This window comes from Haliotis rubra, unplaced genomic scaffold (assembly GCF_003918875.1).
Source record: "Haliotis rubra isolate DU_JTF1 unplaced genomic scaffold, ASM391887v1 Scf1995, whole genome shotgun sequence".
Classification (NCBI taxonomy): Eukaryota; Metazoa; Mollusca; class Gastropoda; order Lepetellida; family Haliotidae; genus Haliotis; species Haliotis rubra.
In genome coordinates, this window is record NW_025765997.1 from 7,871 (window position 1) to 78,098 (window position 70,228).

General features: G+C 44.7%; 3 protein-coding genes across 3 annotated transcripts; all 3 read left to right on the forward strand.

Moving 5' to 3' along the window:
- Positions 1 to 9,384: 9,384 nt before the first annotated feature.
- Positions 9,385 to 29,450, forward strand: LOC124275203 (C-type mannose receptor 2-like). The gene is made up of 10 exons (XM_046710691.1): positions 9,385 to 9,438; positions 13,356 to 13,407; positions 13,793 to 13,884; positions 16,108 to 16,179; positions 16,562 to 16,700; positions 18,554 to 18,630; positions 19,194 to 19,265; positions 20,645 to 20,792; positions 22,450 to 22,620; positions 29,172 to 29,450. Exons 1-10 carry the CDS (start codon positions 9,415 to 9,417, stop codon positions 29,414 to 29,416), a joined length of 1,092 nt encoding a protein of 363 aa, XP_046566647.1. The 5' UTR covers positions 9,385 to 9,414; the 3' UTR covers positions 29,417 to 29,450.
- Positions 29,451 to 30,938: 1,488 nt separating this feature from the next.
- Positions 30,939 to 60,635, forward strand: LOC124275204. The gene is made up of 7 exons (XM_046710692.1): positions 30,939 to 31,065; positions 31,303 to 31,381; positions 49,930 to 50,006; positions 57,048 to 57,119; positions 57,563 to 57,743; positions 59,568 to 59,738; positions 60,305 to 60,635. The coding sequence occupies exons 1-7, from the start codon at positions 31,033 to 31,035 to the stop codon at positions 60,550 to 60,552; spliced, it is 861 nt and encodes a 286-aa protein (XP_046566648.1). The 5' UTR covers positions 30,939 to 31,032; the 3' UTR covers positions 60,553 to 60,635.
- A 4,957-nt stretch (positions 60,636 to 65,592) lies between these two features.
- LOC124275205 (extensin-like) lies at positions 65,593 to 66,258 on the forward strand. The gene has a single exon (XM_046710693.1). It carries the CDS (start codon positions 65,593 to 65,595, stop codon positions 66,256 to 66,258), a length of 666 nt encoding a protein of 221 aa, XP_046566649.1.
- Positions 66,259 to 70,228: the final 3,970 nt, after the last annotated feature.

The following is a 70,228-nucleotide window of genomic DNA, read 5'->3' on the forward strand; positions in this document are numbered from 1 at the left end:
GTTCATCATGCATAGTCATGATAACGACGTCGATGAGTGGCAACTTCAGAATAAGATAGAACAAACAGCGGCATAACGACTTCCCAGAACCATTGATATAATCATCAACATGGTGCGTTCAAAACGACAAGATTACTGAAACACGAAGGACCCTGCATTGTTGAAATAAACATGGCAAGATCTTCCATTTATAGAACCGGTCGGTGAAGCGGTTGATTCCCAGAACGACAAGATAGAATCGAAACGACGTAGCAAGCTCAAACAATATAATCATCGTCGATGGTGCGATATCTCCTAGAATCCGGACGATGGTATACACCTTCGAATCAATAAGATTAGAACGATGGCGAGCCAGAACACAGATAACGATGGTAAAGCCGCTTCCCAAGGATAGAACATCGAATGACGTATAGATATCTCCGAAATTCAATGATTGAAATCGAATACGCATCAAATTTAACACGAAGAATGATAGTTCAGTCATCGTTGAACGAAGGATCACGGTAGATGACGCAGAAGGCGGGGACGCACAATCACGTTAATGTTGATGCAGCCAAATCATCAAAGCGGAATAAGCGAAGATCATAGTACATCGACAAAGATAGATCAGCCAGAACAAAGATATATCGGTTTATCGCTCTTCAACCAAAGACATATCTTCTGGAGCAGATCACAGGTGGAAGTCGGCACAATCGGCAGACAGAGCCAAACACGCAGAAAATGCAATGGCAGCAGGGCGAACAAATGCAGACGAAAAGCGCACGCACAGCATTAACACGCGGTTCGCGTCACAAGAATCACCGCCCCATGACGCAGCCGCTCATACGATCACGCACTTCATCGACGTAGCACCGACCGTCATATCGATTACCTTAGCAATAGCAAGTCCTCATTTTGACAAATTAATTTTCTTTCCAAAGAAATATGTCATCACGGTTAATCCCATATCATCGCATGTCGCATCGGCGCTAAAGTACATTGCCGTATACAGACCGCGCTACGAAGTCAGTTACAGGACAATACGATATGATTTGCCGCGCACAATATATTCCGTTTCCGCGATTACGATGCATACGCATTTAATTTATCATTATCACGTTACTTCGAGGTTTAGAACATCATCATCAATTTCTGTCCGAATACCTTGTTACGCCAGATGAATCAACGTAGATAACACATCACGACGCCTGACGGCATCCGAATCATCAACAAACAACACCGCATTTACCATTGCCGTCTGGCGTTCGTTACGCCGTTTGCAACACCGATTTGTCCATCTTCATTGCTTGGCGGCGAGTCGATTCCAAACGTTACAGCCGCCATCTTCCTCATTCGTCAGTCAATAGCGGTAAGTCGTCATCACGCGTCAACGCGCCAAGCCCATTTATCGCCGGATTATCGCCGCTGCGCAACCGAAACACCACCACCGACCGGGGAAGCGAATACCAAACCCACAAATCATCGATCACCGCCCAAAGCGTCGAAGTTGGTCAGGGCAAGTCAGTCAACCGCACAGCCTTGATTTCAGCAAAGTCGTAAATTCCGTTTCGTTCACCCTCGAAATGCCGATCACGCCATCAGAAATCATTCCATGTTTCAACCATCATCATTCAACGCAACATTCATATCACAACATTCAGCTCGTCAACATGGGTCGATGGTTAATGAGTTCATCGCTCAAATCATCTCGATCAACAATACACAATGCACATGTACAAAACAAACAAAACGAAGCAACATGACTATGTTTCATTTCGAAATCGGTCAGTCCTTAACGATGACCAAATTCAAGACAACAGATAAATCAATCAATAAGGAAATGCCAGCGGCATATCATTGCTAATGTTGTATCGCCAGCATGTTCATTTCAAAAAGATTTAATGAAATCAGTCAGATACCGGTATCAGAAAACCGTCACAAAACAAGACCGCAATACGCAGCAGCGACATTGCGTCGGCATAGCGACGTCACCACCGCAACGGCTCCTGATCATTGCCGCAATATTCGCTCAGCCGTTAATTATCCGGCGTCCCGGTCGTATCGTTTTATTGATCATATTTATTTGATAATAAAGTGTTTTATGTTAGCCGAGCGACTAAAACATTTCGATACATTAAATCGAAAATTTAGACACAAACAAATATTAAATCCGAATATAGTAACAAAACATTAAACAAGAAAATTCACCCTTACCGTAAAATAAAACCTTACGATAACGACAGACGTAACGGTATCGTTACCGGTCGGTCATCAAAAGTTTAAACACTGCCCACCAGTACCACCGATTACGGTCACCAAGGTATTGGCGTCTGGTTTTCATCAATATATTGATTGCAGGAAATCACAGTAACGGCCAGCGACGACTGCGAATCTTTTGCGACAAAATTGAAAACGATTTTCGCGTCATATCATCGTCATCGTTTCGAAAACACGAGAATAACATCGCAGTACGGTTTAATTATCGAATGCTGCAAAGTGTCATTAAAACCTGCAGCGTTTTTCCATAAACAAGCGTCATCACCATACGTAGCCGCAACATCACACCAGACATGCCGTTCTTTACGCAAAATCAAATCAAGTAATTAACGGTCACTGGCCAGACACGAAAATTCGACTGTAGTTAGGCTTAACAAACAGGCAAAACATTTGTTCTCCTCAATTCCCGTTACCGTAACAACCAGCAACACACAAAGTATTTGCCGATTTTGACCGTTTCACAAAAACATACAACATAAATATATCTAGTTCTGAGAATGACCATAACATCGACGTCCGCGTCAACCAAAGTTACCAACACAACACTGACCAAATACCGAAGTGTTCAAATACGTCAGTTCGACAACCAAACACACCGAAGGCACCAAACAATATTGGGACAAATCAAACACACCGAAATTCGGTCGCCGTTACCGACAAATCAAATACAATTGAGCGCGCTCAACACCGGCCAACCAGTATTACCGATATACCAACAGCCGTTCAGCCGATCAACCAAATACAATTGAAGGCGTTCAGTCACAACACCGACAACCAAATACAATTGAAGCGTACCAACAGCAATCAATTATCGTTCAAATACCGAGCGTTCAATCAGTCGAGCTAATTGAAGGTTCAAATACAACACTGACAACCAAATAATATTCGAAGGCGCTCCAAATACAACTGATTGATCAAATAACAATACTGAAGCAGTACCAACAATAACACCGATCAAATCAAACAATTGAAGCAACAAACAGGTCAATGATCGTCAAACGTTGGCTCGAAGGCGCTCAACAGCCGTTCGACAATCAACAATAATTGAAGCGCTCCGAACAGCCAAATCATTGATCGTAACCAAAGATAAATGAAGTGTCAAAATACGCATTGACAAATCAACATAAGCGAGCGAGCTTAGCGCCATTGACGGCATCGCGACTATAATCAATTATTACAAAGCCGTTTCGAAAATACCCAGTGAACGTAAAATTCGTCACGCAGTTTATACCGTTACGCAGAACAGTTTCCACTTGTTCAGCATGCGAAATCAAAAACAATGGCTGTCGAGAACTCGACAGTTAACAACCAGGTAAGATCATTAATAGACCACAGCATCTACGACCCCAGTTGATTTCCACATCCTTCGTTTCATCGTAGTTTAGCCATTTGTTATTGTAATATTGTTGCTTCCGTATTTGGCAAGCCAAATTTCATCTCAATGCCTAGACTTTCACTTTTCAGGAGAATAATATTTCAATACTGCGCAACTTCGATACAGTCATTTCACCACCAAAGTTACCCAACTTCTGCCAAATATGCACTATTCGCAAACATGTTTATCTGGTAATTTGTTTCCTTTAAAACCAAATGGTCAAACGATAAAGGGTCACTGTTTCGACATCGAAGTCATTTACCTTTCGTGATTAAACGAGTCGACAACACAACGGAATATCGTTCAACAGCCACCGAGCGATCGCAACAAATCGTTCATGAACGATCAGTCCGTATTTCCCCGACCGAGTATGGTTTCAGTGCCGTCCGTATCAATTGATGATCATCACGAACATGACGTATGTTGTTTCATTTTGCGTCGCCGATTACGGCTTCAGTACCGTACCGGTCGGCCTTAAACTCGGCTCGAAACAAGACAAACAAAAATAACGTTAATTCGCGATGAAAGCCATAAATACGATAATACGCATTTGAAGGTAACTGGTGAATACGAAATCACGGTCATACCGTAGTGATTGAAATGACGAAGTCTTAGGTCATTAAACATTACCTCGATCGTCATTACCTCGACAGGTAGACCGTTATACATTTCAATTTAACGACGCGTCATATTTCATCATCGCCAACCCGAAATATCGGGCCGAGTCAATCATCACATTCGCTCAAAGTCACTACCACGATGATACAAAAGTGATACAACCATCAATAAATGCCTGAATCCGTCGACGATATCAGTTAAACACGTTTATCACAGACCGTCAACGTCGATTCAGTAACAGAACAACGCTCGACCTTCCGTATCCTCACCGTAGTAGATGACCAGAACATTGTTGATACAACATTAAGTTCTCAGTATGTGAAAGCGAGTTTATAAAGTCAGCACCGTGCCATTATTCAAACATCGTACTGATCATACTGGTTCGAAGATCAACAGCAGAACGACGATCTGGTCAGATTATCAAACAAAGTCAAGTACCGATCCCCAAACAGACGCTAATGTGGTTAAAGAATATCTGGTCGTTCTGGCCGACCACGGCGCTCCAGCGGAGTCACATTCTAATTCATTCACCACACGCATCAGCACGACCCCGTAGCTGCTCCGAGCCAGCACCATATCATGCACCGTATTGGTACGAGTCAGCATGTTCATACGTTACTCCATGAACCGTATTGTTCTTCGGAGTCAGTATACCATACCGCGTATCGCGATCATCATTTCGACCACCGTATGCGGAGCCGGCGCATGCACATTGCCGCAATGATTACACCTTCATAATTTGATAAGACGTTGTGCCCCGTTATTGCCACCGAGCCAGAAACAATAACGCTTCACGCGCGCGAGCGGCGGCGATATAACACCGAGTATCATAGTTTCCTCTTCGACGAGTAACCAAACCAGTTATCACAAGCCTGGCATCGTCAAAGCCCTTCCGGTGGGCGAGTATTAGAGCTCGTACGGACACATAGATTTCATCCGTCAACCTTCCTCGACGGAGGTCAGACAGTACTGCAGCAGCGGCAATTCAACAGTTCCCTGACACCGTACAGCTTGGTTGCTGTTTCACCAAATAATTATATTTGAAACAACGCCAAACCCGCATGGCCTCAACACCGTTGAATTACACCAAAATGAGGGATACGAGCCACAAAAGATCAATATCAAGAAAGTAGTACTTCTGTAAGGTCACGCCGGAGATACTTACGGCAGCATAATGAAGATCTAGACTCAAAAGATGCCGAAGCGATATCGTAAGATAAAATGAGCTATTTCCGCATCAGCATTTCAACACGTGACGCCATTTACGTGACGTTTCATAGCCCATCGACCGCATCAATTCCGTATGTCAGTTCGTAACGAAAATGCATTCCACGACAACAACACGCATCATCACTAAAGTACAGCATAATTTCATCTTCACGAGCGTTCCTTTGCAATGAAACAGCGTTAACAGCCATCTCGTACGGGTTCTCGAATCATTTCATTTTCGGGGTGAAGTTGAGCAAAAGAAACCAATATCATATCGATAAAAACATTTAACCATATCGGCCTTAAACAACATGCCAGCCCAACGATACGCCGCACTCGATTAATAAAATCAAACAGTCAATGTCGTTTCTTTCAGATTACAAGGGTATTTGAAATGTCACCTCGTTGATTTTAACATGAATCAGGACAACAGTCGTTCAATCGTCTTCTTCGATCATTAACACCGTCACGATCATTTTGCTTCACGAACCGTGACATCCGCCGAATTGTCCCTCAGTAATACGCCAGTCGCAGCAAGATCAGTGATCGCGAAGCTCGCGACTCTGGTTGACCGATCGACGACGGGAGTTTGGTTTTTGCCATCAATACGTATAGTATCGGCCCAGAAATGGTCAATATCAAAAATTCACGTATCGAACCCGGTATCTGGCGTTTGTCATCGCTACAGTCCTCGACGCCATGTATCACCACCGCGCAGAAAGATCATCACGACGCCGACGACCGATTGTCTTTATTCAGACCGATTATTACGACGTCGCCAGCGCTCGAATATTGCTCAGCGCAATATTTCACGTCAGCCCAGCCCAAACAAAACAAACAAAAACGATCGTGTCGGACTGCCCGACAACATTACGACGTCACAAAGCCAGACCACGCAAAATATCAACGACGCCCATTCATCGTCGTTACGCACGCCACGTTTCAATAAAGCGACGTAGCAGTCACGACGTCTCAAATATATCACAGTAGCAGAGCGCGCCTATCAACGCAGCCGCCAGTCTTTGGTGAAACAGACCAGATATCCCTCGATATCGAGTTTTTCCGTCAGGCAAATTACCGCCGCCGCATCCTCCGCAACCTCCCTCCCCGCTGTTAATGCTTTTAACGCCGCTACAAATTAACAATATAATAATATCCAATGGTTGTTCAGCTGAGTTATGTCCCCTAGGTTTTATCCTCGAAGATGACCTGCGCAGCGACTTGACAACGATGGGGGAAAGATGGACGGATGAGATGGTGGATGAGCTGTTCTCGGATGCACCCATCACCGACGGCAAGTTCAACTACACCGAGTTCACCAAGATGCTGAAACATGGCAACAGGGAGAAGGAGGATACGGAGAAAGAGATCACAGCGACTCCTGGCGGTGGTTCTGCCTGACAGGAAGAGCTCAATATCAGGATATCTGGAGTCCTGTTTCACAAAACGCTATCGGGAGCGCTTCGACTGTCGTACCTCCTATACTGTAATATTTAGAGACTTACGACAGTCGTAGCGCTACGATAGCTTTGTGAAACCGTGCCATATTACGTGCATAGCGATGTCGTCATTTATAGCTGTGACGTCATTGAATATTTTGCGTGGTCTAACTATGACGTCATAATGGTATTTCGCCTCTCACACCAACTCCGAATTCGAGTTGACCTTTGATCGTTTTGTTTGTTTGTTTGTTTGTTTGTTGTAAAATGCCACACTGAGCAATATTCAAGCTATATGGCGGCAGTCGGTAAATAATCGAGTCTGAATAAGACAATCCAGTCATCAACATCATGATAATCTTTCTACGCAGTAGGGATACGATGGCATGTGTCAACCAAGTCGGGGCGGTGGGGGTAGCCTAGTGGTTAAAGCGTTGGCTCGTCACGCCGAAGACCCGGGTTCGAGTCCCGACATGGGTACAATGTGTGAAGCCCATTTCTGGTGTCCCCCGCCGTGATGTTGCTGGGATATTGCTTAAAGTGGTGTAAAACCAAACTCAGTCAGTCAGTCAGTCAACCAAGTCAGCGAGAGTGACCACCCGATCCCGCTAGTCGCCTTTCACGACGAGCATTGATTACTGAGGACCAATTCTAACCCGGATCTTCACGGGTTCAGTAAACCGTAATCCGTGGCTGGGTAATTGAGTGTTAATATTAACTGGTTTAATGAAGACTTGATTGAACAATGACTATTCATCCCTGTGACCACGCCCATGTTAAAATGTAAAATTGTGCCCCAGACAGCACATTTACAGAATTTCAAATACACTATGTCTAAGAAACACAACTGTGTGCTGTGCATTTTTTTGTTTATTAAAATCAAATTATAACATATGTTAGAACAACATATTCTTTAAGGGCGCCAATATAGTTCATGTTTTTATATTATAATATTAGTTTCTTTTGCTCTTCACTTGAAAATAAATGATTCAGAATTGTACAAGATAATATTAACACTTGTCTGTTTCGATACCAAAAGAACACTCGTGAAGATAAATTATCTAGTCTGTACTAGTATTAAATGCATGTTGTTTGTCGACTAAGGAATACATTTTCATTTGATCTGAACTTGGCAGGGCGCTACAAGAGGAGTGAAATGCAGTCCGTCATTTGCCATAAAGACATCCACACACAGTATGCTTTGTCTATTGAGTGAATTTTTGACTGGTCGTGGCGGTGTTACGAAATACTGATGCAGAGTAAACTCAATTTCCCGTCTGACCACTATGTCCTTCAACATCTTTTGGGAGTCCTAAGATCTTCTATTATACTTCACTACCGGTATAAGTGTGCCCCCGGTGTTCATTATCTTACAAGTACTACTTATTTCTTACAATATTTGATCCTTTTTTTTTTGTATCCTCATGTATCCCGCTCATTTTTGGAGTATAAGTGTAATGTTGGAAGAAAGCCCAGTGCGCTGCAGGTTTGGCGTTGACAAACCTATAATTATTTAATTAGAAGCAACAACTTAAGCTATTTACAGTGTCCAAGGGACGCTACTCTGTATTGCGAATTGCCGCGCCTTACGAATACATTGTCTGACCTCGTCAAGGAAGGTTGTGGGATAATGACTGGTGGAAGTCTATCTGTGTGTCCGGCACACAGGGCTGTCCCGTGTAACCTCACCCTGGAGATAAGATACTGACTGATACAGAACGCTAAATAATAGTTTGGTTCTCGTCCAGAGAGAGGGAAATATATTCAAGATCTCGGAGTGACATATCACGGTACCATGTACGCATGGAAATATGATTGTGACACTTCTAATGAATATGTATGTAGGTTTGCTTGTCATATCGTATAGAGACATAATCAGTACGTATGTACATACGCCAGCTCCACATACAGTACAGGGTCAAATGAATACGTATGAATACTTCATAGTAAATACGTATAGACATATACTGGCTCAAGATAATACGGATTCATGATGAAAACGTATAGACATATACTGGCTCAATATAATACGGATTCATGATGAATACGTATAGACATATACTGGCTCAAGATAATACAGGGTCGTACTGAATACGTATGAATACGAATGAATGCGAATGCTGACTCCATATTATACGGAGGCACCCGTGAAGATCCGGCTTAGAATATTGATCTTCACTAACCCATGCTTGTCGTAAAAGGCGACTGACGGGATCGGGTGGTCAGGCCCGCTGACTTGTTTGGCACATGTCATCGTATCCCAATTGTGTAGATCGATGTTCATGCTGTTGATCACTGGATTGTCTGGTCAAGACACGATGGCTGGAATATTGCTGAGTGCGGCGTAACACTAAACTCACTCACACATACGGAGGCTAAATGAGTTTGTATGTAAGTATTCTGGTCCCATCTACTACAGCGTGTTGGGTGGGGACACCTATATATATTGGGAAGTGAAACGTTTGTTGTAGTTCTGGCCTAGATTATATTGTTGACAAGTCTGTGATAGGTGTCGGCATGTTTACAACACTCACTGTCGTGGTAAGTTCAAACATTTAATGATAGTTGTATCACACTGTATCTCACTGTATCATTGAAAATTGGAAATACTGACACGAAACCTCACGGAGATGTATTGATTAACTCAACCCGATATTTCAGGTTGAACGTGGTAAAATGCTATTGCGTCATTAGAATTAAATATATGCTTGGTCACCGCTTTTATTTCCCTATCGGGGTAATGTGTCGAACAATGAACATGAAAATAAGATTCGATCGTAACACATTTTCTAATCCTGCAATTGTATTGTTCCGCCCGTAGTATTGAACTGACCATGATTTCGCTAATCCTGGATTACCGTAAATGCATATTAAATCAATAGAAACACTTCTTTCATCATATGTATCTGCAGATTAACTTGTTATTTTTATTTAATAAATGTTTCGAATTAGTCTTGTAGGGTTTAAGGTTATTAGGTTACAGTACTGTAGACAGGAAGCCGTATAATCAACGACAAAATGAATGCTGCCGAAGTCATGATTTCCGTGTGTCATAGTGAAACTTCTGGTTGGCGCACAAACATACTCGGATCAGAACTGATACAGACTGATCATTCCCTCGACCGTAAAGGTGTTTTCAAACGTTGTCATAGACAATTTGGTTGTCAATGGTTGTATTTGGGTATCTTCAATTGTATTTGGGTGTCAATGGTTGTATTTTGGTACATCACAAGGGATAAATATTTCAATGTCAAAACAGTGAAGGATCTTTTTAATGTTAACTATCATTTAATTATTTAGTTTTTAAAAGAAATAGAATTACTAGATAAATTTTGATACATGGTTTGCAAATAGATACATATTTTATTAGAAGTAGTTTAGATTAGTAACTGAGATTGTTAGTGGCTGTATCCTCAAAGGGAGTTGCAGTATTGGAAAATAATTGTCCTCCTGAGAGGATATGTAAGTCCCAAAACATTTAAAGTTAAATTTAAGCTTACCAAATTTTAAAACGTAGTATTTTTGCTCTTTTAAAATTCGGCTAAATTTTCTTACAATCGCCATCGGCTGAGGGGATGGTGTAAATCCAACTAGGGTCCATGCAGGTAGCAAGGCACTGTAAGTCCCCATGGTCCCTAGTATGGTGATCTACCTTCAGTTGTTGGCGATCTATAGCCCGAGTTTTATATTGTATTGTCTTCTTGGATTAAAATGTTTTAGTTTCACATGCTAGTTTTAAATTAAGAGCTGTGATACTATAGTATTGTTACTGTCCTTCGATGACAGGTTTTTACGTTCTAGATTTTTATTTTTTTCAAAACATGCATAATGAAATTGTTCTCGTCACGATATAGCTGAAATATTGCCGATGTGGCGCTAAATTTTAACTCACTCACTCCTTGTATATTTGGTTGTCAATGCGTGGTTGTATTTTGGTACCTTCATTTATATTTGGTTGTCAATGGTTGTATTTGGGTACCTTCAATTGTATTTGGTTGTCAATTGTTGTATTTGGGTACCTTCAATTGTATTTGGTTGTCAATTGTTGTATTTGGGTACCTTCAATTGTATTTGGTTGTCAATTGTTGTATTTGGGTACCTTCAATTGTATTTGGTTGTCAATGGTTGTATTTGGGTACCTTCAATTGTATTTGGTTGTCAATTGTTGTATTTGGGTACCTTCAATTGTATTTGGTTGTCAATTGTTGTATTTGGGTACCTTCAATTGTATTTGGTTGTCAATTGTTGTATTTGGGTACCTTCAATTGTATTTGGTTGTCAATTGTTGTATTTGGGTACCTTCAATTGTATTCAATTTGGTTGTCAATGGTTGTATTTGGGTACCTTCAATTGTATTTGGTTGTCAATTGTTGTTGTATTTGGGTACCTTCAATTGTATTTAGTTGTCAATTGTTGTATTTGGGTACCTTCAATTGTATTTGGTTGTCAATGGTTGTATTTGGGTACCTTCAATTGTATTTGGTTGTCAATTGTTGTATTTGGGTACCTTCAATTGTATTTGGTTGTCAATTGTTGTATTTGAAGTAACTTTAGTTGTACTTAGTTTGTCAATGTTATGAGTCATTCTCAAAATTCGTGCATATTTATGTTATATGTTTGTAACCGACAAACTTGAGTCAAAATCAATAAATGTTTTTGGTAACCAATTTATCTAAGTTTATTCTACACTTTACAGTAACAAAATTGGGAAACAAATATTTTTATATTTATTTTAAACCCCCCAAACCACACAATTTTAGTCAATTTTCATGTGTCACAACTCCAGTGGCCGATGTGCAATTTGATTTTTTTTTGCATGTTTTTCAAAAGAATATTTTTAACATATCATAACTAATGATGTTACAGGCTACATGCTTGGCGTGGTGTGGCCTTGTTTGTGGAAAACATTTTGTAAAAAAGGTCAAACTTTGTCACAAGGTTTTATGTCACTACCGTAACATTCCAAATAAATTGCAATAATGATTGCTCCCTTTACTGTCTTCTAATATTATTCTACTTCATGTTTTCAAGCAATGGCAGTGAGGAAACATGGCTGTCAAACACTGACACAAAAAAAATCATTTTCTGAATTTTGTCGCAAAAAAAGTTGTGTACAAAATGATATCTGAGATTTTTGCATGCCATAACCGTTACTGTGGCTACCTCTGAAACAAATAATTGTGTGAAGCCAGACAACGCCAAGTACCTTGGGAGGAGAATCATTTGACACCATGTGCTCAGTGAACTTTGGGGACCAGTTATTGTTTTTAAACTGATATTGTTAGTGGCTGTCACTACCGTTACGGTCACTGTCGTTATCATGGGTTTTGTTACAGTAAGGACAGATTTTGTGACGACAGTGGCATTTTTCTATAGCTAGTTTAATGTTGTTTGTGTCTAAATTTTCAATTTAAATATATCAAATGTTTTGGAATCATATTTAACATAAACACTTGTATCAAATAAATATAATCAATAAGCACATAAGTATGACTTCTGTTACGGTAAGGACAGGATAGTGTAACGGCTGTGACAAAGATGTACACGGCTGTGATAGGGCCGTTACGGTAGTGACATTATATACCGACACAATGTCACTGCCGTAACTTGCAGTCTTTACCTGTTTTTTTACATGACAGGGACATATTTTGCTTATGACATTTTCTTCTGACATTCTGAAATATCTGACTGACAAATTTTCATTAAATTATCTTTTAAAGTGAACATATAAAACTGGCGACTACCTTAACAATTAATGCCAATGTCCATGCCATAACATTATCATTTCCCTTATTTAATTAAAATTGATTTATCTGTTTATGTCTGGAATTTGTAGTGCAAGTATGTTAGGTTGTTGAGTTTCAAGTAAGCATAATATAAATCATATTCTCATTTTGTTTGTTTTGCTACATATTACGTATATATTTGTTAATCAGAAATGAATTTAAGCAATAGATATAAAATTTCAAAACTCATTAGCCATGTTATATTGTAAAACTAGATGTTGTAATATAAATGTACATTAAAATGAAAATGAAATGTCGTTAAGCTTGCATAAATTATGTGTTGTATATTCAGAATACTATGAACGTAATCAACAACATTTCAAGGTAAAACAAGAAAACAAAATTTACAACTTTTGCCTAAATAAAATATGCACGAAGTTTGAGAATGACTCTTACCCTGTGAATAACTTCAACCTTGTTTGGTGTCAATGGTTGTATTTGGAGTATTGTATTTGAGTGAGTGAGTGAGTGAGTTTGGTTTTACGCCGCTTTTAGCAATAATCCAGCAATATCACGGCGGGGGGACACCAGAAATGGGCTTAACACATTGTACCCATGTGGGGAATCGAACCCGGGTCTTCGGCGTGACGAGCGAACGCCTTAACCACTAGGCTACCCCACCGCCCCTATTGTATTTGAAGCAGATGAGAAGATGTATGATGCTTATTGTAGCTGCTGCTGTTTGTCCAGGGAGTCATCGACGTACACAGTAATGCCACCACCAGTAAGTGAATAAAATCCAGTGTTAACCGTAGCATAACAGACTATAGGTTATGTAGAGTTATCATGCGAGTGTGTTTGTTGATAATTCTGGACATGTACCATCCCAAACGTCATGAGCGTGATTACCTCTTATCTTCACATTGATTCCTAAAATCTGTCCAAAAGCGGCATCTCATGTATAGCAAAGGAACTGTGATGGTCCGGATAAGAATTAAATATTGGTCTTCAGCCCCTCCGAAGTCTTTACATGTCATGTCATTCATGCATGTACATGTATCTCGCCTAGAGCCGGAATATAACTGTACGCAGCCATGTATATACATGTATCTCGCCTAGAGCCGGAGTATAACTGTACGCAGTCATGTATATACATATATCTCACCTAGCGCCGGAGTATAACGGTATACGATGTCTCGAGTGCCATGAAGTGGCCTCGCCCTCTGAATGCAGCATGTGGGTTTCTTGCGGAGAGGAAGAAGTAAGTTTATTAAAATAAGAGACTTACTATTACTAAAATATCAATATAATTTGAATGAATTGCTACAGTAACGTCTGTCTAAAGTGTCACGAGAGATTAGTAAACACATGGTATATAAACAACTACATCACTAAATTTAGTAATTCTTATGACGCAAAATACCTGTGTTGTACCTGTACATTACCTTTTGTCTACATTTGTTCTGTATGTTTTCTGCCTGGTATTTTATTTTCTACGTGTTTATAGCTCTAATCTACCTGTTAATTGCCGGCTTTCTACCTGTGATCTATAGAGAATATTATATCTTTAGTTGAAACCGTCATGCGGTATATCTTTGTTCTAACTTGGTCCTATCTGTGTTCCAACTGTGATGTACCTGTGGTGTACTTGTATTCCACTTGTGTTGTACATGTAGTTCACTTGTGTTGTACATTCCACCTACATTCTACGTTTGGTCATCATCTACCTGTGATCTATCTTTGTTCAACATTTGATCCATGTTTGTTCTATCATTCTGTGTTCACAATTTGATACATGTGTGTTCAATCGGTGTTCTAGGAGTGCTATACCATGTGTGTTCTATCTGTGTTCTAGGAGCGCTTTACCATGTTTGTTCTATCTGTGTTCTAGGAGCGCTTTACCATGTATGTTCTATCTGTGTTCTAGGAGTGCTATACCATGTTAGTTCTCTCTGTGTTCTAGGAGTGCTATACCATGTGTGTTCTATATGTGTTTTAGGAGCACTATACCATGTTTGTTCTATCTGTGTTCTAGGAGTGCTATACCATGTTAGTTCTCTCTGTGTTCTAGGAGTGCTATACCATGTTTGTTCTATATGTGTTCTAGGAGTGCTATACCATGTTTCTTCTATCTGTGTTTTAGGAGCACTATACCATGTGTGTTCTATATGTGTTCTAGGAGTGTTATACCATATTTGTTCTATCTGTGTTCTAGGAGTGCTATACCATAGTTGTGTTCTATCTGTGTTCTAGGAGTTCTATACCATGTGTGTTCTATCTGTGTTCTAGGAGTTCTATACCATGTGTGTTCTATCTGTGTTCTAGGAGTGCTATACCATGTGTGTTCTATCTGTGTTCTAGGAGTGCTATACCATGTGTGTTCTATCTGTGTTCTAGAAGTGATATACCATGTTTGTTCTATCTGTGTTCTAGGAGTGCTATACCATGTTCGTTCTAACTGTGTTCTAGGAGTGCTATACCATGTTTGTTCTATCTGTGTTCTAGGAGTGCTATACCATGTATGTTCTATCTGTGTTCTAGGAGTGCTATACCATGTTTGTTCTATCTGTGTTCTAGGAGTGCTATACCATGTTTGTTCTATCTGTGTTCTAGGAGTGCTATACCATGTTTGTTCTATCTGTGTTCTAGGAGTGCTATACCATGTTTGTTCTATCTGTGTTCTAGGAGTGCTATACCATGTTTGTTCTATCTGTGTTCTAGGAGTGCTATACCATGTGTGTTCTATCTGTGTTCTAGGAGTGCTATACCATTTGTGTTCTATCGGTGTTCTAGGAATCCTATGCCATGTGTGTTCTATTTGTGTTCTAGGAGTGCTATACCATGTATGTTCTATCTGTGTTCTAGGAGTGCTATACCATGTTTGTTCTATCTGTGTTCTAGGAGTGCTATACCATGTATGTTCTATCTGTGTTCTAGGAGTGCTATACCATGTTTGTTCTATCTGTGTTCTAGGAGTGCTATACCATGTGTGTTCTATATGTGTTCTAGGAGTGCTATACCATGTTTGTTCTATCTGTGTTTTAGGAGTGCTATACCATGTTTCTGTGTTCTATCTGTGTTCTAGGAGTGTTATACCATGTTTGTTCTATCGGTGTTCTAGGAGTGTTATACCATGTATGTTCTATCGGTGTTCTAGGAGTGCTATACCATGTGCGTTCTATCTGTGTTCTAGGAGTGCTATACCATGATTTTTTGTGTATCTGTGTTCTAGGAGTTCTATACCATGTTTCTTCTATCTGTGTTCTAGGAGTGCTATACCATGTTTGTTCTATCTGTGTTCTAGGAGTGCTATACCCTGTGTGTTCTATCTGTGTTCTAGGAGCGCTATACCATGTATGTTCTATCTGTGTTCTCGGAGAGCTTTACCATGTTTGTTCTATCTGTGTTCTAGGAGTGCTATACCATGTTTCTTCTATCTGTGTTTTAGGAGCGTTGTACCATGTTTGTTCTATCTGTGTTCTAGGAGTGCTATACCAGGGAGTACTACAACAGAAACATGATCCGGGGCTACCACATGGGTTGCGAGCTCAAGTCGGTGAGTGGGACATTCTCTGCATCTACACACAGGCTCTTCCTGCGACTTAGGTCTCTTTCAATAGATGTTTAACACCGCACTATTCCAGTTATATGGCGGCGGTCTGTAAATAATTGAGACTGGACCAGACAATCCAGTGATCAACATCATGAGCATCGATCTACACAGTTTGGATACGATGACATGTGTCAACCTAGTTAGCGGACCTGACCACCCGATCCCGTCAATCGCCCTTAACGACAAGAATGGTTTGATGAAGGCAGTTCTAACCCTGATCCTTGTGGGTTCTCCTTCAATGGAAATGGTTTTTTACATAACTGTTGTTGCTTTCCTCATATTTCCTGGATTCAGACATAAACCATGTCTCCGATTCTGTCCCCAGAGGTGTGACATATACAGGCGCATCGCTGCGCTTTTGGGAAAGAGGGACACGCATACCTGCTTCGAGTGCTGCAACACCGACGACTGCAACAGCGCCCTCTGCGGTGCAGTGACAGCGCCGGCGGTAACAAACAATCACGGTAAGTGAGTGAGTGAGGATAGTTTTACGTCACTTTTACGAATATTCAAGCAATATCACAGCAGATATGGGCTTCACGCATTGTACCCATATGAGGAATCGAAAAGGATAGGTAGTGAAGCTGAACAACAACAGTTAGTAGACAGGTAGTGAAGCTGAACAACAGTTAGTAGACAGGTGGTGAAGATGACCAACAACAGTTAGTAGACAGGTAGTGAAGCTGACCAACAAGAGTTAGTAGACAGGTGGTGAAGCTGGCCAACAACAGTTAGTAGACAGGTGGTGAAGCTGACCAACAACAGTTAGTAGACAGGTAGTGAAGCTGGCCAACAACAGTTAGTAGACAAGTGGTGAAGCTGAACATCAACAGTTAGTAGACATTGGTGAAGCTGACCACCAACAGTTAGTAGACAGGTGGTGAAGCTGAACAACAACAGTTAGTAGACAGGTAGTGAAGCTGACCAACAACAGTTAGTAGACAGGTAGTGAACCTGACCAATAACAGTTAGTAGACAGGCAGTGAAGCTGGCCAACACTAGTTAGTAGACAGGTAGTGAAGCTGACCAACAACAGTTAGTAGACAGGTGGTGAAGCTGACCAATAACAGTTAGTAGACAGGTAGTAAAGCTGACCAACAACAGTTAGTAGACAAGTCGTGAAGCTGACCAACAACAGTTAGTAGACAGGTAGTGAAGCTGAACAACAACAGTTAATAGACAGGTGGTGAAGCTGAACAACAACAGTTAGTAGACAGGTGGTGAAGCTGACCAACAACAGTTAGTAGACAGGTAGTGAAGCTGGCCAACAACAGTTAGTAGACAGGTGGTGAAGCTGAACAACATCAGTTAGTAGACAGGTAGTGAAGCTGACCAACAACAGTTAGTAGACAGGCAGTGAAGCTGGCCAACAACAGTTAGTAGACAGGTTGTGAAGCTGAACAACAACAGTTAGTAGACAGGTAGTGAAGCTGACCAACAACAGTTAGTAGACAGGTAGTGAACCTGACCAATAACAGTTAGTAGACAGGCAGTGAAACTGAACAACACTAGTTAGTAGACAGGTAGTGAAGCTGACCAACAACAGTTAGTAGACAGGTGGTGAAGCTGACCAACAACAGTTAGTAGACGAGTCGTGAAGCTGACCAACAACAGTTAGTAGACAGGTAGTGAAGCTGAACAACAACAGTTAATAGACAGGTGGTGAAGCTGAACAACAACAGTTAGTAGACAGGTAGTGAAGCTGAACAACAGTAAGTAGGCAAGTGGTGAAGCTGACCAATAACAGTTAGTAGACAGGTAGTGAAGCTGAATAACAACAGTTAGTAGACAGGTAGTGAAGCTGAACAACAGTTAGTAGACAGGTAGTGAAGCTGAACAACGGTTAGTAAACAGGTGGTGAATCTGACCAACAACAGTTAGTAGACAGGTGGTGAAGCTGACCAACAACAGTTAGTAGACAGGTGGTGAAGCTGAACAACAGTTAGTAGACAGGTAGTGAAGCTGACCAACAACAGTTAGTAGACAGGTGGTGAAGCTGAACAACAGTTAGTAGACAGGTAGTGAAGCTGACCAACAACAGTTAGTAGACAGGTAGTGAAGCTGAACAACAGTTAGTAGACAGGTAGTGAAGCTGAACAACAGTTAGTAGACAGGTAGTGAAGCTGAACAACGGTTAGTAAACAGGTGGTGAATCTGACCAACAGCAGTTATTACACATGGAGTGATGCCAACAAAACACGTGTTAAGTGAACCCAACCAAAAGCAGCAGTTAATTAGTGGACAGGTAGTGACGCCGACATAAACAACAGTTAGTGTACAATGAAGTGACTAAGCCAGTTGTGTTTTGTAACTGCAGATCTCCGCTGCCTTGACTGTCATGCTGTAGGCGACCCCCGACTGTGCGACCATTGGTCAATGTGTGGACAGGATGAGGTGAGTGAGATGACAGATATTTAGTAGATCACAGCGTTTACTTGTTTCTTTGAGAGACATTTAGAACTTGTAACGATGAAGGAAAAACAGGTTCTATGGATAGTCAACTTCTTTATTGCAATGAGTGCGACGTTTCGGTGTAGGTACTAACACCCTTATCAAGGAAGTGTTTCGGTGTAGGTACTAACACCGTTATAACACACTTGCTTGATAACGGTGTTAGTACCTACAACAAAAACGTCGCACTCATTGCAATAAAGAAATGTATCCATAGAACTTTGTTTTCCTTACCTGTGATGCATAAGTGATTATGACACAGGTGTGCTGTGTGCAAGAGATCACAGGTTTTACCTGATTTACAGGTGTGAATTTGTCACAGGTGTAAAGGATGCTTGACAGTTATGATGTGAAGTGATCAAGGTTTTTACCTGTGTTACTGATGCAAAATTATGTTTTAGGTGTGATGTGTGAGGTGGTCACAGCTTGCACCTGTGTTACAGATGTGATTATGTTCCCCATGTTACCGGTGTAACTGGTGTTCACTGTGAGTTATCTTGTTCCAGGTATGCTTCACGCGGTCGTTCGTTGACTCCACAGGGCAGGTGAAGTTCAATCTTGGCTGTGAGTTTCAGCAGGTTAGGAACTTCTCACGTTACCAAACACCCACAATTAATACCCTCATCCCGAGACATTCCATTCTCCGACCTCCCTATGCTGCTAGACAGGCCTCTAGCACACCCGGACCAGCAGACCAATCAGTAGCACCAAACCCCAGTACACCAATCACCACCACATCTGTCCATTTATGGGGCAGTAAGGTGAAAATGAAAAATGAAAGCTATATGTTCGCACAATCTACTGTCATTTAATTTTGTCTCCTGCTTTGCCTAGTTTCCGAGTTACAACTTGTTTTCATAGACGCTTCTGTCGAAATCGCTTAGTGTCGCTAGGCCTTATTTGTTCGAGCCAGACGATGATCAGCCTCGCTCATCACGGTTACGGTTAATGTCTTATTGCGACATTGTATTGCAACGTTTTGCGAACATAATGATAAAGGTAATAGTATAACATGATTTTCTTGGTGAGTGTGCACTCCAATGCAGCATGTAATTATTGTTACGGTATGTCAGTAATTAATTCAGATTCAACTCGAACACAAACATGCGTTAATATGAACTATAAACAAAGGGGAACTACCTGAGCTTTAAATCTCATGTGACCTCCAGTAACTAAGATCCTTGACTAGAATGTCATTATACAGTCCTACAAAATGTATGACTTTGGCCTGATGACATACGTCCCATTATGAAACAAACAAAAATAACAAAATAATGTGAAATGGTCTCTCAGAGCCAGAGGCTCTACTAATAGGTCCAAATAAAAGATTTGTCAATTTGGCATTTAGAAGTGGAACGCTTAACAAAATCAAGATTTATGGATGTCAACTTCTTTATTGTGAATAACACGACGTTTCGGAGTGTATGCTTGAACCTTGACAACAAAAAGTTGCCATTCATAACTCGTGCTTTTCTCAAAAGATTGGTGCATTTGAGGTCATTTAATTCCTCCAAAACGTCACATATTAAATCATTCAAACCCAAAAAACTTAAAGCATTTGGTAGAATATTTGGCACTTTTGGAGCATTTTATAAAGACACTTCCACTTGTGAAATGTTGCATGAAACCAACTGAAATAAAAGTATATTTTGGCACTTTTAGAGCACAGTTTGTTGCCCTGGATGGCAAGGGCAGATAATTCAAAGGGAGCTAACTCTGGATGACCCAATATATTTGCAGAATCTGAACCATATTGCGATAATCGTATCGCGAGATACTGTGCCGGTATATACCGGTTTACCGGTAATATTGCCCAGCCCTAGCTGGAATATTGCTAACAGCGCCGTAAAAACAGAGTCACCCACACATCCATGTATCACCTGCCAATTGCCGTATGTCCACCTTCAACAAAGACAGAGTCGAACCCGGATTTATGCCATGTTCCATCTGCCTTCAGGCGTGCGTGCTACCCAGCAACCAGACAGAGCCCGACCCCCAGGCGTGTATGGACTGCTGTGAGACGAATGGCTGTAACAATCAGTTGTGCCTCTCCGCCTTTAATCAAATCGGATCAGCCTCATCTATCCCGCCAACAGCTGGAACAGGTGAGTAGGCAGAAGTGCATCTTCGATCATTCAGGGTAATACATCTACGTTCCTATTTACCCTGGACCGAACTAAACTGACGTAGGAAAGAAAGTATATACTGGAGTTTGGGGATCATTTAAAAACAGAACCCACGTAAATTTATTGAAAAGTGTTTTGATTTGAAAGAACTCACAAGTACTAAACAATGTGTTCATATTGCGAGACTGGAAATATATGTCAATTCAATTTACACTCACGAAGGGAAGTTCTTTTGTGCGAGTTCTCTCATGAGAGAGATGGTGATGATGACGTCACTTTCTGAAAGACGATATAGTGAGGAATTCCGAATGAATCCGAAGTATTTATCAGGAATTTCAAGGCAGATAATCATGGATGGAGATCAGCTCCATGAACCTGAAGATGTTGGGGTGGTTGTGAGGCAGGGTCTTGTTCATTCGGTAATGGAACTCCTCCAGATTGTTGTTTGCTCGGGGTCCAAGATTGCGGGGGTGATTCCACAGGGCGATGGGGAAGGACGATGGGAACATGGCGTCGTCGAACTTGGGTACTCTCCCCTCAAGCTGATGTACTTCACTGCGTCTTGATCCTAAGGTCCGTGGTTGTGTGCAGTGCTGTTGCTGACGTAGTTGCCATTGGTTGTCACTCTGCCACTGCAGCCAGTGAATACAGTATTCCTTTCTTGAGTTTTTGTTGTGAAGATGACCTTGAAACAAAACCTGTCGTGTGCCTCGCCATACCCTACTTCAAGTAAACCTGCCATAATGACGAATAAGTGACGCTTCTCCCATCTTAGGTCATTATATACATGTGTGTAGCTATTCTCGAACAATCTACAACATGAGTAAAACTCAAAGTGTAATTAAACATTTCCTTAAATCTGCATAATAAATTAATTCGAATCGGAAATGGAATCATATTCCTACCACGCTTTTCTAAGAACATATTCAAAACAATCGGTATACCGAGTAGATATAATTGAATTCTGTTTGAAAAGCGGACGATTCTGTTGTATCGTAGGGAGCAGGACGCTTGTTGTTTGAATTATTCCGGTCCGTTCGACTAGTGACCGTATGAGAAATGGGCGTATGACTAATGGGCGTCAACCAGATAAACACTGGATGATCGAGGATGGACAGGCAGTATCTTGCCATACTGAGTACTCCTAAAAAAACAAGTTGATATATACCTCGGTAAATACTTCAAACACGTTTGTGTCATATGAATGCTTGCAATGTTAGAAGGTGAGTAATTCAAACATGCAGCAACTGGCGATTTACTTCTGGTTAAACCCGTGAAGACCCGGGTAAGAATTGGTCTTCAGCTTCAAACTCATGTTTGCCATAAGAGACAACTAAGGGGATCGGGTGGTCATGCACGCTGACTTGGTTGATGCGTGTCATCGTATCCCGTTTGCGTATATCGATGCTCATGCTGTTGAACACTGGATTTTCTGGTCCAGACCAAATTATTTACACACCGCCGCCATATAGTTGGAATATAGCTCAGTGCGGCGTAAAACAACAAAGAAACAAACAAAAGTGACGCATATAGAGCAACTACTACAACACACCACCGCGTCATAGGCATAATCTTCTCTGACAACAGCGCCTCTGCGCTTGTGTTCATGCGTTGAAGAATTTTCTGTTTTTGGCAGGATGTCCGCAGAACTTCTATAAGGGAGGTAACTCCTGCTACTACTTCTCCAACGACACCAAGGCCTGGAATTCTGCGTTGACAGCGTGTAGAGGATTAGGGGCGGACCTTGTTTCCGTGGAAACACAGGCAGAAAATGACGTCCTAAGTAAACTACTTATTACCACCTTAAGTGAGTATATATATATATGCTTTGACTGCCGTTTTGATGGAATTTGGATAACATAATGCATATCTGATCCAGGAATAATGTTAAACACAAGACGTGATTGAACAAAGAGAACTGTTAGATCTGTTCTGGGGACATTGTTAACACAACACTTGTTTGAACACTGACACGCTTCTGACATAAGAACACTGACACGCGTCTGAACTAAGACCACTGACAGGTGTGTGATCTAAGAACACTGACACGCTTCTGATCTAAGCACACTGACACGTGTCTGATATAAGAACACTGACAGGTGTCTGATCTAAGAACACTGACAGCTGTCTGATCTAAGCACACTGACACGTGTCTGATCAAAGCACACTGACACGTGTCTGATCTAAGCACACTGACACGTGTCTGATCTAAGCACACTGACACGTGTCTGATCTAAGCACACTGACAGGTGTCTGATCTAAGAACACTGACACGTGTCTGATCTAAGCACACTGACACGTGTCTGATCTAAGCACACGGACACGTGTCTGATCTAAGAACACTGACACGTGTCTGATCTAAGCACACTGACACGTGTCTGATCTAAGAACACTGACATGCGTCTGATGTGAGCACACTGACAGGTGTCTGATCTAGGTACACTGACACGTGTCTGATCTAAGCACACGGACAGGTGTCTGATCTAAGCACACTGACACGCGTCTGATCTAAGAACACTGACACGTGTCTGATCTAAGAACACTGACACGTGTCTGATCTAAGCACAATGACACGTGTCTGATCTAAGCACACTGACAGGTGTCTGATCTAAGCACACTGACACGCGTCTGATCTAAGCACACTGCCATGCGTCTGATCTAAGAACACTGACACGTGTCTGATCTAAGCACACTGACATGCGTCTGATCTAAGCACAATGACACGCATCTGATCTAAGAACACAGACACGCTTCTGATCTAAGAACACTGACACGCGTCTGATTTATGAACACTGACACGCGTCTGATATAAGAACACTGACACGCTTCTGATCTAAGCACACTGACGCGCGTCTGATCTGAGAACACTGACGCGCGTCTGATCTAAGCACACTGACACGCGTCTGATCTAAGCACACTGACATGCGTCTGATCTAAGCACAATGACACGCATCTGATGTAAGAACACTGACACGTGTCTGATATAAGAACACTGACAGGTGTCTGATCTAAGAACACTGACAGGTGTCTGATCTAGGTACACTGACACGTGTCTGATCTAAGCACACGGACAGGTGTCTGATCTAAGCACACTGACACGCGTCTGATCTAAGCACACTGACACGTGTCTGATCTAAGAACACTGACACGTGTCTGATCTAAGCACAATGACACGTGTCTGATCTAAGCACACTGACAGGTGTCTGATCTAAGCACACTGACACGCGTCTGATCTAAGCACACTGCCATGCGTCTGATCTAAGAACACTGACACGTGTCTGATCTAAGCACACTGACATGCGTCTGATCTAAGCACAATGACACGCATCTGATCTAAGAACACAGACACGCTTCTGATCTAAGAACACTGACACGCGTCTGATTTATGAACACTGACACGCGTCTGATATAAGAACACTGACACGCTTCTGATCTAAGCACACTGACGCGCGTCTGATCTGAGAACACTGACGCGCGTCTGATCTAAGCACACTGACACGCGTCTGATCTAAGCACACTGACATGCGTCTGATCTAAGCACAATGACACGCATCTGATGTAAGAACACTGACACGTGTCTGATATAAGAACACTGACAGGTGTCTGATCTAAGAACACTGACAGCTGTCTGATCAAAGAACACTGACACGTGTCTGATCTAAGCACACTGACACGTGTCTGATCTAAGCACACTGACAGGTGTCTGATCTAAGAACACTGACACGTGTCTGATCTAAGCACATTGACACGTGTCTGATCTAAGCACACGGACACGTGTCTGATCTAAGAACACTGACACGTGTCTGATCTAAGCACACTGACACGTGTCTGATCTAAGAACACTGACATGCGTCTGATGTGAGCACACTGACAGGTGTCTGATCTAGGTACACTGACACGTGTCTGATCTAAGCACACGGACAGGTGTCTGATCTAAGCACACTGACACGCGTCTGATCTAAGCACACTGACACGTGTCTGATCTAAGAACACTGACACGTGTCTGATCTAAGCACAATGACACGTGTCTGATCTAAGCACACTGACAGGTGTCTGATCTAAGCACACTGACACGCGTCTGATCTAAGCACACTGCCATGCGTCTGATCTAAGAACACTGACGCGTGTCTGATCTACACACTGACATGCGTCTGATCTAAGCACAATGACACGCATCTGATCTAAGAACACAGACACGCTTCTGATCTAAGAACACTGGACACGCGTCTGATTTATGAACACTGACACGCGTCTGATATAAGAACACTGACACGCTTCTGATCTAAACACATTGACGCGCGTCTGATCTGAGAACACTGACGCGCGTCTGATCTAAGACACACTGACACGCGTCTGATCTAGCGTAGCACCTGACATGCGTCTGATCTAAGCACAATGACACGCATCTGATGTAAGAACACTGACACGTGTCTGATATAAGAACACTGACATGCGTCTGATGTGAGCACACTGACAGGTGTCTGATCTAGGTACACTGACACGTGTCTGATCTAAGCTAATACGGACAGGTGTCTGATCTAAGCTAATACTGACACGCGTCTGATCTAAGCACACTGACACGTGTCTGATCTAAGAACACTGGACACGTGTCTGATTCTAAGCACAATGACACGTGTCTGATCTAAGCACACTGACGGGTGTCTGATCTAAGCACACTGACACGCGTCTGATCTAAGCACACTGCCATGCGTCTGATCTAAGAACACTGACACGTGTCTGATCTAAGCACACTGACATGCGTCTGATCTAAGCACAATGACACGCATCTGATCTAAGAACACAGACACGCTTCTGATCTAAGAACACTGACACGCGTCTGATTTATGAACACTGACACGCGTCTGATATAAGAACACTGACACGCTTCTGATCTAAGCACACTGACGCGCGTCTGATCTGAGAACACTGACGCGCGTCTGATCTAAGCACACTGACATGCGTCTGATCTAAGCACAATGACACGCATCTGATGTAAGAACACTGACACGTGTCTGATATAAGAACACTGACAGGTGTCTGATCTAAGAACACTGACAGCTGTCTGATCAAAGAACACTGACACGTGTCTGATCTAAGAACACTGACAGCTGTCTGATCTAAGAACACTGACACGTGTCTGATCTAAGCACACTGACAGGTGTCTGATCTAAGCACACTGACACGCGTCTGATATAAGAACACTGACACGCTTCTGATCTAAGCACACTGACGCGCGTCTGATCTGAGAACACTGACGCGCGTCTGATCTAAGCACACTGACACGCGTCTGATCTAAGCACACTGACATGCGTCTGATGTAAGCACAATGACACGCATCTGATGTAAGAACACTGACACGTGTCTGATATAAGAACACTGACAGGTGTCTGATCTAAGAACACTGACAGCTGTCTGATCTAAGAACACTGACACGTGTCTGATCTAAGCACACTGACAGGTGTCTGATCTAAGCACACTGACAGGTGTCTGATCTAAGCACACTGACAGGTGTCTGATCTAAGCACACTGACACGCGTCTGATCTAAGAACACTGACACGCGTCTGATCTAAGAACACTGACACGTGTCTGATCTAAGCACACGGACACGTGTCTGATCTAAGCACACTGACACGCGTCTGATTTATGAACACTGACACGCGTCTGATTTATGAACACAGACAGGTGTCTGATATAAGAACACTGACACGCGTCTGATGTAAGAACACTGACAGTTGTCTGATCTAAGCACACTGACACGCGTCTGATCTAAGCTAATAATTGATTCGCGTCTGATTTATGAACACTGACACGCGTCTGATATAAGAACACAGACACGCTTCTGATCTAAGCACACTGACGCGCGTCTGATCTGAGAACACTGACGCGCGTCTGATCTAAGCACACTGACACGCGTCTGATCTAAGCACACTGACATGCGTCTGATCTAAGCACACTGACAGGTGTCTGATCTAAGAACACTGACTCGCGTCTGATTTATGAACACTGACACGCGTCTGATGTGAGCACACTGACAGGTGTCTGATCCAGGTACACTGACACGCGTCTGGTCTAAGCACACTGATCACGTGTCTGATCTAAGCACACTGACAGGTGTCTGATCTAAGAACACTGACATGCGTCTGATGTGAGCACACTGACAGGTGTCTGATCTAGGTACACTGACACGTGTCTGATCTAAGCACACTGACACATGTCTGATCTAAGCACACTGACAGGTGTCTGATCTAAGCACACTGACAGGTGTCTGATCTAAGCACACTGACACGCGTCTGATCTAAGAACACTGACACGCGTCTGATCTAAGAACACTGACACGTGTCTGATCTAAGCACACTGACACGTGTCTGATCTAAGCACACTGACACGCGTCTGATTTATGAACACTGACACGCGTCTGATTTATGAACACAGACAGGTGTCTGATATAAGAACACTGACACGCGTCTGATGTAAGAACACTGACAGTTGTCTGATCTAAGCACACTGACACGCGTCTGATCTAAGCACACTGATTCGCGTCTGATTTATGAACACTGACACGCGTCTGATATAAGAACACAGACACGCTTCTGATCTAAGCACACTGACGCGCGTCTGATCTGAGAACACTGACGCGCGTCTGATCTAAGCACACTGACACGCGTCTGATCTAAGCACACTGACATGCGTCTGATCTAAGCACACTGACAGGTGTCTGATCTAAGAACACTGACTCGCGTCTGATTTATGAACACTGACACGCGTCTGATGTGAGCACACTGACAGGTGTCTGATCTAGGTACACTGACACGCGTCTGGTCTAAGCACACTGATCACGTGTCTGATCTAAGCACACTGACAGGTGTCTGATCTAAGAACACTGACATGCGTCTGATGTGAGTACACTGACAGGTGTCTGATCTAGGTACACTGACACGTGTCTGATCTAAGCACACTGACACATGTCTGATCTAAGCACACTGACAGGTGTCTGATCTAAGAACACTGACACGTGTCTGATCTAAGCACACTGACACGTGTCTGATCTAAGCACACTGACAGGTGTCTGATCTAAGAACACTGACACGTGTCTGATCTAAGAACACTGACACGTGTCTGATCTAAGCACACTGACAGGTGTCTGATCTAAGAACACTGACACGCGTCTGATCTAAGCACACTGACATGCGTCTGATCTAAGCATACTGACATGCGTCTGATCTAAGCACAATGACACGCATCTGATGTAAGAACACTGACACGCGTCTGATCTAAGAACACAGACACGCTTCTGATCTAAGCACACTGACGCGCGTCTGATCTAAGCACACTGACACGCGTCTGATCTAAGCACACTGACATGCGTCTGATCTAAGCACAATGACACGCTTCTGATCTAAGCACACTGACGCGCGTCTGATCTAAGCACACTGACACGCGTCTGATCTAAGCACACTGACATGCGTCTGATCTAAGCACAATGACACGCATCTGATGTAAGAACACTGACACGCGTCTGATCTAAGAACACTGACGCGCGTCTTATCTCAGAACACTGACATGCGTCTGATGTAAGAACACTGACACGCTTCTGATCTAAGCACACTTACACGCGTCTGATCTAAGCACACTGATTCGCGTCTGATTTATGAACACTGACACGCGTCTGATATAAGAACACAGACACGCTTCTGATCTAAGCACACTGACGCGCGTCTGATCTGAGAACACTGACGCGCGGTTGATCTAAGCACACTGACACGCGTCTGATCTAAGCACACTGACATGCGTCTGATCTAAGCACACTGACAGGTGTCTGATCTAAGAACACTGACTTGCGTCTGATTTATGAACACTGACACGCGTCTGATGTGAGCACACTGACAGGTGTCTGATCTAGGTACACTGACACGCGTCTGGTCTAAGCACACTGATCACGTGTGATCTAAGCATACTGACAGGTGTCTGATCTAAGAACACTGACACGCGTCTGATGTGAGCACACTGACAGGTGTCTGATCTAGGTACACTGACACGCGTCTGGTCTAAGCACACTGATCACGTGTGATCTAAGCATACTGACAGGTGTCTGATCTAAGAACACTGACACGCGTCTGATGTAAGAACACTGACACGCGTCTGATGTGAGCACACTGACAGGTGTCTGATCTAGGTACATTGACACGCGTCTGATCTAAGCACACTGACACATGTCTGATCTAAGAACACTTACACGCTTCTGATCTAAGCACACTGATCACGTGTGATCTATGAACACAAGTACATGTATCTGACACATATCTGATCTTCGAACACCACCATCACATCTTATAACCGACTGTACTGTTTGTTCCCAGAGACGAAGGTATCAGTCTACTGGATCGGTGGGTACTATGTGACTGCCACCTCCTCCTGGACCTGGCCCGACTACCGGCCCGTCACGTTCACCAACTGGGGTCCCTCTCAGCCCCGCTACAAGTCCTACAGCTACACCATCGCCATGTTGAATCCCCAGCAGAACTCTGGCTTCACTAACTGGGCCTGGGCGTCCTATGGCGCCAACAGGGGATACAACTACATCTGTGAGGCGAGGGCCCACTAGTCTGAGATGATGGCAATAAAACATGACTATGAAATAATGTTGGTATTATTGGAGACCTCGTGAGTGTGTCTGCTTGTCTCTGTGCTGTTCGGTGCCACACTCAGCAATATTCAAGCTATATGATGGCTTCTGTCTGTAAATAGTCGAGTCGGGACCAGACAATCCAGGACATTGTGAGCGTCGATCTACGAACCGGGAAACGACGTCATGCATCAACCAAGTCAGCGTAAGAGTCGCCTCTTACGGCAAGAATGGGTTGCTAAAGATGAAGTCTAACCAGGATCTATTCCTCAATCATATAAATATATTTCAAATCGCGGTTGTGACCGCCTCCGTGGTGTAGTGGTTACAGCGTCCGCCCGGAGAACTGAAGGTCGCGGGTTCAATCCCCGACCGCATCATACCAAAAGACGTTAAAATACGGTTCTTGTTGGTTCCTGCCTGGCGCTCGGTATTAACAGGTACAACAAGGACTGGTCGGCTCGGAGTCAGTATAATGTGTCTGAGTCATGCTTCACTGTGGCATGGTATCTCAGTGGGCTAGCACTATAAAACCAGCTTCAGTCTGGGTTAGTACAAGCAGCCGCACATACACATACACACGCATGCACGTCGTCACATCAGCGAAATATTCTCAAGCACGACGTTAAACCCAATTTCACCTCACCATTATACTGTCGTGCCCTATCTCACATTTTACTGGAGTGCCCTATCTCACATTATACTGTAGTACCCTATCTCACATTATACTGGAGTGCCCTATCTCACATAATACTGGAGTGCCCATCTCACATTATACTGGAGGGCCCTATCTCGCATTATACTGGAGGGCCCAATCTCACATTATGCTAGAGTGCCCCTATCTCACATTATACTGTAGTGTCCTATCTCACATTATACTAGAGTGCCCAATCTCACATTATACTAGAGTGCCCCTATCTCACATTATAGTGTAGTGTCCTATCTCACATTATACTGGAGTGCCCAATCTCACATTATACTGTAGTGTCCTATCTCACATTATACTAGAGTGCCCCTATCTCACATTATATTGGAGTGCCCCTATCTCACATTATACTGTAGTGTCCTATCGTCACATACTAGAGTGCCCAATCTCACATTATACTAGAGTGCCCCTATCTCACATTATACTGTAGTGTCCTATCTCACATTATACTGGAGTGCCCTATCTCACATTATACTGGAGTGCCCTATCTCACATTATACTGGAGTGCATGTGTCGGATATTATACACGAGTGATCGTATCTCACGTTAGACTGGAGAGGAGTCTTACGTTTTACGGAAACGCACATATTTCACAATATACAAAAGCGATTGTTTCTCGCTTTAAACCGTTGTGCACGTATCCTAAATCATATATCATCGTTCATATCTCACATTTCAGTCTCGGAACATTTCTCTGTATTTCTCCATCTGAGAAGCAGAGAGTCGCTCCCTTGCATAGCATTCCACCTGACCATGATAAGAACTAACGGTGTAACGTATTAGTAGCTATTCCAGTTCTTATCAGTCGTGGCCATAGCCTGCTATCTATTTGTCGTACATTGACTTAGGGCGATAAGAGTTCGACCTTCAAACGGTGTGTGCCAGCCCGATGCGAACCAACATGGCGGACTTAAAGCTGTTGGTGAGTTGTTCCGCGAGAATCTGTCACTGTTGAAGATCACTTACCTTAAACTCTACCTTTCCTTTAGCGTAAACGAACAAGAGTCGATTGTTTTGGAAGTTGATCCAAACATGCAGTAAATCCATCTGATATTTTGATTGAAAAACAGAGATTTCTGGTATCCAATATATGTTAGATACTGTTATCCAGGCCACCGATTGGTTGTTCAGTGATTGGCTGTGTCACTTTGACATTTAGATGATGACCCTCTTGCTGGCGTGTGACGTCATCAGCGGCACAGATGAAGAGGACTTGTCTAAACGCCAGAACGTCATAAGTACAAAACACTGATCGACATCTAATTAACATATGAATGTTCTTTAAATCGATTATAATGAGGCGTTTCAATGTCTATTTATGAATGATTATGTCCCTTACAGAATGATATTATTAACCCATAACTCCTAAACTCGTATATTCCAACAGTACGTGAAAGTATTGAGGGTCAGGGTTAGAAATATTACAAGAGATTCGGACGCACCATCTACGTTTTCTCCTACCCATTCAGACACTGTCACGATGTATCACTTGGCCTTGTGAGAACTGCCACAGTCCTTCTCTATAAGTGTAAACCTCTGAGATGTAACTTACAGAATTATGTCAATAACTGACAACATATCAACAGCATGTTGAATTGTTTAGTGTCTTCCTCTGCAGCGGTGAAACGTCTGTCTGCTTGAACGTGCTCAATGAACTTGTGTCTGACACTTCGAAAATTAATGAGATTCAGACTCGGGAGTAGGCCACCATATGTATACATGTTCTGTCCTACCCTACAAGCCCTGTGACTTTGTAAGAACTGTCACAATCCTTGTAACTGCTAGCCTGTAAACCCTGCCCTGATAGATCTGCCTTGTAAACCCCTAGATCTCATCTTTGCTCTGTAAACCCTGTGATAGATCTCACCTGTCTGCCCTGTAAACCCTGTGATAGATCTCACCTGTCTGCCCTGTAAACCCTGTGATAGATCTCACCTGTCTGCCCTGTAAACCCTGTGATAGATCTCACCTGTCTGCCCTGTAAACCCTGTGATAGATCTCACCTGTCTCCCCTGTAAACCCTGTGATAGATCTCACCTGTCTGCCCTGTAAACCCTGTGATAGATCTCACCTGTCTGCCCTGTAAACCCTGTGATAGATCTCACCTGTCTGCCCTGTAAACCCTGTGATAGATAGATCTCACTAAGATAGATCTGTCTGCCCTGTAAACCCTGTGATAGATCTCACCTGTCTGCCCTGTAAACCCTGTGATAGATCTCACCTGTCTGCCCTGTAAACCCTGTGATAGATCTCACCTGTCTGCCCTGTAAACCCTGTGATAGATCTCACCTGTCTGCCCTGTAAACCCTGTGATAGATCTCACCTGTCTGCCCTGTAAACCCTGTGATAGATCTCACCTGTCTGCCCTGTAAACCCTGTGATAGATCTCACCACCTCTCCCTGTAAACCCTGTAAGATCTCCCTGTGATAGATCTCACCTGTCTGCCCTGTAAACCCTGTGATAGATCTCACCTGTCTGCCCTGTAAACCCTGTGATAGATCTCACCTGTCTGCCCTGTAAACCCTGTGATAGATCTCACCTGTCTGCCCTGTAAGTCCTGTGATAGATCTCACCTGTCTGCCCTGTAAAGTCCTGTGATAGATCTCACCTGTCTGCCCTGTAAACCCTGTGATAGATCTCACCCTGTCTGCCCTGTAAGTCCTGTGATAGATCTCACCTGTCTGCCCTGTAAACCCTGTGATAGATCTCACCTGTCTGCCCTGTAAACCCTGTGATAGATCTCACCTGTCTCCCCTGTAAACCCTGTGATAGATCTCACCTGTCTCCCCTGTAAAAACCCTGTGATAGATCTCACCTGTCTGCCCTGTAAACCCTGTGATAGATCTCACCTGTCTGCCCTGTAAACCCTGTGATAGATCTCACCTGTCTGCCCTGTAAACCCTGTGATAGATCTCACCTGTCTGCCCTGTAAGTCCTGTGATAGATCTCACCTGTCTGCCCTGTAAAGTCCTGTGATAGATCTCACCTGTCTGCCCTGTAAGTCCTGTGATAGATCTCACCTGTCTGCCCTGTAAACCCTGTGATAGATCTCACCTGTCTGCCCTGTAAGTCCTGTGATAGATCTCACCTGTCTGCCCTGTAAACCCTGTGATAGATCTCACCTGTAAACCCTGTGATAGAACCCCTGTGATAGATCTCACCTGTCTGCCCTGTAAACCCTGTGATAGATCTCACCTGTCTGCCCTGTAAACCCTGTGATAGATCTCACCTGTCTGCCCTGTAAACCCTGTGATAGATCTCACCTGTCTGCCCTGTAAACCCTGTGATAGATCTCACCTGTCTGCCCTGTAAACCCTGTGATAGATCTCACCTGTCTGCCCTGTAAACCCTGTGATAGATCTCACCTGTCTCCCCTGTAAACCCTGTGATAGATCTCACCTGTCTCCCCTGTGTAAACCCTGTGATAGATCTCACCTGTCTGCCCTGTAAACCCTGTGATAGATCTCACCTGTCTGCCCTGTAAACCCTGTGATAGATCTCACCTGTCTGCCCTGTAAACCCTGTGATAGATGTCACCTGTCTGCCCTGTAAACCCTGTGATAGATCTCACCTGTCTGCCCTGTAAACCCTGTGATAGATCTCACCTGTCTGCCCTGTAAACCCTGTGATAGATCTCACCTGTCTGCCCTGTAAACCCTGTGATAGATCTCACCTGTCTGCCCTGTAAACCCTGTGATAGATCTCACCTGTCTGCCCTGTAAACCCTGTGATAGATCTCACCTGTCTCCCCTGTAAACCCTGTGATAGATCTCACCTGTCTGCCCTGTAAACCCTGTGATAGATCTCACCTGTCTGCCCTGTAAACCCTGTGATAGATCTCACCTGTCTGCCCTGTAAAGTCCTGTGATAGATCTCACCTGTCTCCCCTGTAAACCCTGTGATAGATCTCACCTGTCTCCCCTGTAAACCCTGTGATAGATCTCACCTGTCTGCCCTGTAAACCCTGTGATAGATCTCACCTGTCTGCCCTGTAAGTCCTGTGATAGATCTCACCTGTCTGCCCTGTAAGTCCTGTGATAGATCTCACCTGTCTGCCCTGTAAGTCCTGTGATAGAGTTCATCTCATCCCTGTAAGTTCTGTGATAGATCTCATCTTTGCCTTGTAAGTCCTGTGATAGATCTCACTTGTCTGCCCTGTAAACCCTGTGATAGATCTCACCTGTCTGCCCTGTAAACCCTGTGATAGATCTCACCTGTCTGCCCTGTAAACCCTGTGATAGATCTCACCTGTCTCCCCTGTAAACCCTGTGATAGATCTCACCTGTCTGCCCTGTAAACCCTGTGATAGATCTCACCTGTCTGCCCTGTAAACCCTGTGATAGATGTGACCTGTCTGCCCTGTAAACCCTGTGATAGATCTCACCTGTCTCCCCTGTAAACCCTGAGATAGATCTCACCTGTGTCCCCTGTAAACCCTGTGATAGATGTAACCTGTCTGCCCTGTAAACCCTGTGATAGATCTCACCTGTGTCCCCTGTAAACCCTGTGATAGATCTCACCTGTCTGCCCTGTAAACCCTGTGATAGATGTAACCTGTCTGCCCTGTAAGTCCTGTCATAGATCTCACCTGTCTGCCCTGTAAGTCCTGTGATAGATCTCCCCTGTCTCCCCTGTAAACCCTGTGATAGATCTCACCTGTCTGCCCTTTAAACCCTGTGATAGATGTCATCTGTCTGCCCTTTAAACCCTGTGATAGATCTCACCTGTGTCCCCTGTAAACCCTGTGATAGATCTCACCTGTCTGCCCTGTAAACCCTGTGATAGATCTCGCCTCTCTCCCCTGTAAACCCTGTGATAGATCTCACCTGTCTCCCCTGTAAACCCTGTGATAGATCTCACCTGTCTGCCCTGTAAGTCCTGTGATAAATGTCACCTGTCTCCCCTGTAAACCCTGTGATAGATCTCACCTGTCTCCCCTGTACACCCTGTGATAGATCTCACCTGTCTGCCCTGTAAACCCTGTGATAGATGTCACCTGTCTGCCCTGTAAGTCCTGTAATAGATCTCCCCTGTCTGCCCTGTAAGTCCTGTGATAGAGTTCATCTCATCCCTGTAAGTTCTGTGATAGATCTCATCTTTGCCTTGTAAGTCCTGTGATAGATCTCACATGTCTGCCCTGCAAGTCCTGTCATAGACTACACCTGTCTGCCCTGTAAACCCTGTGATAGATCTAACCTATCTGCCCTGTAAACCCTGACATAGATCTCACCTGTCTCCCCAGTAAACCCTGTGATAGATATTAGATGTCTGCCCTGTAAACCCTGTGATAGATCTCACCTGTCTGCCCTGTAAACCCTGTGATAGATATTACCTGTCTGCCCTGCAAACCCTGAGATAGATCTCACCTGTCTGCCCTGTAAACCCTGTGATAGATCTCACCTGTCTGCCCTGTAAACCCTGTGATAGATATAAACTGTCTGCCCTGTAAACCCTGTGATAGATCTCACCTGTCTGCCCTGTAAGTCCTGTGATAGATGTAACCTGTCTGCCCTGTAAACCCTGTGATAGATATTACCTGTCTGCCCTGTAAACCCTGTGATAGATGTGACCTGTCTGCCCTGTAAACCCTGTGATAGATCTCACCTATCTCCCCTGTCAAAAGTCCTGTGAAAGATCTCCCCTGTCTCCCCTGTAAATCCTGTGATAGATCTCACCTGTCTGCCCTGTAAACCCTGTGATAGATCTCACCTGTCTGCCCTGTAAACCCTGTGATAGATCTCACCTGTCTGCCCTGTAAGCCCTGTGATAGATCTCACCTGTCTGCCCTGTAAACCCTGTGATAGATCTCACCTGTCTGCCCTGTAAACCCTGTGATAGATCTCACCTGTCTGCCCTGTAAGTCCTGTGATAGATCTCACCTGTCTGCCCTGTAAACCCTGTGATAGATCTCACCTGTCTGCCCTGTAAACCCTGTGATAGATCTCACCTGTCTGCCCTGTAAACCCTGTGATAGATCTCACCTGTCTGCCCTGTAAACCCTGTGATAGATCTCACCTGTCTGCCCTGTAAACCCTGTGATAGATCTCACCTGTCTGCCCTGTAAACCCTGTGATAGATCTCACCTGTCTGCCCTGTAAACCCTGTGATAGATCTCACCTGTCTGCCCTGTAAACCCTGTGATAGATCTCACCTGTCTGCCCTGTAAACCCTGTGATAGATCTCACCTGTCTGCCCTGTAAACCCTGTGATAGATCTCACCTGTCTCCCCTGTAAACCCTGTGATAGATAGATCTCACCTGTCTGCCCTGTAAACCCTGTGATAGATCTCACCTGTCTGCCCTGTAAACCCTGTGATAGATCTCACCTGTCTGCCCTGTAAACCCTGTGATAGATCTCACCTGTCTCCCCTGTAAACCCTGTGATAGATCTCACCACCTGTCTGCCCTGTAAACCCTGTGATAGATCTCACCTGTCTGCCCTGTAAACCCTGTGATAGATCTCACCTGTCTGCCCTGTAAACCCTGTGATAGATCTCACCTGTCTGCCCTGTAAACCCTGTGATAGATCTCACACCTGTCTCCCCTGTAAACCCTGTGATAGATCTCACCTGTCTGCCCTGTAAACCCTGTGATAGATCTCACCTGTCTGCCCTGTAAACCCTGTGATAGATCTCACCTGTCTGCCCCCTGTAAACCCTGTGATAGATCTCACCTGTCTGCCCTGTAAACCCTGTGATAGATCTCACCTGTCTCCCCTGTAAACCCTGTGATAGATCTCACCTGTCTGCCCTGTAAACCCTGTGATAGATCTCACCTGTCTGCCCTGTAAACCCTGTGATAGATCTCACCTGTCTGCCCTGTAAACCCTGTGATAGATCTCACCTGTCTGCCCTGTAAACCCTGTGATAGATCTCACCTGTCTGCCCTGTAAACCCTGTGATAGATCCTCACCTGTCTGCCCTGTAAACCCTGTGATAGATCTCACCTGTCTGCCCTGTAAACCCTGTGATAGATCTCACCTGTCTGCCCTGTAAACCCTGTGATAGATCTCACCTGTCTGCCCTGTAAACCCTGTGATAGATCTCACCTGTCTGCCCTGTAAGTCCTGTGATAGATCTCACCTGTCTGCCCTGTAAGTCCTGTGATAGATCTCACCTGTCTGCCCCTGTAAACCCTGTGATAGATCTCACCTGTCTGCCCTGTAAACCCTGTGATAGATCTCACCTGTCTGCCCTGTAAACCCTGTGATAGATCTCACCTGTCTGCCCTGTAAACCCTGTGATAGATCTAACCTGTCTGCCCTGTAAACCCTGTGATAGATCTCACCTGTCTGCCCTGTAAACCCTGTGATAGATCTCACCTGTCTGCCCTGTAAACCCTGTGATAGATCTCACCTGTCTGCCCTGTAAAACCCTGTGATAGATCTCACCTGTCTGCCCTGTAAACCCTGTGATAGATCTCACCTGTCTGCCCTGTAAACCCTGTGATAGATCTCACCTGTCTGCCCTGTAAACCCTGTGATAGATCTCACCTGTCTGCCCTGTAAACCCTGTGATAGATCTCACCTGTCTGCCCTGTAAACCCTGTGATAGATCTCACCTGTCTGCCCTGTAAACCCTGTGATAGATCTCACCTGTCTCCCCTGTAAACCCTGTGATAGATCTCACCTGTCTGCCCTGTAAACCCTGTGATAGATCTCACCTGTCTGCCCTGTAAACCCTGTGATAGATCTCACCTGTCTGCCCTGTAAACCCTGTGATAGATCTCACCTGTCTGCCCTGTAAACCCTGTGATAGATCTCACCTGTCTGCCCTGTAAACCCTGTGATAGATCTCACCTGTCTGCCCTGTAAACCCTGTGATAGATCTCACCTGTCTGCCCTGTAAACCCTGTGATAGATCTCACCTGTCTCCCCTGTAAACCCTGTGATAGATCTCACCTGTCTGCCCTGTAAACCCTGTGATAGATCTCACCTGTCTGCCCTGTAAACCCTGTGATAGATCTCACCTGTCTCCCCTGTAACCCTGTGATAGATCTCACCTGTCTCCCCCCTGTAAACCCTGTGATAGATCTCACCTGTCTGCCCTGTAAAGTCCTGTGATAGATCTCACCTGTCTCCCCTGTAAACCCTGTGATAGATCTCACCTGTCTGCCCTGTAAACCCTGTGATAGATCTCACCTGTCTGCCCTGTAAACCCTGTGATAGATCTCACCTGTCTGCCCTGTAAGTCCTGTGATAGATCTCACCTGTCTGCCCTGTAAGTCCTGTGATAGATCTCACCTGTCTGCCCTGTAAGTCCTGTGATAGATCTCACCTGTCTGCCCTGTAAAGTCCTGTGATAGATCTCACCATGTCTGCCCTGTAAGTCCTGTCAAAGATTTCAACTGTCTGCCCTGTAAACCCTGTGATAGATCTCACCTGTCTGCCCTGTAAACCCTGTGATAGATCTCACCTGTCTCCCCTGTAAACCCTGTGATAGATATTACCTGTCTGCCCTGTAAACCCTGTGATAGATCTCACCTGTCTGCCCTGTAAACCCTGTGATAGATATTACCTGTCTGCCCTGTAAACCCTGAGATAGATCTCACCTGTCTGCCCTGTAAACCCTGTGATAGATCTCACCTGTCTGCCCTGTAAACCCTGTGATAGATCTCACCTGTCTGCCCTGTAAACCCTGTGATAGATCTCACCTGTCTCCCCTGTAAACCCTGTGATAGATCTCACCTGTCTGCCCTGTAAACCCTGTGATAGATCTCACCTGTCTGCCCTGTAAACCCTGTGATAGATCTCACCTGTCTGCCCTGTAAACCCTGTGATAGATCTCACCTGTCTCCCCTGTAAACCCTGTGATAGATCTCACCTGTCTGCCCTGTAAACCCTGTGATAGATCTCACCTGTCTGCCCTGTAAACCCTGTGATAGATCTCACCTGTCTGCCCTGTAAACCCTGTGATAGATCTCACCTGCCTCCCCTGCCCTGTAAACCCTGTGATAGATCTCACCTGTCTGCCCTGTAAACCCTGTGATAGATCTCACCTGTCTCCCTGTAAACCCTGTGATAGATCTCACCTGTCTGCCCTGTAAACCCTGTGATAGATCTCACCTGTCTGCCCTGTAAACCCTGTGATAGATCTCACCTGTCTGCCCTGTAAACCCTGTGATAGATCTCACCTGTCTCCCCTGTAAACCCTGTGATAGATCTCACCTGTCTGCCCTGTAAACCCTGTGATAGATCTCACCTGTCTGCCCTGTAAACCCTGATGATCTAGATGTCACCTGTCTCCCTGTGATAGATCCCCTGTAAACCCTGTGATAGATGATAGATCTGTCTGCCCTGTAAAGTCCTGTGATAGATCTCACCTGTCTGCCCTGTAAGTCCTGTGATAGATCTCACCTGTCTGCCCTGTAAGCCCTGTGATAGATCTCACCTGTCTGCCCTGTAAGTCCTGTGATAGATCTCACCTGTCTGCCCTGTAAACCCTGTGATAGATCTCACCTGTCTGCCCTGTAAACCCTGTGATAGATCTCACCTGTCTGCCCTGTAAACCCTGTGATAGATCTCACCTGTCTGCCCTGTAAACCCTGTGATAGATCTCACCTGTCTGCCCTGTAAACCCTGTGATAGATCTCACCTGTCTGCCCTGTAAACCCTGTGATAGATCTCACCTGTCTGCCCTGTAAACCCTGTGATAGATCTCACCTGTCTGCCCTGTAAACCCTGTGATAGATCTCACCTGTCTGCCCTGTAAACCCTGTGATAGATCTCACCTGTCTGCCCTGTAAACCCTGTGATAGATCTCACCTGTCTGCCCTGTAAACCCTGTGATAGATCTCACCTGTCTGCCCTGTAAACCCTGTGATAGATCTCACCTGTCTGCCCTGTAAACCCTGTGATAGATCTCACCTGTCTCCCCTGTAAACCCTGTGATAGATCTCACCTGTCTGCCCTGTAAACCCTGTGATAGATCTCACCTGTCTGCCCTGTAAACCCTGTGATAGATCTCACCTGTCTCCCCTGTAAGTCCTGTGATAGATCTCACCTGTCTCCCCTGTAAACCCTGTGATAGATCTCACCTGTCTGCCCTGTAAACCCTGTGATAGATCTCACCTGTCTCCCCTGTAAACCCTGTGATAGATCTCACCTGTCTGCCCTGTAAACCCTGTGATAGATCTCACCTGTCTGCCCTGTAAGTCCTGTGATAGATCTCACCTGTCTGCCCTGTAAACCCTGTGATAGATCTCACCTGTCTGCCCTGTAAACCCTGTGATAGATCTCACCTGTCTGCCCTGTAAACCCTGTGATAGATCTCACCTGTCTGCCCTGTAAACCCTGTGATAGATCTCACCTGTCTCCCCTGTAAACCCTGTGATAGATCTCACCTGTCTGCCCTGTAAACCCTGTGATAGATCTCACCTGTCTGCCCTGTAAACCCTGTGATAGATCTCACCTGTCTGCCCTGTAAACCCTGTGATAGATCTCACCTGTCTGCCCTGTAAACCCTGTGATAGATCTCACCTGTCTGCCCTGTAAACCCTGTGATAGATCTCACCTGTCTCCCCTGTAAACCCTGTGATAGATCTCACCTGTCCCCTGTAAACCCTGTGATAGATCTCACCTGTCTGCCCTGTAAACCCTGTGATAGATCTCACCTGTCTGCCCTGTAAACCCTGTGATAGATCTCACCTGTCTGCCCTGTAAACCCTGTGATAGATCTCACCTGTCTGTCTGCCCTGTAAACCCTGTGATAGATCTCACCTGTCTGCCCTGTAAACCCTGTGATAGATCTCACCTGTCTGCCCTGTAAACCCTGTGATAGATCTCACCTGTCTGCCCTGTAAACCCTGTGATAGATCTCACCTCTCTCCCCTGTAAACCCTGTGATAGATCTCACCTGTCTGCCCTGTAAACCCTGTGATAGATCTCACCTGTCTGCCCTGTAAACCCTGTGATAGATCTCACCTGTCTGCCCTGTAAACCCTGTGATAGATCTCACCTGTCTGCCCTGTAAACCCTGTGATAGATCTCACCTGTCTGCCCTGTAAACCCTGTGATAGATCTCACCTGTCTGCCCTGTAAACCCTGTGATAGATCTCACCTGTCTGCCCTGTAAACCCTGTGATAGATCTCACCTGTCTGCCCTGTAAACCCTGTGATAGATCTCACCTGTCTCCCCCTGTAAACCCTGTGATAGATCTCACCTGTCTGCCCTGTAAACCCTGTGATAGATCTCACCTGTCTCCCCTGTAAACCCTGTGATAGATGTCACCCTGTCTGCCCTGTAAACCCAGTGATAGATCTCACCTGTCTGCCCTGTAAACCCTGTGATAGATCTCACCTGTCTGCCCTGTAAACCCTGTGATAGATCTCACCTGTCTCCCCTGTAAACCCTGTGATAGATCTCACCTGTCTGCCCTGTAAACCCTGTGATAGATCTCACCTGTCTGCCCTGTAAACCCTGTGATAGATCTCACCTGTCTGCCCTGTAAACCCTGTGATAGATCTCACCTGTCTCCCCTGTAAACCCTGTGATAGATCTCACCTGTCTGCCCTGTAAACCCTGTGATAGATCTCACCTGTCTGCCCTGTAAACCCTGTGATAGATCTCACCTGTCTGCCCTGTAAACCCTGTGATAGATCTCACCTGTCTCCCCTGTAAACCCTGTGATAGATCTCACCTGTCTGCCCTGTAAACCCTGTGATAGATCTCACCTGTCTGCCCTGTAAACCCTGTGATAGATCTCACCTGTCTGCCCTGTAAGTCCTGTGATAGATCTCACCTGTCTGCCCTGTAAGTCCTGTGATAGATCTCACCTGTCTGCCCTGTAAACCCTGTGATAGATCTCACCTGTCTGCCCTGTAAACCCTGTGATAGATCTCACCTGTCTGCCCTGTAAACCCTGTGATAGATCTCACCTGTCTGCCCTGTAAACCCTGTGATAGATCTCACCTGTCTGCCCTGTAAACCCTGTGATAGATCTCTCACCTGTCTGCCCTGTAAACCCTGTGATAGATCTCACCTGTCTGCCCTGTAAACCCTGTGATAGATCTCACCTGTCTGCCCTGTAAACCCTGTGATAGATCTCACCTGTCTGCCCTGTAAACCCTGTGATAGATCTCACCTGTCTCCCCTGTAAACCCTGTGATAGATCTCACCTGTCTCCCCTGTAAACCCTGTGATAGATCTCACCTGTCTGCCCTGTAAACCCTGTGATAGATCTCACCTGTCTGCCCTGTAAACCCTGTGATAGATCTCACCTGTCTGCCCTGTAAACCCTGTGATAGATCTCACCTGTCTGCCCTGTAAACCCTGTGATAGATCTCACCTGTCTGCCCTGTAAACCCTGTGATAGATCTCACCTGTCTGCCCTGTAAACCCTGTGATAGATCTCACCTGTCTGCCCTGTAAACCCTGTGATAGATCTCACCTGTCTGCCCTGTAAACCCTGTGATAGATGTCACCTGTCTGCCCTGTAAGTCCTGTGATAGATCTCACCTGTCTGCCCTGTAAGTCCTGTGATAGATCTCACCTGTCTGCCCTGTAAGTCCTGTGATAGATCTCACCTGTCTGCCCTGTAAACCCTGTGATAGATCTCACTCTACCTGTCTGCCCTGTAAAACCCTGTGATAGATCTCACCTGTCTGCCCTGTAAGTCCTGTGATAGATCTCACCTGTCTGCTGCCCTGTAAGTCCTGTGATAGATCTCACCTGTCTGCCCTGTAAACCCTGTGATAGATCTCACCTGTCTGCCCTGTAAACCCTGTGATAGATCTCACCTGTCTGCCCTGTAAACCCTGTGATAGATCTCACCTGTCTGCCCTGTAAACCCTGTGATAGATCTCACCTGTCTGCCCTGTAAACCCTGTGATAGATCTCACCTGTCTGCCCTGTAAACCCTGTGATAGATCTCACCTGTCTCCCCTGTAAACCCTGTGATAGATCTCACCTGTCTGCCCTGTAAACCCTGTGATAGATCTCACCTGTCTGCCCTGTAAACCCTGTGATAGATCTCACCTGTCTGCCCTGTAAACCCTGTGATAGATCTCACCTGTCTGCCCTGTAAACCCTGTGATAGATCTCACCTGTCTGCCCTGTAAACCCTGTGATAGATCTCACCTGTCTCACCTGTAAACCCTGTGATAGATCTCACCTGTCTGCCCTGTAAACCCTGTGATAGATCTCACCTGTCTGCCCTGTAAACCCTGTGATAGATCTCACCTGTCTGCCCTGTAAACCCTGTGATAGATCTCACCTGTCTGCCCTGTAAGTCCTGTGATAGATCTCACCTGTCTGCCCTGTAAACCCTGTGATAGATCTCACCTGTCTGCCCTGTAAACCCTGTGATAGATCTCACCTGTCTCCCCTGTAAACCCTGTGATAGATATTACCTGTCTGCCCTGTAAACCCTGTGATAGATCTCCCCTGTCTGCCGTGTAAGTCCTGTCATAGATCTCACCTGTCTGCTCTGTAAACCCTGTGATAGATCTCACCTGTCTGCCCTGTAAGTCCCTGTGATAGATCTCACCTGTCTGCCCTGTAAACCCTGTGATAGATCTCACCTGTCTGCCCTGTAAACCCTGTGATAGATCTCACCTGTCTGCCCTGTAAACCCTGTGATAGATCTCACCTGTCTGCCCTGTAAACCCTGTGATAGATCTCACCTGTCTGCCCTGTAAACCCTGTGATAGATCTCACCTGTCTGCCCTGTAAACCCTGTGATAGATCTCACCTGTCTGCCCTGTAAACCCTGTGATAGATCTCACCTGTCTCCCTGTAAACCCTGTGATATCTCACCTGTCCCTGTGATAGATCTCACCTCCCCTGTAAACCCTGTGATAGATCTCACCTGTCTGCCCCCTGTAAACCCTGTGATAGATCTCACCTGTCTGCCCTGTAAACCCTGTGATAGACCCTGTGACCTGTCTGCCCTGTAAACCCTGTGATAGATCTCACCTGTCTCCCCTGTAAACCCTGTGATGATAGATCTCACCTGTCTGCCCTGTAAACCCTGTGATCTCACCCCTGTAAACCCTGTGATAGATCTCACCTGTCTGCCCTGTAAACCCTGTGATAGATCTCACCTGTCTGCCCTGTAAACCCTGTGATAGATCTCACCTGTCTGCCCTGTAAACCCTGTGATAGATCTCACCTGTCTGCCCTGTAAACCCTGTGATAGATCTCACCTGTCTGCCCTGTAAACCCTGTGATAGATCTCACCTGTCTGCCCTGTAAGTCCTGTGATAGATCTCACCTGTCTGCCCTGTAAACCCTGTGATAGATCTCACCTGTCTGCCCTGTAAACCCTGTGATAGATCTCACCTGTCTGCCCTGTAAACCCTGTGATAGATCTCACCTGTCTGCCCTGTAAACCCTGTGATAGATCTCACCTGTCTGCCCTGTAAACCCTGTGATAGATCTCACCTGTCTGCCCTGTAAACCCTGTGATAGATCTCACCTGTCTGCCCTGTAAACCCTGTGATAGATCTCACCTGTCTGCCCTGTAAACCCTGTGATAGATCTCACCTGTCTGCCCTGTAAACCCTGTGATAGATCTCACCTGTCTGCCCTGTAAACCCTGTGATAGATCTCACCTGTCTGCCCTGTAAACCCTGTGATAGATCTCACCTGTCTGCCCTGTAAACCCTGTGATAGATGTCACCTGTCTGCCCTGTAAACCCTGTGATAGATCTCACCTGTCTCCCCTGTAAACCCTGTGATAGATCTCACCTGTCTGCCCTGTAAACCCTGTGATAGATCTCACCTGTCTGCCCTGTAAACCCTGTGATAGATCTCACCTGTCTGCCCTGTAAGCCCTGTGATAGATCTCACCTGTCTGCCCTGTAAACCCTGTGATAGATCTCACCTGTCTGCCCTGTAAACCCTGTGATAGATCTCACCTGTCTGCCCTGTAAACCCTGTGATAGATCTCACCTGTCTCTGCCCTGTAAACCCTGTGATAGATCTCACCTGTCTGCCCTGTAAACCCTGTGATAGATCTCACCTGTCTGCCCTGTAAAACCCTGTGATAGATCTCACCTGTCTAGATCTCCCTGCCCTGTAAACCCTGTGATAGATCTCACCTGTCTGCCCTGTAAACCCTGTGATAGATCTCACCTGTCTGCCCTGTAAACCCTGTGATAGATCTCACCTGTCTGCCCTGTAAGTCCTGTCATAGATCTCACCTGTCTGCCCTGTAAACCCTGTGATAGATCTCACCTGTCTGCCCTGTAAGTCCTGTGATAGATCTCACCTGTCTGCCCTGTAAACCCTGTGATAGATCTCACCTGTCTGCCCTGTAAACCCTGTGATAGATCTCACCTGTCTGCCCTGTAAACCCTGTGATAGATCTCACCTGTCTGCCCTGTAAACCCTGTGATAGATCTCACCTGTCTGACCTGTAAACCCTGTGATAGATGTCACCTGTCTGCCCTGTAAACCCTGTGATAGATCTCACCTGTCTCCCCTGTAAACCCTGTGATAGATCTCACCTGTCTGTCTCCCCTGTAAACCCTGTGATAGATCTCACCTGTCTGCCCTGTAAACCCTGTGATAGATGTCACCTGTCTGCCCTGTAAGTCCTGTGATAGATCTCACCTGTCTGCCCTGTAAACCCTGTGATAGATCTCACCTGTCTGCCCTGTAAACCCTGTGATAGATCTCACATCTCACCTGTCTGCCCTGTAAACCCTGTGATAGATCTCACCTGTCTGCCCTGTAAAACCCTGTGATAGATCTCACCTGTGTGCCCTGTAAACCCTGTGATAGATCTCACCTGTCTGCCCTGTAACCCTGTGATAGATCTCACCTCTCTCCCCTGTAAACCCTGTGATAGATCTCACCTGTCTGCCCTGTAAACCCTGTGATAGATCTCACCTGTCTGCCCTGTAAGTCCTGTGATAGATGTCACCTGTCTCCCCTGTAAACCCTGTGATAGATCTCACCTGTCTCCCTGTAACCCTGTTTACCTGTCTGCCCTGTAAACCCTGTGATAGATCTCACCTGTCTGCCCTGTAAACCCTGTGATAGATCTCACCTGTCTGCCCTGTAAACCCTGTGATAGATCTCCCCTGTCTGCCCTGTAAAGCCCTGTGATAGATCTCACCTGTCTGCCCTGTAAACCCTGTGATAGATCTCACCTGTCTGCCCTGTAAACCCTGTGATAGATCTCACCTGTCTGCCCTGTAAACCCTGTGATAGATCTCACCTGTCTGCCCTGTAAACCCTGTGATAGATCTCACCTGTCTCCCCTGTAAACCCTGTGATAGATCTCACCTGTCTGCCCTGTAAACCCTGTGATAGATCTCACCTGTCTGCCCTGTAAACCCTGTGATGATAGATCTCACCTGTCTGCCCTGTAAACCCTGTGATAGATCTCACCTGTCTCCCCTGTAAACCCTGTGATAGATCTCACCTGTCTCCCCTGTAAACCCTGTGATAGATCTCACCTGTCTGCCCTGTAAACCCTGTGATAGATCTCACCTCTCCCCTGTAAACCCTGTGATAGATCTCACCTGTCTGCCCTGTAAACCCTGTGATAGATGTCACCTGTCTGCCCTGTAAGTCCTGTGATAGATCTCCCTGTCTCCCCTGTAAACCCTGTGATAGATCTCACCTGTCTGCTCTGTAAACCCTGTGATAGATCTCACCTGTCTGCCCTGTAAACCCTGTGATAGATGTCACCTGTCTGCCCTGTAAGTCCTGTGATAGATATCACCTGTGTCCCTTGTAAACCCTGTGATAGATCTCACCTGTCTGCCCTGTAAACCCTGTGATAGATCTCACCTCTCTCCCCTGTAAACCCTGTGATAGATCTCACCTGTCTGCCCTGTAAACCCTGTGATAGATCTCACCTGTCTGCCCTGTAAACCCTGTGATAGATCTCACCTGTCTGCCCTGTAAACCCTGTGATAGATCTCACCTGTCTCCCCTGTAAACCCTGTGATAGATCTCACCTGTCTGCCCTGTAAACCCTGTGATAGATCTCCCCTGTCTGCCCTGTAAGTCCTGTGATAGAGTTCATCTCATCCCTGTAAGTTCTGTGATAGATCTCATCTTTGCCTTGTAAGTCCTGTTATAAATCTCACATGTCTGCCCTGTAAGTCCTGTCATAGATTTCACCTGTCTACCCTGTAAACCCTGTGATGGATCTAACCTATCTGCCCTGTAAACCCTGTGATAGATCTCACCTGTCTCCCCAGTAAACCCGGTGATAGATATTACCTGTCTGCCCTGTAAACCCTGTGATAGATCTCACCTGTCTGCCCTGTAAACCCTGTGATAGATATTACCTGTCTGCCCTGCAAACCCTGAGATAGATCTCACCTGTCTGCCCTGTAAACCCTGTGATAGATCTAACCTGTCTGCCCTGTAAACCCTGTGATAGATCTCACCTGTCTCCCCTGTAAAACCCTGTGATAGATGTAAGCTGTCTCCCCTGTAAACCCTGTGATAGATCTCACCTGTCTGCCCTGTAAACCCTGCGATAGATCTAAACTGTCTGCCCTGTAAACCCTGAGATAGATGTCACCTGTTTCCCCTGTAAACCCTGTGATAGATCTCACCTGTCTGCCCTGTAAGTCCTGTGATAGATCTCACCTTTCTGCCCTGTAAACACTGTGATTGATCTCACCTGTCTGCCCAGTAAACCCTGTGATATATCTCATCTGTCTGCCCTGTAAACAGTGTGATAGATCTCACCTGTCTGCCCTGTAAGTCCTGTGATAGACTTCATCTCATCCCTGTAAGTCCTGTGATAGATCTCACCTGTCTACTCTGTAAACCCTGTGATAGATCTCACCTGTCTGCCCTGTAAGTCCTGTCTGTTCTGTAAACCCTGTGATAGATCTCACCTGTCTGCCCTGTAAACCCTGTGATAGATCTCACCTGTTTCCCCTGTAAACCCTGTGATAGATCTCATCTGTCTGCCCTGTAAACCCTGTGATAGATCTCACCTGTCTGACCTGTAAACCCTGTGATAGATGTCACCTGTCTCCCCTGTAAACCCTGAGAAAGATCTCACCTGTCTCCCCTGTAAACCCTGTGATAGATGTAACCTGTCTGCCCTGTAAGTCCTGTCATAGATGTCACCTGTCTGCCCTGTAAGTCCTGTGATAGATCTCCCCTGTCTCCCCCGTAAACCCTGTGATGGATCTCACCTGTCTGCCCTGTAAACCCTGTAATAGATCTCACCTGTCTGCCCTTTAAACCCTGTGATAGATGTCACCTGTCTGCCCTGAAAGTCCTGTCATAGATCTCACCTGTCTGCCCAGTAAACCCTGTGATAGATCTCACCTGTCTGCCATGTAAGTCCTGTGATAGAGTTCATCTCATCCCTGTAAGTCCTGTGATAGATCTTATCTTTGCCCTGCAAGTCCTGTCATAGATTTCACCTGTCTGCCCAGTAAACCCTGTGATAGATATCATCTTTGACCTGTAAACCCTGTGATAGATCTGTGATAGATAGTCCTGTGATAGATTTCACCTGTCTGCCCTGTAAGTCTTGTGATAGATCTCATCTCTGCCATGTAAGTACTATGATAGATCTCATCTCTGCCCTGTAAGTACTGTGATAGATCTCATCTCTGCCCTGTAAATCCGGTGATAGATCTCACCTGTCTGCCCTGTAAGTCCTGTGACAGATGTCATCTCTCCCTTAAGAGCCCCTGTGATCGATTTCATCGCAGCCCTGTACATCCTGTGATGGAACTGATTTTGCCTTATCAGTCTTGTGACAGATCTCATCTATGCCTATGGTAGATTACATCTCTGCCCTATGACAGATCTCATCTCTGCCCTATGATAGATATCATCTCTGCCCAGTAAGTCATGTGATAGATCTCATCTTTGCCTCATGAGTCCTGTGATAGATCTCACCTCTGCCATGTACATCCTGTGATAGATCTCACCTCTGCCTTGTAAGTCCTGTGACAGACCTTATTTCCTCCCTGTAAGTCCTGTCTTTGCCTTATGAATCTTGTGATAGATCTCATCTCTGCCCTATGATAGATCTCATCTTTGCCCTGTGACAGCTCCCATCTCTGCCCAGTAAGCCCTGTGATAGATCTCACCTCTGCCCTGTAGGTCCTGTGATAGATCTCATCTCTGCCCTATGATAGATCTCATCTCTGCCTTTAGAGCCCTGTGATAGATCTCATCTTTGCCTTATGAGTCCTTTGGTAGATCTCACCTCTGCCCTGTAAGCCCTGTGATAGATCTCATCTTTGCCTTATGAATCCTGTGATAGATCTCACCTGTGCCCTGTAAGCCCTGTGATAGATCTCATCTCTGCCTTATGAGTCCTGTGACAGATCTCATCTTTGCCTTATGTCCTGTGACAAATCTCATCTCTGAACTGTAATAGAATTCATCTCTGCCTTATGTGTCCTATGATAGATATGATCACGGAACTGTAATCCTTGTGATAGATCTCATCTCTGCCTTGTAATCCTTGTGATAGATCTCATCTCTGCCCTATAAGTCATGTGATAGATTTCATCTCTGCTTTATCAGTCCTGTGATATCTCTGCCTTAAGAGCCCTGTGATAGATTTCATCTCTGCCCTGTCAACCATGTGATAGATTTCATCTCTGCTTTATCAGTCCTGTGATAGATCTCATCTCTGTCCAGTAAGCCCTGTGAAGAATCTCATCTCTGTCCTGTGGTAGATTTCATCTCTGTCCTATCAGCCTTGTAATATACCATCACTCTCCGCTGTTAATACCGTGATGGCGCACAACTTACCCTGGACTCGGGTCGAGGTGATTAAACGCGCACTGAATGAAACCATGGAGATATGTGTCATTGCTGGAATTATTCCTGTTCTTCAGACAGGCGATGCTTCGAATGCCACGAGACAGACGCGCCGTTCCAATGTCTGACACTGGCCAAATGTGGAAACGGTGAGGTAGGAGCGTAAAGTGCATATGGGATTATCAATCTCTTCCACTTACATCAGTAACACCCAGTTGGGACACCTATATTATCCAATAGTTGGGACACCTGTATACTTCACTAGTTGGCAAACATTTATAATACTCTAGTTGGAAAACCTATATAATCTCATGGGTTGGGACACCTATATAATCCACTAGTTGGGACACCTATATACTCCACTAGTTGGGACACCTATATACTCCACTAGTTGGGACACCTATATACTCCACTAGTTGGTACTCCTATATAATCCAATAGTTAGGTCACCTACATAATCAAGTGGGTTGGGACACCAATATAATGCACTAGTTGGGACACCAATATAATCCACTAGTTGGGACACATACATAATCCAATGGGTTGGGACACCAATATAATCAACTAGTTGGGACACCTATACAGTCCCATGGGTTCAGACACCTTTACAATCCACTAGTTGGGACACCTATATAATCCAATAGTTGGGACACATACATAATCCAATGGGTTGGGACACCAATATAATCAACTAGTTGGGACACCTATACAGTCCCATGGGTTCAGACACCTTTACAATCCACTAGTTGGGACACCTATATAATCCAATAGTTGGGACACATACATAATCCAATGGGTTGGGACACCAATATAATCAACTAGTTGGGACACCTATACAGTCCCATGGGTTCAGACACCTTTACAATCCACTAGTTGGAACACTTATATCATCTCATGGGTTGGGACATCTATATAATCCAGTAGTTGGGACACCTATATAATCCAGTAGTTGGGACACCTATATAATCCAGTAGTTGGGACACCGATATACTCCAATAGTTGGGACACCTATATAATCCTATCGGTTGGAACTACTATATTATCCAATAGTTGAGACACCTATATAATCCACTAGTAACATCATGGCGGTAACATCAGTAGCACCCTCCGGGCGGTAACATCAGTATCACCCACTGGGCGGTAACATCAGTATCACCCACTTGGCGCTAACATCAGTATCACCCACTGGACGGTACCATCAGTATCACCCACTGGGCGGTAACATCAGTGTCACCCATTTGCCGGTAACATCAGTAACACCCACTGGGCGGTAACATCAGTATCACCCACTGGGCGGTAACATCAGTATCACCCACTGGGCGGTAACATCAGTATTACCCATTGGGCGGTAACATCAGTATCATCTACTGGGCAGTAACATCAGTATCACCCACTTGGCGGTAACATCAGTATCATCCACTGGGCGGTACCATCAGTATCACCCACTGGGCGGTAACATCAGTGTCACCCATTTGCCGGTAACATCAGTAACACCCACTGGGCGGTAACATCAGTATCACCCACTGGGCGGTAACATCAGTATCACCCACTGGGCGGTAACATCAGTATTACCCTTTGGGCGGTAACATCAGTATCATCTACTGGGCAGTAACATCAGTATCACCCACTTGGCGGTAACATCAGTATCATCCACTGGGCGGTAACATCAGTATCACCCACTGGGCGGTAACATCAGTATCATCCTCTTTGCTTCAACATCAGTATTACCCATTGGTTTGGAACACCTATATAATACAGTAGTTGGGACACCTATACAATCCCATGGGTTGAGACACCTATATAATCAACTAGTTGGGACACCTATATGCTCAACTAGTTGGGACACATACATAATCAAGTGGGTTGGGACACCAATATAATGCACTAGTTGGGACACCTATATAATCCAATAGTTGGGACACATACATAATCCAATGGGTTGGGACACCAATATAATCCACTAGTTGGGACACTTATACAATCCCATGGGTTCAGACACCTTTACAATCCACTAGTTGGGACACCTATATAATCCAATAGTTGGGACACATACATAATCCAATGGGTTGGGACACCAATATAATCAACTAGTTGGGACACCTATACAGTCCCATGGGTTCAGACACCTTTACAATCCACTAGTTGGAACACTTATATCATCTCATGGGTTGGGACATCTATATAATCCAGTAGTTGGGACACCTATATAATCCAGTAGTTGGGACACCTATATAATCCAGTAGTTGGGACACCGATATACTCCAATAGTTGGGACACTTATATAATCCTATCGGTTGGAACTACTATATTATCCAATAGTTGAGAAACCTATATAATCCACTAGTAACATCATGGTGGTAACATCAGTAACACCCTCCGGGCGGTAACATCAGTATCACCCACTGGGCGGTAACATCAGTATCACCCACTTGGCGCTAACATCAGTATCACCCACTGGACGGTACCATCAGTATCACCCACTGGGCGGTAACATCAGTATCACCCATTTGGCGGTAACATCAGTAACACCCACTGGGCGGTAACATCAGTGTCACCCACTGGGCGGTAACATCAGTATCATCCACTGGGCGGTAACATCAGTATTACCCATTGGGCGGTAACATCAGTATCATCTACTGGGCAGTAACATCAGTATCACCCACTTGGCGGTAACATCAGTATCATCCACTGGGCGGTAACATCAGTATTACCCACTGGGCGGTAACATCAGTATCATCCTCTTTGCGTCAACATCAGTATTACCCATTGGTTTGGAACACCTATATAATACAGTAGTTGGGACACCTATACAATCCCATGGGTTGAGACACCTATATAATCAACTAGTTGGGACACCTATATAATCCAATAGTTGGGACACATACATTATCTAATGGGTTGAGACACCAATATAATCAGTTGGGACACCTATACAGTCCCATGGGTTCAGACACCTTTACAATCCACTAGTTGGAACACTTATATCATCTCATGGGTTGGGACACCTATATAATACAGTAGTTGGGACACCTATATAATCCAGTAGTTGGGACACCTATATAATCCACTAGTTGGGACACCTATATAATCCACTTGTTGGGACACCTATATACTCCCATGGGTTGAGACACCTATATAATCCACTAGTAACATCATGGTGGTCACATCAGTAACACCCTCCGGGCGGTAACATCAGTATCACCCACTGGGCGGTAACATCAGTATCACCCACTTGGCGCTAACATCAGTATCACCCACTGGACGGTACCATCAGTATCACCCACTGGGCGGTAACATCAGAATCACCCATTTGGCGGTAACATCAGTAACACCCACTGGGCGGTAACATCAGTATCACCCACTGGGCGGTAACATCAGTATCATCCACTGGGCGGTAACATCGGTATTACCCATTGGGCGGTAACATCAGTATCATCTACTGGGCAGTAACATCAGTATCACCCACTTGGCGGTAACATCAGTATCACCCACTGGGCGGTAACATCAGTATCACCCACTGGGCGGTAACCTCAGTATCATCCTCTTGGCGTCAACATCAGTATTACCCATTGGTTTGGAACACCTATATAATACAGTAGTTGGGACACCTATACAATCCCATGGGTTGAGACACCTATATAATCAACTAGTTGGGACACCTATATAATCCAATAGTTGGGACACATACATTATCCAATGGGTTGGGACACCAATATAATCAGTTGGGACACCTATACAGTCCCATGGGTTCAGACACCTTTACAATCCACTAGATGGAACACTTATATCATCTCATGGGTTGGGACACCTATATAATCCAGTAGTTGGGACACCTATATAATCCTATCGGTTGGAACTACTATATTATCCAACAGTTGAGAAACCTATATAATCCACTAGTAACATCATGACGGTAACATCAGCAACACCCTCCGGGCGGTAACATCAGTATCACCCACTGGGCGGTAACATCAGTATCACCCACTTGGCGCTAACATCAGTATCACCCACTGGACGGTACCATCAGTATCACCCACTGGGCGGTAACATCAGTATCACCCATTTGGCGGTAACATCAGTAACACCCTCCGGGCGGTAACATCAGTATCACCCACTGGGCGGTAACATCAGTATCACCCACTTGGCGCTAACATCAGTATCACCCACTGGACGGTACCATCAGTATCACCCACTGGGCAGTAACATCAGTATCACCCACTGGGCGGTAACAGCAGTATCACCCACTGGGCGGTAACATCAGTATCATCCACTGGGCGGTTACATCAGTATTACCCATTGGGCGGTAACATCAGTATCATCTACTGGGCAGTAACATCAGTATCACCCACTGGGCGGTAACATCAGTATCATCCACTGGGCGGTAACATCAGTATCACCCACTGGGCGGTAACATCAGTATCATCCTCTTGGCGTCAACATCAGTATTACCCATTGGTTTGGAACACCTATATAATACAGTAGTTGGGACACCTATACAATCCCATGGGTTGAGACACCTATATAATCAACTAGTTGGGACACCTATATAATCCAATAGTTGGGACACATACATTATCCAATGGGTTGGGACACCAATATAATCAGTTGGGACACCTATACAGTCCCATGGGTTCAGACACCTTTACAATCCACTAGTTGGAACACTTATATCATCTCATGGGTTGGGACACCTATATAATACAGTAGTTGGGACACCTATATAATCCACTAGTTGGGACACCAAAATAATCCACTAGTTGGGACACCTATATACTCCCATGGGTTGAGACACATATATAATCCACTAGTAACATCATGGTTGTAACATCAGTAACACCCACTGGGCGGTAACATCAGTATCACCCACATGACGGTACCATCAGTATCACCCACTGGGCGGTAACATCAGTATCACCCACCGGTAACATCAGTAACACCCACTGGGCGGTAACATCAGTATCACCCACTGGGCGGTAACATCAGTATCATCCATCGGTAACATTACCCATTGGGCGGTAACATCAGTATCATCTACTGGGCAGTAACATCAGTATCACCCACTTGGCGGTAACATCAGTATCATCCACTGGGCGGTAACATCAGTATCACCCACTGGGCGGTAACATCAGTATCATCCTCTTGGCGTCAACATCAGTATTACCCATTGGTTTGGAACACCTATATAATACAGTAGTTGGGACACCTATACAATCCCATGGGTTGAGACACCTATATAATCAACTAGTTCGGACACCTATATAATCCAATAGTTGGGACACATACATTATCCAATGGGTTGGGACACCAATATAATCAGTTGGGACACCTATACAGTCCCATGGGTTCAGACACCTTTACAATCCACTAGATGGAACACTTATATCATCTCATGGGTTGGGACACCTATATAATCCAGTAGTTGGGACACCTATATAATCCAGTAGTTGGGACACCTATATAATCCACTAGTTGGGACACCTATATAATCCACTAGTTGGGACACCTATATACTTCACTATTTGGGACACCTATATAAGCAGGTGGTTGGGTCCCCTTTATACTCCAATAGTTGGGACACCTTTATAATCTTATCGGTTGGAACTACTATATAATCCAATAGTTCGGACACCTACATAATCCAATGGCTTTGGACACCAATATAATCCACTAGTTGGGACACCAAAATAATCCACTTGTTGGGACACCTATATAATCTCATGCGTTGAGACACCTATATAATCCACTAGTTGGGACACCTATATAATCCCATGGGTTGGGGCACCTATATAATCCACTAGTTGGCGCACCTATATAATCTCATGGGTTGGGACACATATATTCTTCACTAGTTGGGACACCTATATAATCCAGTGGGTTGGGACACATATATACTCCACTAGTTGGTGCACCTTTATAAATCACTAGTTGGGACACCTATATAATCCCATGGGTTGGGGCACCTATATAATCCACTAGTTGGCGCACCTTTATAATCCACTAGTTTGGACACATATATACTTCACTAGTTGGCGCACCTTTATAATCCTCTAGTTGGAACATCTATATAATCTCATGGGTTGGGACACCTATATGATCCACTAGTTGGAAAACCTTATGCTTCACTAGTTGGGACACCTATATACTCCACTAGTTGGGACACCTATATACTCCACTAGTTGGGAGACCAATATAATCCAATAGTTGGGACACCTATATACTTCACTAGTTGGCGCACCTTTATAATCCTCTAGTTGGAACACCTATATAATCTCATGGGTTGGGACGCCTATATAATCCACTAGTTGGGACACCTATTTACTTCACTAGTTGGGACACCTATATAATCCAGTAGGTGGGACACCTATATAATCCAGTAGTTGGGACACCTATATAATCCACTAGTTGGGACACCTATATACTTCACTAGTTGGCACACCTATATACTCCACTAGTTGGGACACCTATATACTCCACTAGTTGGCACACCTATATACTCCACTAGTTGGGACACCTATATACTCCACTAGTTGGTACTCCTATATACTCCACTAGTTGGGACACCTATATACTCCACTAGTTGGGACACCTATATACTCCACTAGTTGGGACACCTATATACTCCACTAGTTGGTACTCCTATATAATCCAATAGTTAGGTCACCTACATAATCAAGTGGGTTGGGACACCAATATAATCCACTAGTTGGGACACCAATATAATCCACTAGTTGGGATACCTTTATAATCCCATGGGTTGAGACACCTATATAATACACTAGTTAGGACACCTAATAATCCCATTGGTTGGGACACCTATATAATCCACTAGTTGGCGCACCTTTATAATCCACTAGTTGGAACACCTATATAATCTCATGGGTTGGGACACCTATATAATCCACTAGTTGTGACACCTATATACTTTACTAGTTGGGACACATATATAATCCAGTAGTTGGGACACCTATATAATCCAGTAGTTGGGAGACCTTTATAATCCAATAGTTGGGACACCTATATACTTCACTAGTTTGCGCACCTTTATAATCCTCTAGTTGGAACACCTATATAATCTCATGGGTTGGGACACCTATATACTCCACTAGTTGGCACACCTATATACTCCACTAGTTGGGACACCTATATAATCCAGTAGTAAATTATATAATCCACTCAGTCCCAAATTGTTTTATAGATCTGCTTCACGAGGGAGTTCACGGACCACAACGGCAAACAGGGCTACCATCTTGGGTGTGAACAGAAGCAGGTAAGACTCCCTCCTTACAGTTTTATCCCCAGCGCTGTAAACCCGGTTCTATAAGAGGTCACATGAGTTGGTTTTGTTGTGAAAATGCAGTATCAGGAATACACAGCGTGTACTACCAACACAGAATATTTACCATCCCTGGGATAAACAGGTGTGGTGATGTCTTCATTATGTAACCTATTTTGCCATGAAAAAGATAAAACCTGCTCATCTCTCACAACGGTACCACAACATCGCAAGCTTCCATGAATGTACGCCATTTCAGAATGTCAGTGATACACTTCTCGTCTAATTGATTCCTTGTGACACATGTAAAACAGCGTCGAAAAATAGCAACTTGCACGCTTCTGTCCTATACTGAATCTCAACAAACACAGTACAACCACAACATTGTTGAACAGTAACTTACACGGCAGTCTAACACTATGTGTGAATACTTTCAGCGCTGTCAGCTTTTCTCTAACGCTGCAACGTTGCTGGGGAAACGAGAAGCAGAGGACGTGGAGGATGACAGCAACCAATGCTTCGAGTGCTGTGACGCCGACGACTGCAACGCCCATCTGTGCCTGGGGTCTCTGTCCCGGAACAACGCCAGTCACCCCGGAGTGGGATATACCACAGGCAGTGAGTATCGGTGTATATGACATACCACAGGCAGTGAGTATCAGTGTATATCACATACCACAGGCAGTGAGTGTCAGTGTATATCACATACCACAGGCAGTGAGTGTCAGTGTATATCACATACCACAGGCAGTGTGTGTCAGTGTATATCACATACCACAGGCAGTGAGTATCATTGGTTATTATGCAAGCATATTTATCCGGCTACCTGATTGGTCTAGAGGCGGTCACGTGACCGTCGACAGAAAAGCATATTGACTCCAACCCAGATCCGACCAAAAGTCATATTGACCTGAGTTACTATGACGTCAACTATGACGTCATTCACGTCAATATATGACGTCATTCTATTGTTTACATGTCACAGTATCGTCGACATAACGTTATTGGTCTGTAGTGAAAGTAAAATTATGTTTCTTGACTAAATGGACATGTTTGGGATTTTAGAAGCCTTTTTCGGTAATTACATAATAAAACAATTATAGACTGGCGAATTCGGTCAATTCCTGTTTTTATGGACCCGCGAAAAGCAAAACTAACTTCGTCCTCCGTCAATATCGCTTTTCGCGGGTCCATAAAACAGGTATTGACCTCATTACCAGTCTATAATTGTATAAAATCACATACCACAGGCAGTGACTGTCAGTGTATAGCACATACCACAGGCAGTGAGTGTCAGTGTATATCAGATACCACAGGCAGTGAGTGTCAGTGCATAGCACATACCACAAGCAGTGAGTGTCAATGTATATCACATACCACAGGCAGTGACTATCAGTGTATATCACATACCACAGGCAGTGAGTGTCAGTGTATATCACATACCACAGGCAGTGAGTGTAAGTGTATATCACATACCACAGGCAGTGAGTGTCAGTGTATATCACATACCACAGGCAGTGAGTATCAGTGTATATCACATACCACAGGCAGTGAGTGTCAGTGTATATCACATACCACAGGCAGTGAGTCTCAGTGTTTATTACCCACGTGGTCAACGTATGGGTAGTTGCATTCTAATCTCGTACGTTACACGATTGTCGTATCGCGTTGACCTGTGTCGTAACGACTTGACCTGAGATTCTAACGATTTGATTGGATAACCGATGACCTCTCAATGAGGTCACGTTGTGACGGAACTACTTTTTCATTCATAACAAAAACGTGAATTCATTCATTCTACAACTTTTATGCATTGTGGGAATGTAAACATTGCGAACGTTGCCGTGTCGCTGTTTAATTGTGAGTCGAACTGACACATTATATGCGTCGAAAAACATAAACGCAAAGATTCCACCAGTGATGTTAGCCGAGTGAAGCAACTGCAAACTAAAAGACAGGGTGCTACGGAGTAGTTTAATGTAGGAGGCTGTACGAGAGGCGATGACAACTGCCATGCATCGTGACGTCGGTTACCAACGGAGCAGACGAGCAAAGCGTAGTGACGTCATTACAGTGTGACGTCATGCAAAAAGTGTACTACAGAACAACATTCTTCCACAACCTCTTTATGAAACCGGTTTCGGTTTGAAACCATAACAATACCAAAAATACGCTATTTTGTCAATTCAAAGCATGTAAGTGGGTAATAAATAAAATACCACACTCGGTCTCATAACATACGAATTATACGAAACTCAGGACACTCGTTTCGTATAATTCGTATGTAATGACACTTCGTGAGGTATTCTCTATTTAGCACACACCACAAGTAGTGAGTTTCAGTGTACGTCACATACCAATAATATTATCCTTGTATAGATATCTTCCATCACGGTCTTATGCGTCTCTAACAACAGTTCCTCTTTATTCTGTATTTATAAGAGTGTCCCCCGACTTTCGTGGTCGGACCACGCTCGTGTTTCTATATGGCCAACTGGACACTGACCTGGGACAATGCCAGACTGGACTGCCAGCGACGTGGCGCTGACCTCGCGTCTGTCAACGACCAGGCCGAGGACTTCTTCCTTGTGGGACTCTTCAACTCTGTAGCAGGTGAGCTTCAAGAATACAGTGGAGTACGCCCTTTTACCAGGTTGACATAGAGCTACTGTACTATATCGGCTTTAACAAATACTGGGCGAATACCTCTGTGACGGGTAAAATTCAACGAATACAGGTAGTACACCGCCATCTCAGGTGAGCGTCACAACATACAGGTAGTACACCTCTGTAGCAATTGAGCGTCAAAACATACAGCTAAACCTCTGTAGCAGATGAGAGTCATGACATACAGCTAGACCTCTGTAGCAGATGAGCTTCTAGATATACAGGTAATATACCTATGTAGAGCGTAAGTCCCAAGACACACAGGTAGCGCGTATACACCCCTGTGCCAGGTGAGCTTCAGGAAACAGTTGGTACACTTCTGTACCTGGTGAGTTTAAAGAAATACAGGACGTACACCTTGTACCAAGTGAGTGCAAAGGAATACAGGTAGAACATATCTGTATTATGCCTTGTTGTGTTGATACAACCCTGTACCATGAAGTATAGCTACTGACCAGCCCATGTTGTACAGCCTGTCGTATAAGGTACTGACGTGTGTGTTACTATGACAGCGGCGACTCATCCCAATTGTTACTGGCTGGGGGGCTACTACATCATGGCAACGAAGGAGTGGGCGTGGCTGGACATGGCGCGTGTCCAGTACACGAGATGGGGTCCGAAAGAGCCTACCAGCAGCTCCTACCAGTACCGCATCTACATGGTCAACCCCGCCAGTAACGCCGCCTACACCGACTGGATGTGGGCCTCCGGCACCGCCACCAGCGCTGAAGGCTTCATCTGCGAGAGGCCCTTCCTGTGATAGGATGTGACCATCTTGTCAAGTCATACTGAAGGTGGAAGCGAAGAATGGTATTCTGACCAAAAATTCCATTTGTTGCTGAATGTTGGGAATATAAATCATAGTTCCCTACCATGATTCTACATTGTTACTTGCGTCATTATTCCACACCCAACAGCACTGACCCGTGAAGATCCGGGTAAGAATTGGTCATCAGCAATCCATGCTTGTCGTAAGAGGCGACTAACGGGATCGGGTGGTCAGGCTCGCTCACTTGGTTGACACATATCGTCGTATCCCAATTGCGTAGAGGGGCGGTGGGGTAGCCTAGTGGTTAAAGCGTTCGCTCGTCACGCCGAAGACCCGGGTTCGCTTTCCCACATGGGTACAATGTGTGTAGCCAACTTCTGGTTTCCCCCGCCGTGATATTGCTGGAATATTGCTAAAAGCGGCGTAAAACCATACTCACTCACCCAATGGCGTAGAATGATGCTGATGCTGTTTATCAATGGATTATCTGGTCCAGACTCAATTATTTACAGACCACCGTCATATAGCTGGAATATTGCTGAGTGCGGCGTTAAACAACTTCCAAACCAATCCAAACCCACAACACTCTGCGAAATCCTGAGAGCGTAATATGGAAACAATCACAATGTCTTGTTTGAGGTAAACTACGGTTATAACCAACCTAAAGGGACAACCAGTTGTTGCTCCTCAGAACTGTAGTTCGTTATATCCGTCAGTTCGTTATATCCGACTGTTTGCTATTTCCGACAGTTCGTTATATCCGACAGTTTGCTATTTCCGACAGTTCGTTATATCCGTCAGTTCGTTATTTCCGTCAGTTCGTTATGTCAGACTGTTCGTCATACCCGACAGTTCGTCATATCGGACAGTTCGTTATATCCGACAGTTCGTTATATCCGTCAGTTCGTTATGTCAGACAGTTCGTCATGTCGGACAGTTCGTTTTATCCGTCAGTTCGTTATTTCAGACAGTTCGTCATATCGGACATTTCGTTATATCCGTCAGTTCGTTATATCAGACAGTTCGTCATATCAGACAAATCGACATATCAGACAGTTCGTTATATCCGTCAGTTCGTAATATCCGACAGTTCGTCATATCCGTCAGTTCGTTATTTCAGACAGTTCGTCATATCCGACAGTTCGTCATATTAGACAGTTCGTTATATCCGACAGTTCGTTATATCCGACAGTTTCTTACTTCCGACAGTTCGTTATTTCCGACAGTTCGTTATTTCCGTTTGTTCGTTATTTCCGTCAGTTCGTTATTTCCGACAGTTAGCTATTTCCTTTAGTTCGTTATATCCGACAGTTCGTTATTTCCGTCAGTTCGTTATGTCCGACAGTTCGTTATAACCGTAGTTTACTGTTTAATGGTGTTCAGGAAGCTACAGTCAGACTAGTGTTCAGGGGATCCTTACACGAAGCAACCTTTATTAAGGCTAACCTTAACTCCCATTCTTTAACATTGCTCTAGGTCACGTTAGTGACTTGCGATCACCTTAGTGCTTATTCACAAGACCCAGTAAACTGCGGCAGTAACGTCATCTCTAGGTGACTGGAGAAGAAATGTGTGTAATTCTTCATACTCAACTCCGAAATAAAACTAGACGCAGGTCAGGTCGAAATAGTCTCGAATTATCTCGTGCTGTTCATGTGTAGAAACAAGAGACTCCGAATGACCAGGCTTCCCATGTTTGACAAACAAGGGCGTTAACTCTAAGCACACTGTCTCTTAAAATGTAGCCAGCCATATTTCAAAATGTTAGTTCAATCATTGGCTGCAACTGATACAGACGTATAGTGAGTGAGTGAGTATGGCTTTACGCCGTTTTTAACAGTATTCAGGTTATTTCACGGCCTGTCAGCCTAACCTTGGAGAAAAGTCAAAGAACAGGCACATCGCACACGTTCACCATTTCGATAAAACCCGCAAGCGTTGGTATGCCGCTTTGCTGTATGCGTTCGTTAATGCGTATGCGTATGGGAAAGGCTGAACGTGCAGTTGATGTATGTGGAACAGTTGTGTCATTGCAGTTGAAACCTGAGCAATGACTGCATTCTAAGCATCGTCAAAAGTCGTTGAAGAGCCATCTCAGTATACACACACACACTCACACGTGCATGCACGTAGTCACATACAACATATATCTACCAATCCGCCCATCCGTCCGTCCATCAGTATTCACATACATACATACATACATACATACAATGCCATACATACACGCATGCATGCGTACACGCATACATGCACGCACGCATGCATACACGCACGCACGCTGGTCACCGTGTTTTCTGGAGCCTCTGCTGTACAAGAGTACCACTCACTGAATCAACTCACTAAGGGAGACGACTCCTGTAAGCCATCAGCTCGTTGAAACGATCTGTACATTGGCAACGTTTTGACTCTAGGGTTAGTGTCTTACAGCGTGTCTGAGAACGAGGCTCCCGGTATGTTCAAGTGTCAATGAAAGAAATCCTGTTCATGAAATCAGATAAAAGTGGGAATTACTATACCCAGTGTATCTGTGTGTCCATTTTCATTATTTAGGGGCAGTGGGGTAGCCTAGTTGTTGCGGCGTACGCTCGTCACGCCGAAGACCCGGGTTCGATTCCCAACATTGCTACAATGTGTGAAGCCCATATCTGGTGTCCCCCCGCCATGATATCGCTGGAATATTGCTAAAAGCGGCGTAAACCCATACTCACTCACTCATTACATAAGTAGTGAAACAGCATAACTACTATGTATCAAATAACGTACACTGCCAAGGATAGCTGTATGCCATACACAAAGTGAGTGAGTGAGTTTAGTTTTACGCCGCACTTAGAAATATTCCAGCTATATGGCGGCGGTCAGTAAATAATCGAGTCTGGACCAGACAATCCAGGGATGAACAGCATGAACATCGATCCGCAATTGGGATACGAAGACAAAACTATGAGAATGTGTACTTTACTAAGAAAGTTACATAGCATATGTTATAGCATATGCTATATAAATACCCACATTATTATTATTATTATTATTATAATTATAAACCAAAGTGTCGGTCTGCAATGATGATGCACGGTCTTCAGATACTACCAATCTCTTCAGTTCATTAAAAACGACAAAGAAAACGAAACCGTATGCCTTTAGGAGACATGGAAATATTAAACGGTGACGAAATCTACCTGCTACGGGCCAACGGACAGGCGACTATATTGGACACAAGTATTTGTGTATCTTACACTTTCATCTTGAACTGTGTATCGTGTATCTATATTCCCTGCCGCTTCTGTCGTGCCAGTGAGCAGTCAATAGCATAACGAGCACCTGTAAATATTTGGGCTGTTGCTAGACCCCCGTCCTCAGTCCATACTTTCCATCAAAGTGGTCTGAGCCTCGCGTCAACTGTGCGATCATAATAGCTACCGTCTCACCACGTGAGAAGTCTCGCGCTGTTACTTCACGCGAGATCTCCCGGGGTGGTTGAGCTGTATCAACATTTAAGCAGGATTAAATATCGCATTCTGATACAGTAGGTAGGTAAAGTGTCTTTTTTATCAATCTCTGTTGTGATTGTATCATTTATATGTTTGAGATTGTAAGTTTATGAATGTGAATGTGTTTTTTCCAAAGTACGGGTATGTCCACCCGGTGCTGTTCTACCCATATAATAATCATAATATGACTTGTGTTTTGTATCTCGTAGTCGGACACATAGCAACAGACAGCGCGTCTGTCGTATGAAGAATTATGTTGTGCGCTGAAAAATGCCTATCCGTTTGCTGAAGCAAGGGACTTCACTTCAGTTCAGTTCTGTATAAACCTTGAGCTCACTGTTTATCGTTCGTTAACTACAATCGTTCGGCGAAGTCGAGACACAGCAAACATCATCTTGACACTGAGGTATATAATGTGTAGAGAAATACAAATACGATCTTTATTTTTCTTAAAATGTCTATAACAAGATTCTAAATCTAATTGTTGGTAACATGTTAAACGCTAAAACATGGGAAAACTGTTGAACGTTGTTTCTTATCTTAATTATTGAAGGTTTATTCAATATTACTGTTTGATTACATTTTCCGTATATCATTACAGTGAACACATAGTAGAACGTCAATATCATTATCACATGTTACTCAATTTTTTGTCTTGAATATTGTTTACGTTAATACCTTCCAACTCTATGACCCAATTGCGTGAATACAGCCGTAACTGATATAACACAACTTCAAAATTAATGGTCCTGACTGTGAGGGTGGTCATAGCTTAGTGGAACGAGCTTTGACAGAGACACTTGCTTCATAGAAGGTGTTGGAAATTACAGCAAAACGCCGACTACGCTATGCTGTAGTTATGAAGCTGCTTTTCCTTGGTAACAGGTCTTTGTTCATCACGCCATTTTCTAAATTCACTTACAGAAACAGTCAGGTGTCCATTAAGTGGATATACCAGGTTAGGAAACAAGCTAGGGCCTCGTTCCTCAAAGCAATCGTAGCGCTACGACTGTCGTAAGTCTATGTTGAAGTATTGGAGTGACGATCACAACACCATAATAGAGACTTGATGATAAAATGAAATAATACTGTGCATCATGAATATATCTTGTTAATTTAACAAATGTTGGGATCATGCTGTACAGCCTGGTGGTTGTGTTACATTTACTGTGGTAAAGATGGCATAGGCATGTCTAGTCTGTCTGTAGCCATTCACGATATAATGGACATTACCGCTGTAGCCTGTACTGAGACAGGTGCCATCATGGCAGATGATGAATGACCCCAACCATAACATGTTAATTATATATGAATCCATACGCAAAACTGGCTACAAGTCAGTGCATGCTGACAGAGTGTATTATCTTACTAATATATAACTGTATTGTTTTGTATCGATACGTGATTTGTACCGTGAACAGGAACAGCCTTAGGACTCACCGTCACAGGTTTGTTTCCCAGCTTCGACTTCCTCAATTCCCCCAGTTGTTTATTTAAGATTTACTGCTTACCAGTGTATACATAATGTTGTTAATAAATAATGTGTTACCCGAAACCAGATCCAACCCTATTCAAGACAACCGACCTATCGTCCTACACACGCCGTAAGTCCGACACGTACACAAAACACCCAACACTAACCCCTGTCCGGCTGTGTACACAAGACCCCTACACCACTACACCAAACACCAGACCCCCATCCCGATACCAGATCCCCCTCCCCCCATCACGAGACCACAACCCCAACATCAGGCCCAGCACCCGAGACCAGAACACGGCACCAGACCCCATCCCGACACAAGACCCCCATCTTGACACCAGACCCACATCCCGACACAAGACCCCCATCCCGACACCAGACCCCCATCCCGACACCAGACCCCCATCCCGACACAAGACCCCCATCCCGACACCAGACCCCCATCCCGACACCAGACCCCCATCCCGACACAAGGCCCACATCCCGACACCAGACCCACATCCCGACACCAGACCCACATCGCGACACAAGACCCCCATCCCGACACAAGACCCCCATCCCGACACCAGACCCACATCCCGACACCAGACTCCCATCCCGACACCAGACCCACATCCCGACACCAGACCCACATCGCGACACAAGACCCACATCCCGACACAAGACCCCCATCCCGACACCAGACCCACATCCCGACACCAGACCCACATCCCGACACCAGACTAAACCAAATACACGCCACCAGATCCAGCACCTAAGGCCAGACCTCTATCCCGAACCCAGATCCAACACCCGACACCAGACCTAGAACCCCCCGAGACCCAACACACGACACCAGACCCAAACGCGAGACCAGACTCAGAACCCGACACCAGAGACCCAACTCCCGACACCAGACCACCGACACCAGACTAAACACACAACACCAGATTCAACACACGTCACCAGACCTCCGGCACCACGCCTCCATCCCGACACCAGACCCACATCCCGACACCATACCCCCATCCCGACACCAGACCTCCGGCACCACGCCTCCATCCCGACACCAGACCCCCGACACCAGACCCACATCCCGACACCAAACCCCGATCCCGTCACCAGATCCCCCATTCCGACACCAGACCCCCCATCCCCACACCAGACCCCATCCCGACACCAGACCCCGACACCAGACCCCCATCCCAACACCAGACCCTAATCCCGACATCAGACCCTCTACCCCGACTCCCCGACACCAGACCCCCATCCCAACACCAGACACCCCATCCCGACACCAGACCCACATTCCGACACCAGACCCCATCCCAACACCAGACCCACATCCCGACACCAGACCCCCGACACCAGACCCCCACCCCGACTCCAGACCCCCGACACCGGAACACCCATCCCGACATCAGACCCAACGCACGACATCAGACTACCAACACAAGACCCATCACCAGACCACAGACCCAACACCCGACACTAAGCTGACGTCCATGCGGCTGAACAGCGACCGCTCTATTTATGCATATTGTTCGCAATTATGGATTTGTGTGTTCGTTCACACCTGAGTCCATGCATCCTGCTATAGAGTTACCGATGTACAAGTATCCAGCCACAGATACTATGAATCAATACCTCCTGATCGATGGGGTCTGTCCACCTTGAATACTAAGGCCGGGGGGAATAGAAGTCACGTGGTGTCTCAGTAAGATTCTCGAGGATTGCGTCCGACGTTGATGGATTGTGAAGTTCTAAACATGAAATAAAATACATCCACTGTGACAGAACTGGTGTTAATATAATCCCTACAGCATTGCTGCTACTTGGCACATTACGTATAGATCTTCCTTATATGTATCAAAAGATCGACAAAGGCCATTTTCCTTCTATCCTTTTACAAACAAGCGCTCTTATAAGGAAGCTCGCACGTCATGGCGATCGATAGGACACCTGGTTGACTATAGACAGACTTTTCCTCGACTAATAACAACGTAACCTGGTCAGTATGAATGTAAATTGTGTTTCTTTGTCATTATCTCAGTAGTGAGTTGGCAGAGGTGAGTTTAGTTTTACCCAGATTTGAGTAATATTCCAGCAATATCACGTCGGGGACACCAGAAAATAGGCTTCACACATTGTACCCATGTGGAAATCGACCTCAGGTTTTCGGCGTGACGAGCGAACGCTTTAACCACTAGGCTACCCCACCACCGAATAACCTCAGCTAAGCACCGTATTTGATAAAATATGCACGATAAATCGCTACAAGTTAATTATCTCTTAAACATTAACTCGGTTGTAAAAAGAATACCACAACGAGGGAGTAATTACAGCATGAAGCTGTTTCAGATTGCTTACCTGTAGATCTATAGTTAGTGAACGAATGTAGGCATTGCAAATGTATAAACTCTCCTGCAGACTGGTGGTATTGGCTGCCATGTCTTGCTTGAATACATGACACGTTTGATGGATAACATTTTTAGGCTTTATGTATTGTTTATTGAAACTTAGTCAGATGTCGCCCTTATTAGCTTATGTGATGTTGGAAGACTTGGAGGCAGATGCACGTTAGAAATATATGAAAAATAATTGTAAGCAAATCGTTCCCCGACATACAGATACCCAGCAGGTTCAAGGAAGAATACACTTTGAATACGCAGAGAAAACTATCAATAGCCAAGACGAATAAAACATGAGAGTAAATATTTAATCTCGGTTACTAGATAACAGATGCTTGTCCATGACACAATGAGACTTCAGCTCTATTGGCTGGACTGAAGACGAGCTAAGGAAGTGAGATGAAGGATGACTAGGTTAAATATCATGTCAGTTTTCGTTTAGTGATAAATATTTATCCATAAGCTGAGTTTCATAGCTAAAATGAGTTTTAGTAAACAACGTAGTGTTAAGGACGTAAACATATGTGATACCCGTTCTCAGTTGTAAGTACCACCCCATGGATGGGGTGGCCCATGTGTGAAGCCCATTTCTGGTGTCCTCGCCCGTGATATTGCTGGAATATTGCTAAAAGCGGCGTAAAACTGTTCTTACACACTCACTCACTCACTGTACGTACTATACTGACGTCCAAAACAAAGTACACACTTGGTGCTTTGGAGTTATTTTTATAAAATCAGCGCAAATATTTTCATAAATCGTTTTGATTGTCGAATTACAAATCTCGTTTCCTACAAAACGCATCTAAGATATTCAGATGTGAATATGTATATTATGTAATAAAACAACATTAACTCTGAACCGACATTAATTACGGCTGTAATTACGCACATGTTTAGTCAATATTTATGATATCATTCAATATACAAATTGCCTGTTTATTTCAGCCATTTCACAAACTAGCATGTGTCCCCGCATTTGATATACTGCCTAAAACATACTTAAGACTTTAAACGTCATAATGGACTCGTTTGGCCTTAAAAGCCAAGAATACTTATATGTGAGTTTCGCTTTCCATACCCCCTATACCTTCCATACACTGGGTTATGGAATTAAGTTAAACCATTTGGAATTCGTTATGATAATATCATATTTTGAAATAAACCTGTAAACAGACTGAATCGCATTTTACACATTGACTGTAGCAAGGACTGAATGGACTCGTTAGGCGGAAATTAAAAGCCAAGAATAATTATATTTCAATTAAGTTTTATGAACTTCTATACGTTTCATCCACTAGGTGATAGAATTCTGCTTTAAAAACATATGAAAATTATGATAATAAAATATATTGACAAAAAACTGAAATCGCATTGACAGAGAATGAGCTTAGTTTTACGCCGCTTTTAGTAATATTCCAGCAATATCACGACGGAGGGTCCGGAAATGTGCATCACACATTGTATCTATGTGGGGAATCGAACAAATATGTCTATAGCGACTGTCTATATTTCTTCTGCGTGACGAGCGAACGCTTTAACCACTAGGCTACCCCACCGTCCCGACTTAAACATACAGACTTTAGGGCATTTGTCCTGAGTTCCGTATTAAATTCTGCATTGTGCTTGTCACTAAATCATTCATTTCTTCCTGATTTACGAGATCTCATCTGATCTTATTTGCCTGCATTATTGACAATCATGCTATAAATGCCGCTTATCTTGTAAGCGTGGGATAAGCCGGGTAGGCAGGGGGGTGCACAGGTCCTGAACGCTGGGTTGTGTAATCCAAGGCCGGGATTAGACCTGCTGACTTACATGCTCTTGACGTGTCAGTCTGAGTGTATTACTGCCGCTATGACTACCCCTGGTAATCCCTCTAAGCCAATGTTGTACTGCGATTGAATGCTCGGCTTGACAACATGGATGTAGTATAGTATATGTGTACCGATACCGTCCTGGAAGTAGTGAGTGAGTTTAGTTTTACGCCGCACTCAGCAATATTCCAGCTATATGGCGACTGTCTGTAAATAATCGAGTCTGGACAAGGCAATCCAGTGATCAACAGCATGAGCATCGGTCTACACATTTAGGATACGATGACATGTGTCAACAAAGTCAGAGAGCCTGACAACCCGATCCCGTTAGTCGCCTCTTACGACAAGCATGGGTTACTGAGATGATCAATTCTAATCTGGGTGTTCACGGGCCTATATAGTAGTAGTAGTAGTAGTAGTAGTAGTAGTAGTAGTAGTAGTAGTAGTAGTAGTAATAGTAGTAGTAGTGATGGTGGTAGTGGTAGGGTAGGG

What these genes read in the sequence shown, in the direction of transcription:
- LOC124275203 (XM_046710691.1), top strand. Translation starts at nt 9,415, where the DNA reads ATGTTTACAACACTCACTGTCGTG. An exon ending in CAATGTGTGGACAGGATGAG is followed by an intron (nt 18,631 to 19,193) that starts GTGAGTGAGATG and finishes ATCTTGTTCCAG; the next exon opens with GTATGCTTCACGCGGTCGTT. An exon ending in CCCGCCAACAGCTGGAACAG is followed by an intron (nt 20,793 to 22,449) that starts GTGAGTAGGCAG and finishes TGTTTTTGGCAG; the next exon opens with GATGTCCGCAGAACTTCTAT.
- LOC124275205 (XM_046710693.1), top strand. Translation starts at nt 65,593, where the DNA reads ATGTGTTACCCGAAACCAGATCCAACCCTATTCAAGACAACCGACCTA.
- LOC124275204 (XM_046710692.1), top strand. Translation starts at nt 31,033, where the DNA reads ATGCGAACCAACATGGCGGACTTAAAGCTGTTG. An exon ending in TGGCGGACTTAAAGCTGTTG is followed by an intron (nt 31,066 to 31,302) that starts GTGAGTTGTTCC and finishes TTTGACATTTAG; the next exon opens with ATGATGACCCTCTTGCTGGC. An exon ending in AGTGGGATATACCACAGGCA is followed by an intron (nt 57,744 to 59,567) that starts GTGAGTATCGGT and finishes TGTATTTATAAG; the next exon opens with AGTGTCCCCCGACTTTCGTG.